This window comes from Glandiceps talaboti, chromosome 4 (assembly GCF_964340395.1).
Source record: "Glandiceps talaboti chromosome 4, keGlaTala1.1, whole genome shotgun sequence".
Taxonomy (NCBI): Eukaryota; Metazoa; Hemichordata; class Enteropneusta; family Spengelidae; genus Glandiceps; species Glandiceps talaboti.
The window spans coordinates 13,079,642-13,151,730 of NC_135552.1; the positions used below are offsets into that span (position 1 = coordinate 13,079,642).

A 72,089-nucleotide genomic window follows, 5' to 3' on the forward strand; every position below is an offset into this window, starting at 1 on the left:
AGGAGAAATTGACACCAGACTGATCTATATGTCTCTATATTGTAAAGATTTCAAATCCATGTAGTAGACAAATTGGAGTCAACATTACAAGCTATTTATAGCATTCATCCAAGTTAATCAAGGCTATATCTCGTGTTGTGATTTTTAACCAAAATAGTCGGTTCTAGTCAAAGCCGAGATGACTATAAAATCCAGATTTTCTACTCATTTTTCAAACCGATGACATATCTATATATTTTATGCTAATCATATCACATATCCCAAATTCATAATTTTCAGTCTGTCGTACGTAATACAGCGTTTTGCATATGTCCATAAATAATGTACATTTCATAAATGATGTACTAAAGAGTTGTCAGATGAGATTTCCCTCCACAGGAAGTCCCTGGATTTTTATTGAAATAACAGAAAAGGGGGCACTGGACCATCTTAACCTGTATTACTTCCTCTGTTGAGAATTGGGGTCAATTTAAGATTATCTAAAATGTAGAAATAGTGCAGATGAATATGGTTAAATATTTTTTTAACATATAATATATGTACCTTTATATGCCCCCTCTTTGGAAGACCAGAGTCAAATGAGTAATCATGAAATTGCAGATGAAAATGGTCAAATATTTTTTTAACATATATGTACCTTTATGCCCCCCTCATTGGAAGACCAGAGTCAAATCGTGTTTGTCTCAAATGTAGAAATAGTACAGATGAAAATGGCAATATGATTTTAAACATATATGTACCTTTATGCCCTCTCTTTGGAGGACCAGAGTCAAATTAATGATAATGTTTGTCTGAAATGTTAGAAGTATTGCAGATGAAAATGGTAATATGTTTTTAAACATATATGTACCTTTATGCTCTCTCTTTGGAGGACCAAAGTCAAATTAATGATTATGTTTGTCTGAAATGTTAGAAGTATTGCAGATGAAAATGGTAATATGTTTGATACACATATATTATACTGCTATGCTCCCTTTGTAAAAGATCAGAGTTGAAGTAATAGATTTCAAAATCTAAAATACAGTGATGTTGTAGGTAGAAATGGTGGTGTTTTTTTTAACCATATATAATACCTTAATATGTTGCTGCTGTTCTGAGGATTGAAGTCAAAATAATGTTTTTTTTCCTAAAATGCTGGAATATGTGCTGTTATGCTTCCTGTATAGAAGGTCTGCAGGGTTAAATTAACATTTTTCATCTAAATTATAGATTAATAAAGCTATAAATTGTAAATGTACAATACTATCCAACACATAGAGTTGTGACTTTTCAATCAAGATAGAGAAACAAATTATAGAATCTTTGAAGAAGTGTTATAAAATTTAAAGATTTCCAGATATTTATTCTTCTTACCTGCAATGTTATACATAAAAATATATAAATAAATGTGATTATACACATGCAAAAAAAAAAAAAAAAAGCTATAAATTCTAGAAGAACGTTGATTTTAAAATAATGTCTGATCAATTTATACCTAAATATTTCTTATTGTACAGAGAATCAGGTTCAAATTAACATAATGTTCATCTAAAGTCAAGAAATATTGCATATAAAAATGGATTTTTACAACTAATGTCTAACCTACATTATGCACCTTACTGTTCCTTCTGTAGAGGTTGAGGACCAAATAACCATTTTGTCATCTAAATTATAGAAATCTTGTTGATATAAAAATTGTCATGCCTTTTCTACCAAAGTATTAAATATGATAAAGACACCATTTTAAGCCCCCTTGTAATTATTCATAATAAAATGAAAGTCATGTCCCAAAACTGTTACTTTCATGAAAATCATATGAAAACAGCCACCAAACCCTAAATACTGCCTTCCCAATGGCAAGTATACAAGGGTGATTATCTGTGAGCTTTCAATTTAGTTCACCCAATTATCTTTTGCTACTTTTGCTATAGGATAACCTTCTAGGGGTTTTTAACCTGCTGACCCTTGTTTAGCTATAGTGAGTTGATACTTGGGATATTTTCATCATGTGCATGTTCCTGCCAAAATGATGCAATTCTTGCAGTCATTTTATGAAACCAAAACTAAAATACTATTGAATGACACACTTTAAGCTTGTAACCACATTTTATAATAGCACAATTGTATGTACTTTATAGCTGAATAAGAAATCAAAGTCAGTTGAAATGTAATGTAGACTGTACGAAGATGTGTCTTGACAAGCACGTCCTATCAGCCACCACTTGAAGGAGGACGATCGCACAATGTCGCACAAACTCAATAAGCGAACATCGTTTGTTTAAGTCAAAACCCATCCCTCCTCTCCCTAGATGAAGATTCACAAGTGCGACATCACACGTTTATACATGTATATGATGTAAAGTATGATGCAAAGTGCAGCAATCGTACCACTACGATCGTTGCGTAAAAACATAGTAAACATGACTTTCCAGCCTTATGAACCTATTTACTGAGATGATGGTAAACCCAGTACTGCATGTAACATAAGAAGTAAATTTTTATCAACTTATCAACATCTCAGAAGTCAATACAGAAACTGTCATCATTGAAGGAGTGAATGTTTTGAAGTGCAAAAATGAAGTTCAGCAATCCCTCCCCTAAACGGATGAAGTTTGCTTATTGAGCTTGTGTGATATTGTGCGATTGTGTCCCTTACATGATGTATCTTTCAGACTTCAGTGTTCGCCCCAAGATCACATATCAAACAACATCCTTGAAATGTAAGAAAACAAAAGAAACTAATTTGCATAACAAACCATCTCATTCATATGCAAATATATGTGATGCTAGGGTAAGTTCTTGGGGAAAGCACTGGGCTAGTTAAGTGCTGTTTGAAATTCATGCATGGATGTGTATACATGTTTACTGCATTATTTTGTCTATACCTCACTGATCACAGGATGTGTATGTATTGACCATCCTGTTATTGTGTTGTAACATATGGTCTAATGTTTAAGGGTACGGGTCCTGAAATGGACTGTTTTCATTTTTGGTGCCATATGGCAAATGCACAATAACAAATCTAGAAAGTAGCCTTAGAATGTTACACTTGGGACCTGATGGGATCATAGAAAGGAAAACTCAGTTTTCAGTTATCTTTGGTGACTTGTAATAGTGACTTTAAAGATATGTTAGATTTTCTAGTAATTTGTAACAGTTTCACTCAGTACATGTAACTCAGATTCTAGTTTAAATGTTCCACTGTAATTGATTCAAATTAATTTCACTGCAGTACTTGATTTAGGTTATACAGAATAGAATAGAATCTTTATTGCATCCATTAAGAAAACTACATTTCTTCATTGGATTTTCTGCAATAAGTGTTTGGTGCTGAAACAAACTGATAAATATATAAACTAGAGTAATAATAGCTCGCGCAGCAGCTCAATGACTAGTACTCTTGTGCATCCTATATACTATGCAATTTTTTTTAGATGGTTTTACCCAAGGATGCATTGCGGTGCAGTGACTACGCATGTGCGTTCTGTATACTATGTGCATTCTTAACACAGAGGGCGATATCTACAATATCATCGTGAGGCAGCCGGTCACAAATGAATCTACCCTGTGATGGGCTTTGCCTACGAAAGTGTAAACTTTAGGTTAGATAAATGTAATGTATTTCTTGTAACTCTGTGGAATGCCTTTCCTCATGATAAATGCTGATTTTATGAAAGTTGTCAGAGCCATAAGTATGTGTCTATGATCAAAGTTAAAAAGAGTAATAAATTTTGATTCATTATCTAGTTCTTTGAAATTGTCTACACTCCTGATTGTACTTAGTCTGGTATACATTTGTTGTCTCTCAATGTTATAGTTGTTGCATGTTCTGAGGAAGTGTATTTCATCTTCTATCATATTGCAGGTGTTGCATAATCTGTTTTGTATCTACAATTGATTCAAATTACAGTTTCACTATAATTGATTTAAATTACAGTTTCACTATAATTAATTCAAATTACAGTATCAGTGCAAGTTATTGTAATCACAATTTCACTAATTAATTCAAGTTGCAGTTCTACTGCAATTGCTTCAAATTGCAGTCTGCTGTATCAATTAATTCAAGCTACAGTTTCACTGCAATTGAGTCTGTTAGTTTCACTGCATTGATTCAATTTACACTCAGCTGCATCAAATGATTCAATTGAGCTACAGTTTCACTGCAATTGATTCAATTAGTTTCACTGCAGTAATTGCAGTGAAACTGTAGCTTGAATCAATTGATGCAGCTGACCAATTTGAATCAATTGCAGTGAAACTAATTGAATCAATTACTTCAAATTACAGTCAGCTGCAACAATTGATTCAAAGCTACAGTTTCACTGCAATTGATTCAATTAGTTTCACTGCAATTGGTTCGATTTACAGTTCCACTGCAGTTGATTCAAATGACAGTTTTACTGCAATTAATTCAAGTTATATTTTCATTGCAATTGATTCAAGTTACAGTTTCATTGCAATTGGTTCAAGTCAGTTTCACTATAATTGCTTCAAATTAAATTTATAATATTGTTGCTTCAAATTACAGTTTCATTGCAATTGAATGTAAGTATATTATTTCAGTGACAACTTCTTCAATACTTTGAACATTACGACATAGGATGATTTCAATATGACACAAAATAAACCACCCCCAAAAAAGTTACAGACTGTATTCCTTTAAGATTGTTGTCCTAAGAATATGAGTGTCAATGTCACAGGGGTTAAGTTAATGGTAATTGTATGCAGGTGATACTATTTGTTTGTGAGATAAAACTAATAGTATTTGATTTGATAAGCCAGAGTAGTAAAGTTGAGAATCTCAGAGCTGTCATTTACACCTCACATGGATATGCATTGCATACTAATTACATGTATTGTATGACCCCTAGCATCCTGATGTGTTAGCGTAGTGAATTTATAACAGCGCAGAGATGGCCCCGTAGTGAGATAAAGTGCACAGTTCAAAATCTTATGTACATACTCAAATCATGGATTTAAAGAATTGTAGCAGTCATTGAATAAAACGTACGTGTTCTTAAGGATGGATGCATTAATTAGCTAATAGTAATACTGGTTGGCAAAATGCTGAAATTACACATATTTAACTTGAAATGTGCCTCAGAAATAAACTATAATCAAACTTTTGCTTTTACTTTGCCCAGGAAAGCTCCATCCCATTCTCATGCAGTCCAAGTCTTGAAAAAAATAGGAGGTCACCATACAAAGTTTTGAAATAGAGGTCAAAAGCATGTGAAAATTAATGAAGCCATTTTTAGAATCCAATATGGCCACCGAATACTGTAGATTGTCGGTGTCCTTAAAACCATGGATGAAATAACTTATAAAATCTGTAACTTGTTTATAATACTTCTCCCAAGTATTGCGAAGTTTCTGAACGTCTAAACTTGTTTAAGGTTTTCAACATAATTGAGTTACCATAGTAGTTTTATTTGGTTATATCTTCGCTTGTCTAGGTTAAAAATTCCACGAAGTTTTTTAAGCCTCAGAGGTCATTGATAGACAGGAAGCCTATGGTACAATCATTGCACAAGCCTTCCAGATTGTATATAATTGGTTTCAATTATGAAATTGCTATTATAGTATAGATAGGAAACAAAACATATGTTGTTTTATCAAAGTAAACCTGTTGTCTGATGATAGAAACCCTAAACATCATAGTGGCAACCCTGAATAACATGATAGCAACCATAAACATCACATTGGCAGCCATAAACAGCATGATAGCAACCACAAATATTATATTATTTTGATTTATGGACAAAGGGTAGAGATACTATATATCAATTTATTTTATAGTTGAATATCAAAAAGGTTATTGATAAAATACAGTTCTTAAACAAGTTATAACTTGTCAACGTTTTGTGTCATGGCCCTATTAACAAAAGTTATAGTTGAATGATGTATTGTGCTGGAATAACCCCTGGGGGTCAACCAATATAACTTATTAAAGAGATGCATTGAAATTATAGTGACCCCAATCTATCACTATATTTTTTATGGTATTGTGTTATTAACAATCATGTCATTAATTAGTTGCAATCTTGATTGCTTAATATGTAATGGTATAAAAGTTGTCCATTATACAAACTCCCAGAAAAAGTCTAAAAATCAACAACTATAGGTCATGAGTTATCAGTCTAATTTGCATACTTGTAATTCGCATATATGCCCATTTGCTTATTCAAGCAAAATGTCTGTGTGTCAATCAGTGGAGACAGTGAAAAACAACAAAAAGCATTCCTACTATTTGTTAATGCTAGTGTGGTACTGTTGCCACACTTTGATGATGTCAAAGATGCTTATTCCTCTGTAGTTGGTTTTTAAAGATAACCCCACAGATAACCCCAAGTTATCTACCTGCATAACTTCAGCCATTTCAGCAACGCAACAAAATGCAACAAAAGTTATGTAAAAGCAGGGGTGAACAAATCATTTTGTGAACTGGTGGTCTCCAAACCAGTGCCTTAAAAAATCCAGTGGTCCTGCTCAGTGAAAGAATTAGTGGTCCCAGGTCCTGCTAATTTGAACTGAAAAGACTAAATTGAGTTGCCATGCATGATAGAAGTTGTTTAGAGTGCACAAAGAGGTTTAGTTACTCTAAATTTATGAATTTTTGGTAACCAAACATTATGTCATAATGCAATTTTATGCTACATCTGAATATATATACATGTACATGGTGAGAATGCTATCAATGGCTAAATATTAATGTAGTTTGAAGTAATTACAGTAAATTTTGAGTAATATATTTTAATATCAAAGAGAGATATCACCTAATACATTATATAAATAACATAGTCAGATAAACATGTCAGTCAGACTTGAAAGTTATCAGCTTATCACTTAAAATGTAGACACACTGCGGGCTCTGATCAATCACCGTTTCAAAAAAAAAAGATTAAATTTACTTTCATTTGTTGTCGATTTGGAAATTGTTTCTGCACATTAAAAGTACTTTTGCCCGTAGCTTTGTTCCTGTCTGCCTGCAGTGCTCATTACATATTCGTCAAGTCATGGTGTGAGTATATATCTGCCATTCAATTGAGTTGAGCAGCTTGAGGCTTGCTTAAAATAGCGCTCAGATTGTGTGTGTGCTCGAATTAAAAGGTAGTCCAGTTAGGGTCTGACATGTGAAGAACCGCTCAGCCCAAGGCCTTTCTGTTGTGTTGTTCTAACTTTAGATAAAAAAGAAAGATTTTGTGGTGTTTCAAGAGTCTATATTCAATCTTCATTTTTTCAAGATTTCTGAGAATATTAGAATTTAGTTGGCTTTACATCATGACAGACAGTGATTAGTTGAGTCATGTGATCATTGCAGTGTACTTTCTATGTAGGTGGGGTGAGACTAGGGTTGGAGGTATAACGTAGAGGTGGGTGGTTCAATCGTCGTTGAGTTGTTTGCAATAAGTAACAGTTGCAATCAGGATAGTTGATAGACACATTTAATACCACAGTGAAGGGTTAAAACCTGGTATTCTTCGACGTAAGTCCACTTGCAGAATGTCTGTTAATTTCCCAATGTACTCATAGCTTGTACTTCAGTAAATTTATACATTTTGTATCTTTACCCAATTTGTGTTATCATTAACCTTTACAAGTATGTAGATGAAAACAAGGTTTATACACTCATGGAAAATCCCTTTGAATCATTGAAATTTAACAGAACCTGAAATGTCCTTGAAAGTCCAGGAATAAATGAAGTTTTCCCTGGAAAATGAAATTTATAAGAATTAGATAATGAGTCAGGAATGAAGTATTAAAAATCCCTCCTGCCCAACAAGCAAACTTTTTGTTACAACTAGTTTCAATTCAATGTGTAATGTACAGTGATATAAAATCATGAATTGATATTCATGGTGAGTGTCACGCCCCTTTAATGCAGTTCTGAAATTGACAATAGCATAGGAGTTCTAAAACAGTAATTCTATAGATAGCATAGGGATTGTATTTTTCAATCAGCATTGATACATTAGGGTTTCTATATACAGGTGACAATGATAGATGGAAGGCTTTACAAAATGCATTTAGTGTAAAACCTAGAGTGATTGAATTGTGTTACTCTTTGATCCCTTCCTAATTAGTTACTGCACGACTATAAACAATTCCATCCCTGTAAATATATATATGTAGTTTCTTGTTTGTTGAATGGAAAGCTCCAATCTAATATCTGGGAATGAATGTATAAATTATATAGTATATCTGATATTTCGCACAATTGATGCAATAATTCAGCAATGCTAAGGCCAAAAAAAAATAAAAATCTGGTTCTGGTCAGGGTAAACTTTCTAAAGTGGTGCGACGACGCGCGTTTTTTTTTTTTTTCCTAATTTTTTTTTTTTTTGGCAAATTAGTAAATACACATTTTTGACACTTTACATGCTCTCGGAAGATGTCATACAACTCTGGAAGTTGGCACTGTTGTATGGCAAGTTTTATACGATGCGGATCAATCATCCATCAGGGCATCACTAGTCACATTTACAAATTTATCTTATCGCCCAGTGATTTGCAGTTATAATCCCGATTTGCAGTTATAATCCCATCCAAGATAATGAGTCTTGCCTTGCAACCACTGTATAATGTCATTGTGCAACTTGCAACGTTAAATAACGAGAAATAGGTCTGTCCAACGGACGTAGAGGAGGCAGTGTTTTCTTTCGAGCACCGTCCATCATCAGTCTGATACGCAGTCTGTATACGGTACGATGTTTGACACGTCTTTCCAACTCATCGCAGATGGAAAGACGTGTCGAACATCGTAGCGCATACATCCAGAGCTAACTGCTTACGCTACAGGAAAATCTTTGTATTCAGAAGGCAGAACGAAACGATCACCAGAACTAAGAACACCTCGAAAGTCAGCTGAATTGATATCAACATTTCGATTGCTCACGACGTACTCAAACTTCTGACATTTTCGAAACATGTGAGCGGTTTACCACCTAGCACAGTGAACACACTATTTCCCGTGATTCCCATCAACCACGCTCATCGTACATATTACGTACACATATCGTACGGGGGATTATGGGTATGCAACAGTACTAGAAGAAAAGGGTACCCGTTACCAAATAGAAGTGCGCCATCACACGAGTTAAATTTTTTCCGCTAGCCTTGCATACAGTGTTGATCGACGGGGAATTGTAAATAAGGAACGGGAAAGCAAAAATTATCGGAAAAAAAAGGATCGACGCGGGGGTATTCAGGGCACGCGCGCGCTGACCAGAACCAGACATATTTTTTTTTTTGGCCTAATAGTTTCTCATTTGCTGAATGGAAGGTTCCAAGCTAATGCCTGGCATTGAATGTATATACTATATAGTATGTCTGATATCTCTATATAGACAATTGATGCAATAATTCAGCAATGTTATCATTTCTTGTTGAATGGAAGGTTCCGATCTAATGTCTCAGACTCTGGCAATTAATGTATAAACTACAGTATGTCTGATATCTTAGACAATTGATGCAATAATTCAGCATTGTTATTGTTTCTCGTTTGTTGAATGAAAGTCCCTGATCTAATGTCTGGCAATGAATGTGTATATAGTGTTTATGTCTGTTATTTTGTGCAACTGATGCAATAATATAGTTTCTCGTTTGTTGAATGGAAGGCTTTGATATAACATCTGACATTTTGGATAAGTAAACTATGTAGTATGTCTTATATTGTGCATAATTGACCCAATAATTGAGCTATATCATTGACATTATATAGTTTCTTGTTGCGTTAAATGGACCTGGCCCCAATCTAACGTCTGACAGTACAAAATGTGTAAACTATACACTAGTGTATCTGTTATTTAGTGCAATAATATATAGTTTCTTGTTGTTGAATGGATTAGGCTTCAATCTAATGTCTGACAGTATGAATGTGTAAACTATGTACAACTTGTCCATTATTTAGCTCAATTGATGCAATAATTCAGTGATATTTTAATAGTTTCTTGTTGAATGGAGGCCCAATCTAACATCTGTTAGTATGAATGTGTAAACTACATAGCGTGTCTATTATTTAGCACAACTGATTCAGCGACATGACTGGTTTTCAATTTCGTATTTTATGTGCTGTATATCAAGTGTGCTGATACAGTTCATATTTCAGAGCTCAGGTGGGGAAGAGGCCGTGATCGTGTAAATTAAATATTACATTTGCCAATTAGATACAGAAACACACATAAAGTAGATGTAGAAAGTTGTTAGGTAAAATGGTACTACTCTTTTTTTGGTCAGAAGATAATCAGATTGGAAAGCAAATGACGACAGAGATGACTTTTAGTGTGTACGTGCAGCGGACATAGACTTAGAATAACAAAAGTGTGAAGTTGTCAAATTATCGACCGTAGCAGTCGTTATGCACAATGTATGATGCAGAGAAGTCAGTGATCAGGTGTCTTGGCCATGTTGCAGACACTGTCTGACTATAGACAGCTTGGATGAATTGCATCTTGTAAGAAATAACACTAATCCAGGGATAAGCATTTATTCACCTCGTTTCAGTTTGTGCATGTCATGCCGGAAATTGAATGCGATTTTATGTCGTGATATGGGGATTGTAAATTGGAGTTGGGCAGCTAATAGATTAAAGTACAAATACATCGAAGGATTCGGGTGAACAGATATTGTGTCATTTATACAATTCTGCGAAAGGATGATAAAAAACATTGTCAAATGCATATATACATACATGTATTAAGTATTATTTCTTCAAAAGGAGGCTGTTACAGTGCATGATCTGAAGCCTATATTTATATATTCTCAATAGAATGTCACTATCATTAAAATGTCAAAGCCTTGCTTTGTGTACTATATGGTGAAGTTTGTTAAAATGTTTTCATGGTGAACAATTGGTACAACTACAGTTTAGCACGGTCTAGTCTGATAAAGTCATGAAGAAATGTGGTCCCAGTACTAGTAGACATGCAAATAAAGCTCAATTCTTCAATTTAAAAATACTCTGCATTCTGAATTTTTAACCATAGACAATAAAAATTGAATCTAGTGCAAAGGTATGGTTATCAAGGAACTATTTTATGGTTGGATAAATGACGCAAAGGATCTGTTTTTCATTGAAAAGTCAGTAGACTGAATCACACCACTCGGTGAAGCTGTAATGGTTTTGTGCATCATCTATGCATCATTACGTTATGGTACTCCTCAAGCTTTAAGGCATCGCTGACATTTCCGTATACCGACAGTGACATTTGCATTCATAACATCATGCACAGTAAAAGCCACACAAGGTCACCTCATGGATGATTTTTTCATCCAACGTTGGACAAATTTTTATGAGTGCTGACTTCTATATGTTTGATATATAATTACTTTCGGTATATACCACACAGATAATTTTGTTTAATAACCATAGTTGTGTGTTGTGTAGTGGGGAAATCTTTATGAGTCTCTGACCATTTGAGGGTTTTTTTAAGATGAAGAAAATTGGTCCCAGTAGAGTAGGTGTATGCATGAGTTCATGTCTTGAACTGTAATTAGAGGAAGGGTAGATTTGTACAGACGTCAACTCAATGCAAAAATTACGCAAAATGCAAGAGTCTGGATGATATAGATGAGGGCTAGTAGATGGAAAGGTAGTCTCCTACTTTCTCCATTTTAAGCAACATTTTACCCACTTTCATCTCTTTTTTCATACATCTGCATGTTGTCTTCTGTTTTTAAACCATCGATATACTCAAAGTGCTTGTTGGCTCACTGCCTAGGTTGGAATATTTCTAAGTGATCCATCCGGAACAAATATGTATTTTAAAGTCCCAGTAGAAGTAGCTTCTAAAATTTTCATTATTATTTGTCCATTGGGAAATGTATCAAACCTCTGTATGGTAGGTTAATTACATATCATTAGTCACTGATGCCACTGTTTACACTAGCTTGATGTCCTTATGTAAACAATCATGAAAGAGGGACAAACCATTTACTTGTTTTTCAACAAATTGTAAATTCATGGCATGCTGACAGGGTGTGCCCAGTAGCAAGTGCAACAATATGTTGAAGTGGCTGACTATACAGATGAGAAACAGGTATATATTTTAGATTTTCCTCATTAAAACAACTTTACCAGGTGTTTGTCTACTCGGAAAAACAATTAAGCTGCTGCTTGTAATTCAATAAATTGCAAAAAAAAAAAAAAAAAAAAGCTAAAAAGAGTGTGAAAGTTTGTTATTGTAAATACACATTTTCAGAATTTTTGGCAATTTATTGATTTAGAAACATGGACTTTTAAAAATAGATGATGTTACAGTTTGATATTATTTTTTTAAGGAGAAAAAAAGATTATTTTAGATGTTAAAAATCCAAAAGAGATACCCACGTCTTATCTATTTACCACTTTGAACTTACGAAAACAACTAAATTTTTCAACAGATCAATCTTAGGTACAAGTATGGCCACTGGGGCTTCGATGTTAAAGTAATTGAAAGAATGTACTTGAACATGAATAACATGAACTCTAGTCTATAAACAATTTCAGAACAGTGGGTTGCAAAATGTACATTTTAGATATTAATGATTAAATAAGATTAAGCTTTTTGGCAAATAAGACTTGTAAATTACCCTCTGAGGCTAATAATACATTTTAATCGCTAGCCTGTGAGGGCCTTTCCCAGACAGTTACATTTATGGAATTACCCTGCTAGTAATGTTAATTGCTGTGAGGGTTTTTCCCAGACAGTTACATTAACTGAGCAAACAAAATTCATCAGCTTAGATTAAATGTTTACCCAGTAAATTAATGCTTTTTGGTCTGGCCAATTATTGACATGTTTGATGTATAGATAATATGATGGAGGAGTTTGATACTAACTTGTTTCCACGGATACTAGAATTTGTCACAAACAGTAAATGAGGTTCAAATCGTAAAAATGCCAGGGTTTCAATCTGTGTTTTTAAAATAGTTGTGCAGTAACTTGAATTTTCATTTTGTTTTGATATTGAAAATGCAAAGTTGTATTGCATTAATCAGTATATCAATTCATGTAATCATTTTAACATAAGAAGATTTTTAAAAAATCAATCTTTATATAGGATATGTGGAATTCTTAACTCTTCGCCCACAAGAAATATGTATGTATGTGGCATTCATTTTTGACCATTATCACCCACAATTCATTTTATGGAAACTCAATACAAGTATTAAAGTTTTCTGTATTTCCTAATAGTATTTTTTACAGCAAATATTTTGAAGTAAATGAAATAAATATCATTTTTTTTCTATGCAGGCCAACAGACAGAACAGGAGAAGATCTAGATATTATCTATTCCAGACTTAAAGATGTAAAGGCCTTTGAGAGATTTCATCCTCACTTGTTGCAAAAGATTTGTTCCTATGGTTACTATGAGGACCTTGATAAGGGAATTACCTGTAAGTAATATAGATACTTTTATCATTTTCAGATAAGGATGAAGAAGGTGCCTAAGGGAATGAGTTCATTAAAATTGCAAATATTAAAAGCTGCCATATTGAGAAAAATAAGAATATTAAGCAGTCTTGTTGAAATAATGTGAAATTTCTTGCTGGATTTCATAATATTTTTCATTGACCATTGTGAATTCTACTTTGTTGTACACATTCCAAACTTTACTGTATCCTGTATTTTTCAAAGGCATCTTCCACTTGGATTGTTACAAAGTTAACAAAAAATAAATGCCAAGATTTATAAACCTGGGAACCATGTTACATGTAATTGTGTTTTACAAATTTCAAGTTAAACTTACAAATTAGTTGTTGTGGGGCATAACGATGATTTGTCAATGTTTTTGTTAAGGATGGTAAGCAGGTCTAATCTACCTGAGTTCCCCAGACATTTTTCCAGGGTTTCTTACCAGTACTTTGTCATGGATAGTAAAGTAGAGAAAATGTACCTAGTTCCCCTGTCCCATTTTATCAGTGTTCCAAGATTTATGGTACAGCATTTTGGAAACTATGCCAGTTTTAACATTTTCCCACTTTCTGTTAACCGGGTTCCCAACCTTAGCAAAAACATGGTTCCTTCAGTCTAGGACTGTTTTTGGGACTCAACGAAATGAAGAAAATTGTACTAACATTGGATTGTGAATGTTAGAATATGCATGTTACATGTAGGTTATTGGTCGTGACATGTTGTACAGGTTTTATAAGTAACTGAGGCAAAATCTCTGTAAAGGCTCAGGGCCCCTAAGAACCTCAGATAAGTCTCATTTTGAAAGCTGGCGTACTTGTACCCAAAGTGTGGAAATTTGGTGAACAAATTATATTTTGGTGTTTGCAAAGTGTAAAAATTTGGTTGACATTTTATTTTTGGCAGTGTTCCGTCAAGGAGACATTGGTACAAATTGGTATGCAGTCCTGACAGGAACAGTGGATGTCAACGTGTCGGAGACAGGGGATCCAAAGGTAAGTAAATTATGAATTACTAGTATACATTTGGTTAAAGCATTATATGATTATACACAGCTGAGCAATATTAAAGTACACTCTATAGTCTGAAGTTACTATAAAAAAACATAGTAACTAAACCATGCCCATAGAATCTAAGGTTCAGCATACAATGAGGCATGTTTATCATAACATTTGAAAATAGGGACAAAAGTAAACATAACAACCATAACCATGCCCATAGAAACTAAGGTCCAGTGTGTAATGATGCAAGCAATAACTTGAACACAGAAACAAAAAATAATGCAATGAAAACCTGAAATGCCTATGGGAGGTGATCTTATTCAAGATAGAGGTAATCACCTGTGTTGCCCCTGGATGTCCAAAACTGCCCTTGCAAACCCTTGCCTGCCCGTGGAATATTCATGATATTATCACTACTGTGTTGTCGCAGGTGAAGTCGTTTAGTTGAATACAAGGTGTCAATGGGGATAACAAAAGGGATCACTGCCGGGCAAATGTGTGGCATTGCGGGCAAAACTGTGTTTACCTTTGGAAAGCATTTCCAATCAAACTTTGCAAGCCATGATTAGTAAAAATTACGAAACGAAGTGGTACTACATGAATGTCAAAATTTCATGAATAACAAGACTAAATTGACTACGCAAAACCATTCCACATGAGGTATCAATAAGCTGCTAGCTAGCTATACAATCACCAGTCTTAAAATTTGAGTCACGGATACGTCAGCTGAATTTGAGCATATTGAGAATAGAAAGACAAATTAAGACAAACCTCTTAGATTTCTAATACTTGATCTAATATTGGGCATTTAGGAATGTTCCTGTACTTGTGGATAAAAAAAAATGAATATTCTTTTAGAAAATATTTTATATGTAAAACAAGTTTGTTATCGGCGATATAAATGTCAAAACCGTATTTCTATATCATGACCCCATAACGTTACTTCAACCAACCTGGATATGTATGCTGGCTTTTCAACACAGTGTAACCATTTCTAACTTACGATGGTTGGTGATGCCTTTATACTCAATGTAACGTTACATTTAATCTTGCTAACAGACGTAAGTTACAGTGTATAAAAATGGTATAAAAATGTACGACGCTGCGATTTCTGTACATCAAAAGAAATATGGTGGCTGCGAGTCAAATATGTTTTGTTTTGGGAAAAGTCGGGGGCTCTCGTTGATTCACCTCTGTGGTGAACAACTTTGATTTTTTCCTCACCATTTGACATTTTCTTTCACACTTGTGACAGTGGCGAATGGGTAGCGCGAGAACAGGAACCTCACTATTTTGAACTGCATTCTGGTTAAAACTTTCGTGTACATTTTTGTTGTAGTCTTCCTGTCTGTGTATGAAAGTGGTATAACACATTGAACCAAACAATTAATTCTTTCACACAATGTTCAGAATCATGACAATAGATGTTTACATATGTTATATAACTGCGGGCAGTGTGGGCAGATGGTTACTATATGAACAGCTGTCATAAAATATTCACACTTCATTATTGCCATTTCAAGGGTTTGGAAGGGCGGGCAAGGGTGGTTTTGGACACCGGGGGGGGGGGGGGGGGGGCAACACAGGTGATTACCTCCGTCTTGAATTTGATAATCTCCCTATAGAAACTAATGTTCAGCATGTAATGAGGCAGGCCTACCCTATCATTTGAAAATTCGCCAAAATAAACTTAGCAAACGTAACTATATTCTTAGAAACCAGACTAAGTGTGTAATGTGGAGTAGAAGCATTTTATAATGGGAACAAAAGCATGACAACCATAACCATGCCCATAGAATCCAGGGTTCATTGTATAATGTGGAGTATAGCATTTTCAAAAAAGGGACGACAACCCCCCCCCCCCCCCCCCCCCCAAAAAAAAAAAAAAAAAAAATTGTAATTATGACCATAGAAACAGGTTATATACAAAGGAATTTAAATATGGGCTAGACACATATGATTATGGGTAAACATCAATTTAATTTACTATTAAAAATTCCTTGCAACCAAGATACTCATCACCCCTGCAAATGGACTTTATTGTCGCTCTTGAATGAACAATAGCATTGATATCAGCATGCATGTAGTCATATGTACTAGTACACAATTGGTGTTAGTTCAATACTTGTTAGATATGCATGTAGTCCTACCCACATCTACGTGATGTATGTAATATTACACAAAGAAATCAATTTCTTAGAAGCGTCCAAGCATACAATTCATTGATCATTCTTATTATCATTATAGGATGCCGTCACAATCTGTACCTTGGGAATGGGTACTGCGTTTGGGGAGTCTGTACTGACTGACACACCACGTCATGCCACTGTCATTACAACAGAGTATTGCGAGTTTCTTCGCATTGAGCAAAAGGATTTCAGGGCCTTGTGGGAGGTAAGTGTCTGCATTATGGGTGTTGTAATGTGACATTTTGCTATGTATTTACTATACCAAGATTTCCATAGAATGTTGTATGTACTAAAGCATTATTATTATTACTATTATTATTATTATTATTATTATAAATAAATGTCATGGTGAGGTAGGTGATGAAAGAAATGGGAGAAGGTGGAAACAAACAACTAAGAGATATTCAGAAGAATGGAGAGGGGGACAGAAATTTGTGTGTTCAAGAATTCAAGATTTAATAATTTAATGATTCAATGATTTAATGATTCAAGATTTAATGGGTATGGTTAGTTGTCTTGACAGTTCTTGGCCCTACAGAAAATGAATGTTCTTTTTCAGGAATGTGCGATGAAGAGAAACGTGTTTTGAAATAAAATAGTTATAGTCTTTGCCATTATCATTTTTAATGTTTTGCTTATTTTAAAAGCTGTTCTAACTGGACTGTGTTTGTTAGGTATGATGACTTAATTGTAATGTACAATTTGAACAGTGTTGAATCACCTTTCGGTAATACAGTATTTGCATAGTTGCATGACTTTTAGATCTTTCCACGCATAATTTAACTGTTAAGAACTTGTGGTATGTCGTTCTGTTGCATAACATTTAGATATACAGTCAGGTGGTGACGTCCGATTGCATTTATTGATTGGGACTGTTGTACTGTTACTATGACTGCTAGTTATGGATAAAAATGACCTTTAATTAACATGCTCAATGGTCTAATTATTTGAATTTGATAATTTTCAGAAAATATGTTTTGGGTGTGTGATCGAAAAAAAATAATAATCCAGTTGCAGCTAGTGCAGACATATATTCAGTGAATTAAGACAAAGGCTACACTACAAAATGTAACAGTTAGCAGGCAGCCAAATGATCAAGATTTCAAACCTGTTTCAAAATTTAGGAATGTTTTATTAATTAAAATACTGATTTGCATGTGGATTAACCATTAGCATACTCATTTGCATATTTTGCGTGCCATTTGTGATGAATTCTAGGTATGGAAACAGTCGTATACATATAAAATTTGCTAGTACTTTATAGTATATGCTCTTTCCAGAGAGTGTGAATTGAAGTTAATATTTTATAGACAACATGGGCAGATACACTGTAGTAGTAACTATAACATTGCAAATGTAGTGTGTGGTGTGATACACATAGTGCAATAATGTAGAGACTTTGTGTTGTTGAATACACTGGTAACCCAACGTTCATCTAGTCCATTAGATATCAAATATTAAACTATAGATGGTGTGATAAACAAATATCAGCCAAAAAATAAGCCGCCTGTAGAGCATTGTTGAATAATTTGCCAGTATACTTAGCTATTGCAGTAGTAGCTGGATTCCCACTTTACATATTACTCTACCTCAACAGTTCATCTAATCCATCAGATATCAAATATTCAACTATATAGATGGTGTGATAAGGCCAAATTAAAAAAAAAGTTGTTTGGTTCCTGTTACCTGACCCCACCTAGTTTTTCACGCCGACCCTAAACTTTTTTTACGTATTCGAGAAAAATAATAATAAAATCACGAAAATCGTGAAGTCTCACAAGAAATAGTGGGTGCAGAAACTGACATCAACTTAAAAAGACAATATAAAACTATTCTTCCGATCTGTAAATGGCTGTACATCTGATAGGAAGAAATAAACAACACAGAGCTGAGACCATGGAAAACCTGAACTAGACACTCACACATATATTAAAATAAGATAAAAAATCTACCTACCCCACCTATTTTAAAATTGAATGTAATCAGAACCACACAATTTTTTTTTTTACCCCTAAGCAAATATCAATCAAGAAATATAGCTGCCTGTAGAGCATTGTTGAATACATTATCAACATAGTTAGTATTTGAAATAGTAACAGAATTTCCACTTTTAGACATTACTGTACCTCAGCAGTTCATCTAATCCATCAAATATCAAATATCAAATAATCAAATATAGATCATGTGATAAGCAAATACCTGCTGAGGAATAATAGCTGACTTTAGAGCATTGTTGAATAAATTGTCAACCTAGTTAGTAATCGAAATAGTAGCTGGATTTCTACTTTACACATTACTGTGTAGCACAGTTTATCTAGTCCAGCAAATGTCAAATATTGATCTATAGATGGTATGATAAGCAAATATGAGCTGAGAAATACAGCTGCCATTTGAACGTCGTTGAATGCATTGTCAATTTGTCAAGCTAGTAGTAGAGACTTAGCATTGTTGAATACATTGTCAACTTATTTAGAATTGCAATAGTAGCAGAATTCTTACTGTATACATTACTCTACAACAGTTCATCCATGTTGACTTATCAAGGAATGGGTTTGTGTTTCCACTCCTACCCAACCCTTGGGGAGAGAATGATGTATATCAAAATCTGCCCTCTTGCAGTCAGAAGATGTAATTCATATAGTCCTTCAATATAAAATATTCAACAACAGATTGGTATGATAAAAAATTATATATTAGCTGAGAATGGTTGAATACACTGCTAAGCAAGTTTGTAATTGCAATTGTTGCATGACTTCCACTGTACATGCCCCTAGCACATTTCATCTAGTCCATCAAATATCAAATATTCAACTATAGATTGATATGATAAGCAGAGAAATATAGCTGCCTTTAGAGCAATGTTGAATATGCTGGAAAGCAAGTTTATAATTGTTGTAGGATTCCCACAGTATGCACTATTGTAGCACAGTTCATCTAGTCCATCAAATATCAAATATTCAACTATACATGGTATGATAAGCAAATGTCTACTGAGAAATCCTGTAAATCTAAATATTGTTGCCACTAGAAAACTTTGCATTTTTGCAGTCTTCAGCTACATGTAGTTCGCGAAGAATAATTTTTACTAATTACCAGATTCAGGTTCATTGTATTCATGTATAAGATAGCATGTTAGTCACTACATATTATTGCGTTTTTGTTTTCCTGTGAAATAAGTGAAACAATTTTTTTCCAGGTTTAGCTTCCAATAGAGCAATGAAGCAGTTTAACTTCTATCTAATGTTTATGTATAAGTACAGCAAACTATTTATATCGTAGACTGACAGCTAGATGTACAACTCGGTCCTAATCTAATTACACTCATGAATTATTTTTCCACGGACATCATTGCTGTGAATTGTTTTCAATTAAAGTTAACTGTTTGATTAGGGTTTGGGTTTGAAATGAGATTACTTGACTATTCTGTCCATCATGCTCATTTACAAGGCATTCTCTAATGGAGTCGTCGTATGCCCACACTGATCTGCAGTTTAATTTACGTATAAGTGTAACAAATGAAAGCAATCTAGCCATGGATGGATCTACAAGAAAGATTGTTAATCATTTTACCTTTGTTACTGTACATTTCATACCTTTGTGATTGTACATTTCATACCTTTGTGATCATACATTTTCAATTACCAACCATCAAACTATTGGATAATACATTTCTAATTTTATAATTATACAGCATCTAATACTTGGATTCGTGTTCATTTTACAGCACACAAGCAGTTAAATTCTATGCTAATTTGATTTTGTTACTCAAGACTGTCATTTCAGAATTCATGATGATTGACATTTCATTCATGACTTGTAAGATCATTCCAGTTCATATTCTTTTGAAGACAAGATGCCATCGCGTGTTCCCTTCTTTACTTCATAATGTAGACCAAAAAACTCTTGTGACAACTAACTACTCCTATTAACCTGTCTTTTTTAGACTGGTACAACTTGACAACAATAAGACCATACCAAATGAAGGGGTGACTGTACTGTATGACCAAGTGTTATGTTTTGCTCTTTCCACAGAGAAATAAACAGTTCATGGAAGGAATGATAAATTCTAACCCAGTGCCTGTGTACTCTAGCAATATATGTACAAACAGCTTCCAAGAACAAGGTATAATTGTATTCATGTTATTTGGACTGTCTATGTTATTCAGTAGCATTCTTGCATTAACAGTAATTGAGTAAGTGGCTCACTGCATCTGTAAATTATATTATGTACAGGCACTCACTTCTGTGGTCCTTAGGGTATTTAGGTAGACATTGAAGTTGTCAGTCGAGCATTCAGTTGTATAATGTTTGTGTGTGTGTTCAATTGTAATGAGTGCATGTGTATGTATGTATGTATGTATGTATGTATGTATGTATGTATGTATGTATGTGTGTGCATATATGCATATACATGCATCTATGTGTTTGTGGCTACATGTGTGTGTGTGTGTGTTTGCATATATGCGTGACATGCGTCTGTGTGTTTGTGGCTACATGTGTGTGTGTATGTGTGTGTGTGTGCGTGTTTGCATATATGCGTGACATGCGTCTGTGTGTTTGTGGCTACATGTGTGTGTGTGTGTGTGTTAAAATTTGCATATATGCATATACAGCGTCTGTGTGTTTGTGGCTACATGTGTGCATGTGTACGTAAGTGTGTGTTTGCATATATGCATATACATGCATCTGTGTTTGTGGCTACATGTGTGCATGACTTTGTGTATATATGTGTGTGTGTGTGTATGTGCATACATGCCTGCATACGTACGTATGTACGTACGTACGTACGTACGTACGTACGTACAAGCATAAGATTTTCTGTGTACATGTATGTGTGTATGTGTCAGTTATGCTTTTATTTTATTTGATGTTCAAAATCTCTTGGGAGGATCCCTCCATAATCTGGGTAAGAACTTGTTGGTTGATTACGTGCAGTATTTGACAAATTGACAATTTGTAATTGGGAGTATGGAGGCATCCATATACAATATTTCTGTAAATTTCACTTTATCAGGGGAATACTATTAATATTACAAAGAAAATGGTTCATTTGCTTTGAACATTTTATGTTTAAACTATACCTGATTTTACTCCAGCTCACTTTTTGCCCCATGGTGATATGTTAATTTCCACTAATAGCTTCATATACATAATTGCTCTGTTGTTCTCATTGTATGCCAGGATGCACTTTCGTAAAATGTTTGTCATTTGTGTAGGTTGGGGAGTAGAAGGTACAGTGGGGATGAGATGGGTAAGATCTTGCATTTCTTCATTTTACATTTTGTTTTTCATTGATAAACAATGCATAACTTTTTTTGTTTTGATTTTTTCAGACTCATACGATTCTCCAGCTCTTAGTCGACGGGAACTGTCAGAAGACCGGGGATCCCCACAGTTGGGAAGACTATCCAGGGATAGTCCGTCAAATAGCATAGAAATGCTTCCCAAACAGCTTTCGCAGGTAAATAACATGGGCACTTGTAGATCGCCTTGGTAACAACAACAAAATTATCAAAAAAGGACGAAAATCTAGGAAGATGTGTTTGTAATATTACTATCAATATATGTCAATTGTGAAGTTGAATAACTAAAATTGTGATGAAAAATACATTTTTATGTGGGCTCAGTTTAAATCTCGCTTCCATCAATATTTGAACCTATTTTCATGTGCTCATCAGAAAGCTGTAACATTACAGTCATCATTTGAAAAGTCTAATTTCGGTTACCAAGGAAACAAATACAGGGTCCATTTTCTTATCATTGTGCTTTTTACATGAATTGAATTTAATATTTCACAGAGGATTGTCAGTTTTCTCACACCCTTTATGCATTTATATTGTCAAACTTGAAGCAGGTTTGTGATGTATAAACACATATTAAATTACTTTCCAATGAATGTATAGACCATATGAATAGTTTAGTGCCATGTATTGTCATGAAAGACAACATTTTACTGCAATGTATTGATATAATGATATGAGCTCAAAGGATGTCAAACTCAATGCAATCACTAAAAAAAACATTGAATATGGATAAGGCTATATTTTTATGTGAAACCAAATCAACCATGAATTTATGCTAGCAAATTATATGATTTTTGATATAATGAGAAAATTTGAATGAAACAATAATTGCAGTCTAATGATTTCCATAATTTTACTTAGACTAGAAAGCAAGAGGCGTTTTGTGTCATATTTTCTCTCTTCTTGTTTTTCCAATTCATTGCCCAATCCTTCATTTTGAAGGTCTAAAGATGAGAAACAACATAAAATAAAAGAGTTGCCTCAGGCATGGTTCTCCCCAGGATATCATTGAAATTATCGAGTAATGGTTACCACCCTTTAGATTTCTACAAAATGGCAGATTTATTTATACATTTAGCAATTTCTGATTTTAGTGTAAGTTTTTTAGCATTTAATCGCCCTCCTTTGGGAGTTTTCTTGTAATAAGGCTTCCTCTGAATTCCTCATCAACGTGTTTGAATATTCAAAATCATGGTTTTTAGCCTGCAGTGTACTATATCAGGTGTAGGTGATTTTGAGAGGCAGAGGTCGTTGCTATAGTGATTCTGAGTGATGTTGATTTCTAGGTCAGTGATAGTTCAATGGCAGTGTAGACAATGTAATACCAAATTCACGAATCTCAAAATTATGACTTTCTGGGGAAAAAATATGTGTTTTTTTTATTCAGAGATCTAATTTCATGATATTATTGTCGGAATGATTTGTGCATGCAGAAAGAAAAGAATAATTTGAAAATAGTCAAAATTTGGTAGTGTTTATATAATGATATTGATAATACTACAATAGAATGAAATTGTTTTTTCACTGGTAATGTTTCCCATTTTGTCATAAATATCAAATCATATGAATATTACGTTCAATATTGCACAATAACAGATATTATTGTATGATATGTATTTATTGCAAGGGTGTTGCAGTCATATTAAAATAGTGTTTGACCCTCAAATACGACTGTACCAGATAACAGCATTAGAGTTAGAACATGATATGTTTCCAGAATTCTTTTTGTGTATGTTGTGCATTGCCAAAACGCATTAATGTAGAAATTTTGATGTACACCACCAAATGTTATATATTACCTGTAAAGGAACATTGTGCCAAAAAAAAATTGGTTTTGTCAAATTGTGTGATTACTTGATTTGCTGTTACACATGTAGGTGTGTTGCATCATGGCTGTCATGTTGCCTCACAGCAAAGCAGGCAAACAGACAGTGTGACAAAGCACTTTGTTACATGGAATAATGGGCACAGTGCTTTGCAAAAGTGATATATTACTTTTGGTTTTATTTTACTTTTATGAAAAACAAAGTAGCATTTTTTTTTTGTATGTGAAAACATGTTAATAATACATGCTTAACACAGACAGGTAAGTGTTTTTATCAGCTGGACATAAAAACTTGGTGCCTTCATTTTTAGGACATTTGAAGAAAAAAAAATGGCTTCCATATTGTATGACTATATGTAAACAAAAATTGAGCCTAGATTTTTATACACATATTTTAAAAACAAAAATGATTTTAACTTATGTATGTCCATTCCTCTTTTATTTTTTTTCCATTTCTCAACTTGCATAAATGTACAATGTATGTACATACATGCACGAAAATATATTTTAGCAGACCAACCATAAAGCTCCTCCTCCTCCTCTTCCCAGAGGGCGTCGATTGACAACCACCATTAGTCCTACTCCCAATAGTCAGAGTTCATACAGAGTAGCCATTTATTTGGTAAGAGCACAGCTAGTCTGTGTTAGTTAATCGATGGGTTACTCATATAATGTTTTGCAATTTGATTTCCCTTCCCCCCGTGACTATCTTTTCAGTTGTGTTTCTTTGGTAATGTCTTCGTTCTATTTCTCCAACATTTCTTCCTCGTGGGTACGGCATCTGACCTCCACTGGCTGTGCTCTTGCTTTTTGACCCCTCCCCCTCCCCTCCCCAATCTATTTTCATTCTTTGACCCCTGTCTGTTTTACCTATGTTTATATAACACCATAAAATCACCTGAAATATTTGTTTGCGTAGTTTTTTTTTGTGATGGTTTGCAGTCATGTGTCACTGTTTTTTTTTGTTCCCAACAAGCAGCCTGTCCCCTTTCCTGATTTTGCACTCCAAGAGTTGATATGTTTAAATGCACACCATTTTCCTGTCGGCCATTTTGTTTGCTTAATTCTGTTTGTTTCTGATAATTTTGCTGTTCTTCATTGCTGTGGTTGTGTTCTTTTTTGCTGTAACTGTAGACAACGTAGGAATTTTATTAAAAAGGTAGTGTCAGACATTTGTAAAAAGAGCAACTATAGTCATAAAATGAAAGAAAAAAAAGATAAAGACTTCCATGCACAATTTAGGATAGAATCTGAGAGAGGATCAGGCTATAGTGCAATAGTCACGATTGCACACCACACAAAAAAACTACAATAAAAAGATGCACTTGTCAATCACTGAATTATATTGCCCATAAATTTTTGTTGATTCAGCTTGTGATTTGGAATATGTCTTGATTATTTACTTTCTTTTTTTATCAGTATGTAGGTAATAACACTTTGTAACTTAAAATGATTAAATGAGGGGACATGTGGTGTGTGTGTGTGTGTGTGTGTGTGTGTGTTGTTCTTATACATGCATGATGAAGTTTTGACAAATTTGAAGACCATATTGATGTTTTGTAAAGTTTCGATGTGCCTTGCATAATATTTATCAAATTTTGCATAAATTATCCATTTGATCTCATTTGCTCATCAGATTTGCATAAATTATTTTAAATTATATAAATTATCATTTTGATACTCGTCATCTCGAGGACTATTTTATCAATAGAGAAACTGACTATTAAAATCAACTAAAAGTCTCAAAAACAATTTTGTAAAAATTGATAGGATATGAGTATTAACTGCGTGGTCCTCTCTCAGAGACAGAAAAAGTAGTTAATGTGTAGTGTGTAGATAGTTCACCTACAAGACACGCCAAACCAACTAGAACTAGACCTGACCTGGGTCAAAGGTCAACACTGTGTTGCACAAAGTAGACAAATCTCTATATACTTGCATGTGGTAAATTTAGTGTCGTGTATGAAAACTGTGTAAATTTGTAAATCTGTCTAAATATTACATCTTGTAGAAAACTTGTCTTTTCTTCCTTCCTTCTGACTTGTATAAAATATAAATTCATCTTGCAAAGGAGGATAAGTAAATGCCTAATAAGCTAGCTAAAATAAGTCACGAGCAAATAAGTTTAAATTGAAGTGTGGTCAAAAAAGAGTGACTAAATTAATTTGGAAAAATTTTGGCATAAAAAAATGCCTTTGTCAGAATTCAATTTTCAATGGGGTAGTTTTCATATAAATGCATGCAATGTTAAACATAGTGTGAAAATACCCCCATTGAAGTTTGCATTCTGGTAAAAGTTTGTGGAAAAAAAGCAGTAAGTACATTGTCATTAAAGCACTAAGCCTCTTTGTGGTGTAGCATATGTACACTCTCCCCCAAGAGGCCGTGCTTATTTGGCTAATGTAGATTCATGACTGGCAAATGTAGTTAAGAAGGAAAGATTTAGTCAGGCTCGTGACAAATGTAAACCAAGCTTCCTGCCACTGTTCCACTTACCCAAATCTTTTTGGTTACCATGAGGGAAAGAAATTAGGTTCAGTAAATCTCCCAGATGTCATATATTCTGTTTATGTTTAAATGCTAATTTACGCAATTCTTAAATGGTTTAGGTTGTGTAGTATCAGAATCTTATAATGTTTGTGGTCAAACTTTGACCCAAAATGTTCAACATGTTCATGTATACCTCTGACATGCATGGGCTGATTTCAACCAAACCTGGCACAAATGTCTGATACTGTAGTTCACATATGCACATCACTTTGCTTCATGACCTTTGCTGTAATGACCAAATGGTGGCCATGTTTGTTGGAAAAGTTCGGCATGAATTAGTAAAGTTGACATGGGGACCAGTCCTTGACGAAAACCTGTTAATTCACACCTTGTATTTTCATGGGTATTTGAGAAAACAACAACTTCTGGCTTTGTAAGTCTAAATGTATGTGTGTGTCATGTAGTGACGTGATATTCTTATGCAAATCAATTATGCAAATGTTATGTAAATGACCCACAACTCAAACAATTCTATGGGGAGAAGCCTGCTGCTCATGTAAAAGCTGGTAAAGATTTTCTCAAGAAGTAAAAAAATTAAAAGTTCGAAGAACATACTCTCTTAAGAACCAACATTGACAATGGAAAAGTGATCACAAATGTTAGAAAGTTTCTCAGTTACCATTAGTTCAGATGGAGTGTGTGTGTGTGTGTGTGTGTGTGTGTGTGTGTGCGCGCGTGTGTGCATGCACGTGTGTGTGTGTGGCAGTAGGGGTGTCAGAACAAGATATAACTTCTCAATAAAATGCAAATGGTAACAATGTGGCAAATGAAAATAATGATCTGAATTCACAGTCCCAGGGGGTGGCTTCCACAGAACTCATGGGCTTTAAATCCCTGGTAAGATGTTTAAGGGATCACTTCTGCACTACTTATGGCCCATCAGCGTGGTAATTATTATCTAGGGTAGACTTTCACAACAATCAAGAGCCTTCATTGAAACTTGTAAATTAATATTCATGAGTGTTTAAACCAGTATCAAAATGTCTGTAATTTTCAGAGGGTGGCTTCTGCATAACTGATGAGCCTTCAATGTGGGTGGTATACTTTAGGGAAGGCTTCCACAAAAATCAAAAGCCTCGAATCTAGCAAGAAATACGAAAGAAAGGAAATAACAAACCATTATGTTGATTTAATCAATACATTGAACTAAATACAAACATATGACTTGTGGCATTAGCGACAGCTGTAGCTGTTTATTGACATAGACATGTTGACAATTGTAGCTTTTATTTATCATTCTCAGTTTTATACATGTGCTCATTCAAAGACAAACTCTAAAATGCCAGTCAACTTTTGTTTATAGTGGTACAAAATCATTTCAGGTCATGTTTGAGTTAGATGAATTGAAGTTGGTTGGGGTGAATACAAATTTGTGTACACATCAGTAATTGTACCAACCCCATTCATGATGACAAGTTATAGCAGAAATTACAGACAGAAATTTTTTTTTAAAGAGAGAGGCCAGCCAAACCTGTAGCAAGTCTGTGTGAAAGATTAAAATCCAACTAAACTGGGATGATGACAGTGATTTTATGGAAACGGTAGAATTTTATCCGTGTAGATTACTTGCCGATAGAGTGGAATTGTTTGGACTTGGAGAGGGCCGAGGGAAAAAAACAGTAGACAAGAATAGGAAAGTGAAAATGGAGGAAAGGAGCATCCAGTCACTTTTCAAAACTTTTGAACTATTCACAATCATCTGTTTCTCTCTGTTGCCTGTCTTGGCTGTGTTCTGTACATCTATAGACACTTATAAACTTGTGTGCTTCTTTTTTTAAACTGTAACGAATAATTGCTCTGTAGAACACTTCATAATATGTGCATCATTATTGTGCGTGTACCTATATGTGATGTGTGTATAGTCACCAGTGCACCCTGATAATCCCAACTCCTGATATAGTAATATCATAGTTTGAGATGTAATGTCTGTGTAAAGTTGTATAATTCTCAATTTCCATTACTCGTATTTTGAATTTCAGTCTCCAAAACCCCACAACGAAGATGGTATGGATTCGCAGCATCCTGCTTTGCCGCTCACTGATGTAAGTGTATATACATGTCACGTGTATGAGCATGTTGAATTCGGTGCATATTATGTAAAAATAAACAGATTATTAGAATTTTGTTGTTTTCTCGGCGTTGGTCCATGTGTGGATTCGCAATATCCTGCATTACTCATTGATGTGATAAGTGTAGGTGTGAAGCTCACGTGTTTTAGCATGTTGAGTTTGGTGCCGATTATGCCATAAATAAAAACGAAAAGTTTGATAGAGTTTTGTCAGAGTTGGTTTTGTCATTTTCTCCATGGCATACCAAGTAGCAAGGTGTATGATGAATGTCTCTGTCGGTGTTCAACGTTTGAGAAATTTACTTAAGACCGCAAGGACATGGACCAGGTGCAGCAGCTATGTTCATAGCCTTGTAAGTAAGAGTTGATATTGTTTTGATTTTGCTGAAAATGTGTCAAAAATTTTTAAGTGATTTTCTTTGCTTTCAGTGAAATGTTTTAGATCAACAGAAAATAGCACGACTCAGCTGTTTGCTTCACGTGTATATATCCAGAAATATGGAATATGTTTATTCAGCTTTTTTCACCAAAATTTACATTTGCTGTTCGATAAATTTCAATCGGTTTGGTAAAATTTTTGCTTCAGTACTGTTGTCTTATAAGATGAAAGACAATTGTAGACAACACATAGTGATTGGGACAAAAGGTGTGCTAAAGGAAAATTGAATGAAAGTCTGTTTGCAATTTTCCGGTCTATACAGCGGGTGTGAAATCTAAGCTTGGTACCCCTTGGGAAGGTGGATGGGGATGTGTTGGCCAGATTGGTCACTTTTTTTTACAAAAAAAACCCCCTAAGCATGGGTCCACTTTTCAGTCTAAAAACTGCATCTAGTATCTAGGCATTTGTAAAGGTAGGTGGTTGTGTTTTCCCGTCGGTTTATGACCCTGTATAGCACCCACAATGGCTGAAACAGCTATATTCATGGATATGCTACATTTATGTGTACATTGGTCACGGGTCCCTTTTTTGGCAAAAAAACATCCTGAGCCATGTATAGATGTTTGGAACCAGGGTAGTACTGTCTGATGAACAGTACCCCCCCCCCCCAAAAAAAAAACAAAAACAAAAAAAAACAAAAAAAAACTGTAACAGTAAACATCTAATCACAGGATAACCAATGCATGTTTTTCTGACACATTTTCATAATCCGGTCTCATTTTTTTAGCTCCGCTGTCAGCGAAAGCTGAAAGCATAGCTTTAGGTATAGGTTGTATAGAGTATAGAGAGTAGAGTGAATCATAGGTGTCCCTCAAACTTTTATATTTTCATCATCTGCTCTGAAAGTGACAGTCAGAATTCTTCGATATTTGGTGTGTATGTTCCCTAGGGGGAGGCTATTCAGATTTGTTCATGCCAAGTTGATCTGTGCCATTTTCAATTTTATATGATTTTTTTTCATAAAATGTCATTTTCATCAACTCCTTGAAAACCTCTTGTTAGATTGCTTTGATATCTGGCGTGTTGATGCGCAGGGGGTAGCTTACTCAGAATTGTTAATTTCAAGTCAGCACATCCTCATTTTTATTTTTTATGATTTTTTTTTTGTAATTTGAAAAAAAATGAATATGTTAATAAGCATTATGACCGACGCCATATTGGAAATCAGTCGACGAGACTTTAAGTAAACTGCCACTTTTCAAAAGACACTATTGACGTCAAACAAGCAATGTAATATGTGCTATAGTCATAATTCTACGCATTGGGCGCCCAAATGACAAGCGTTTGTTCGAAACAGGGTTGTAAACTTCAAATCCAATTCTGCACCCTTTCTACATAATCAGCCAGTCCGCAACATCCTCATTTGCATACTCTATCCTGATTCGACCAGAAGCTGAAGGTGACCTCATTTGACCGAGCGATTTTCCACAGCAAGTATCTTGAGTATCAACACAGGACGTTCTTGGTACTCACTAAAATCACACTTCAGACCCACTATAAAAGTGTGATGTTTTCAGATAACATGTAACTTGTGATTAATTCTATATTGTCGTGCAATTTGGAATGACAGTGAACCAGAATTAAGACAACTTGCGTAAGGAAGGCATGCCAGGCATGCGGTTGAAGTTATGGCCGACAGTTCACATGTAAAGTTAAACGACATGAACGTGTCTTGCCTTTCCAAAATGCAAATATTTGGCAAGTAAAAATAATTAAAATAATTACAACTTTAATTTGGCTTCAGACTTTGCGTTATGTTTTGCGTATCTTTCCCCGTTTTACATGTAAATCCGAAAAGGTTCTCTCTCATCATGTCATCAGTGATCATACCGCGCGGGGCTGCTTCAAATGAGTACGAGCGAAGTGAGGCATGTTGAGGTATTTTGTTGAGAATTATAAATATTGCGAAATGTCAAGTACAAGGTTTAAATACAATGGAATGATGAAAAAAATGGCAGAGTCTGCTGACAGGCGCCGGTCACAAGAAACACTGAATTAAAATATCAGACGATGTATGTATTAATCGCCGACAATCCACCCGTATGCACGAGGGACTAACCCGGAAGCAAGTCGTTGTCAGCCATACGTTACAGTGGTAACATCATCCGAGAAATCGCTGCGTTCAGAGTGTCATTATTCACAGAATTGTTGTTTTCGAGTGAAAACCCGTCTTGAATTGTATAACTCTAACAAATGAAGACATGTCAAGTTATATTTTGAAAGTTGTATCGCTAGTTTGAGACGATTTTCTCACGTACTATAGTACAAATGTACTATCGAGGCTTACTTGGAAGTAGTAGGACCTTACTCCAGTTCATCGGGAAGTTTAGCCAGTCCGATTATTCTTTCTGGTTTAGTTTACAACACTTTTGATCACGCAGATTTTGTTGTTGTGATGAAAAGAAATAAAAAAAGATCACTTCAACCATTTCGTTGTGTTTTCTTTGTGAAAGGTAATCGAACATGAACGAGTGTTACCACTGTAACGTATGGCTGAGAATGACTCTCTTCCGGGTACTTGAGATTGTCGCCGTACGGAAACTAAGATGGCGATTAATACATTTCTTCCCTATATATATCTACCACAACTAGTACAAGTTGAAAGTTGTTGACTTTGTAAATTTGTTAGAAAATTGAAATTCAAATTGCCTCAAAATTATTTTAGATCCCTAGTTTATTTCATTCATCATTAAAATTTTCCAGGGTTACAGCTGTAAGACACTGGAATTATTTATAGCCAACCTCAAAATCCTCTTTTTTTGTTTTTCTTGTTTGCATTTCCCAGTCATTTTTTTCTGAGATTTTGTGCAATTTTTCATAACAGTAGATTTTTGTTATAAAATGGTGACTATGGTATAAAAGTACAATACATTACCAACTTCTGTCTAAAATGTGTTTTATAGTGAGACATCATATGAAACCACTAACCACTTTATTGCATCGCTAAAACAAAACTGCATAGTGAAGAGCTGAAGACCTGAACCACTTCTACATGTCACCAAAATAAAAAATTAAATTAAAAAAAAAAACAGCGGAGCTATTCTGACCGATAGGTCGCTTGTTCTGTATTAATTTTTTAGAATTAAGACAACCCAACTGAATCTGTTTCTCCCATTTTCTGGGTTTTTTTTTCTCCCTCTATTCACTGATATGATTAGTGGAAATTTGGAAGTGTAAAAATATGCGTCAGTTTGCTGTGGCTGTGACTTGTACCTGAATTGTGTGGGACTTACATTGATGAATAAGTAAATATTTGGTAATGGCAAGAAATTATTTGTCTGTGTCACAATAAAGTGGGTCCCTTAAAAATAATACTTTCATTGAAAAAAAAGGAACTAGAATGTTTGAAGAAGAGTCAGAATTCATCTTTTCAACAAATTATGTTTGATTTTTTCCCCATTAATATTTGTATCAGAAATAAAATGTCAAAGAAAAAATGTAAACGTGTATGACTTGTACATCATGGGATAGCATCCATTTAAAACAGGAAAGCTTTCTTTTCATGTGTCAGTAATGTTAGAAGTTATAGTTTATCATCTTAAAGACCAGCAGATCTTCCATTTTTGTGTCAAACTCCTTATGCTTTTTATAATGAAAGACTCTTTTTGAGACTCTGAACACTTGTTTAATACCATGAAATGTCCCGGGTTCAAAATGTTTAAAGTAGCTGAAGTTTCAGAGTAAATTCTTCAAATATAGTGTCTGTCTTTTCATACTGGGGAAAAAGACTGAAGTTCTAGTTGGTTCTAGTAAGTGTTGCAAACTCATAAGATATGATGCCCAATACCAAATTTACTGTGAAAAATAAATGAGTCTAGCGCCCTCTATTAAGTTATTGTGAAAATGATAGCTTGATGTATGTAATATTTGGTAGAGGCACACAGCACTAAAATGTTATCTAGCGCCCTCTATCAGGTTTTACTCACTGAGTAGAAACCCGACTTGCTGCAAAGTTATGATGTCAGTTTATTGTAGTAGTTTTCAGATTTTATCATTGTGAATTTGGAAGAAATAGTAATAATAACCCAAAGTAGGACTATACAATATATAGTAATATTGATGTGTGGACCTGCAATAGCATAGCAACGATAATACCCCCATAGGACACACAGACAGGAAGAACAGCGCCCTCATAGTCAATTGTACAAAGGACTATTGCAGGAAGGTGAATGGGTTGTTGGTTTGTTTGTTTTTTGTTTTTTTTGGGGTTTTTTTGTTGTTGTTGTTTGTTTGTTTGTTTTTTTTTGGGGGGGAGACGTGGCACATTGTGCCAAGATTATCAGAAATGTAGCTCAGAAGACTGTTTTGTGTATTCATTTGCGTTACTCTCACCAACCCCATGAGGACCATCATATGTTTTTTAATTGTTGGTAATCACAAAATTATGTCACAGAATAATTTTTAAAATTTATTTATTCTCCTGTCCAATTTCTAAGAACTCTGCCAGCTGCTAGATATAGTTCAATATGTTAAGTATAAACAATGTAAGGATGGTTTGATATGAAAAAAGTGACAACGAAAGGTCATAATATTTAGAGGTTGTCCCCTTTAATGTAGACTTTGCCTCAAATGAAAAACTTAAACTTTTTTTTTATCAATTTTTCAAGATAACCTCAGAATTCTCATAAAAACCAGGGGTCACCATACACATTTTTTTTGTAAGACAGGTCAAAATATATAAATGAAAATTTAGTCATTTTAGAATCCAATATGGCCACCAAAAACAATGTGGCCACCACATATTCTATGGGAAAATAAATGGCTGTTGATTTCCTTGAAAAACATTGAAAACAAGATGATGAATCCCAAAATTTCTTTAATTTCTTTTATTACTTCAAAAGGACCAGGTACAAGCTTGCATATTGTAATGCTATGAGATAATAATTGAAGAACTTAGATTTTCAAGGAGATGCACAGCATGTTGCATTCTTCCTTTTAAATAGATAAGTATGTGACATAGCAATGATGCATATCATACATTTATTTCTCAACAGACACCTTCAGAGAGACTGGCCAGAGCTGGGTATGTAATACGTACAGTCATCCTGACAAGGTCACCACACATGATTCGGGATCGTAAATACCATCTGCGTACTTACCGACGTTGTCTAGTGGGCACTGAAATGGTGGATTGGTTAATGCAGCAGAGCTCCTTTGTACATTCCAGAAACCAAGCAGTGGGAATGTGGCAAGCCTTACTGGAGGAAGGAGTCGTTACGCATGGTGAGCGGAAAGAGATATTACCTTCATACAGTGACTTAGACACAAAGTGGTGATGTCATCACATTCTGTCCACAAAAAAATCAATTAATAATTGCTTTTGGTATCTTGTGGATGATATAGCAGTTCTAGTTCTATTTGTCTTTGTTGTATCCATTGAATGGTATCATATCCACAGTACATTGTAGTCACAAACTGATGATGACAGCAGATCAGATTGGCTACGCAAACTGATGATGTAATCTTTTGATATTGAATATAATTTCTCTCACTTTATTTCAGTATGTCATGAACACCAGTTCAAAGACAAGTATCTCTTTTACCGTTTCCGTGAAGATGACCTTGGCATTGGCACTGTGCCAAATAATAATGAAAAGAAAGAATGTGAGGATGAATTACAGGACACTTTGGTAACATTAGCTCAGATAAGTCCTGATGCCATGATGAGAATGATATTGAGAAAACCGTAAGTTTACATTTTTCATTGTTAAACTTCCCATGTTTACCATGTTAGAAAAGACGACAGTATAAAAGACAATGGGTAAAATTTCTGTTAGAAATTTTTTTTTTGTCAATGAACTAATTCAGTGACCCTTACCTACAAAGTACAGACTGAAATTAGAATGGATGCCCTCTAAAGTCTATCGTAAAATTTTTTGGTTTTTAACTAGTAAGCCTCCAGCAGGTGGCTGCTAATAAATGCCCAATGTACAGACTGGTTAGTGATTAGAATAGGGCCCTCTAGAGTGTGTCTTGAAAATGCTTTTGTTTTTTGTCAGTAAGCATTCAATAGCTGGAAACTCTACAGACTGGTTACTGATATTAGAAAGGGAGCCCTCTAAAATGTAGCTGAAAATTCTTTTGTTTTTATCAGTCTGCCTTCAACAGGTGGGCGCAAACACATGGTAATCATGTTGAGTTCTGTAAAGGGTTCTCTGCAGAGTAGAAGATAATGACTTGTAGCTGCCAAAAGACATCCAGCTAATTTCTCTTTTTTTATGAATTTTTGAGAAATTATGCAAGTAAAACTCTGTCTGAATCATTACATTTCTATTACTGGACAGATGTGTGGGTCTTGTTTGTAGGCTTGAAACACAACCATGGTGCATTTAGATCTGAATACAACACTGGCAGGTCAAATATGTGCAAGCTAACATAGAAACAAACTAAAACAATTGTTAATGATATGCTGATATAAGCTTGTCATTGCACTGATAGGTACAACATCATCTCTTTAATATAGCAACTTTTTCTCAAGTTTATGACACTTTCAATAGTCTTTACACTGCCTTGATTACACATAACCAAGGCACTCTCTTGATTACAGAGTTATCTGCATAACCAAGACACTGTCTTGATTACAGAGTTATCTGCATAACCAAGGCACTGTCTTGATTACAGAGTTATCTGCATAACCAAGGCACTGTCTTGCTTACAGAGCCATCTGCATAACCAAAGCACTGTCTTGATTACAGAGTTATCTGCATAACCAAGGCACTATCTTGATTACAGAGTTATCTGCATAACCAAAACACTGTCTTGATTACAGAGTTATCTGCATAACCAAAGCACTGTCTTGATTACAGAGTTATCTGCATAACCAAAGCACTGTCTTGATTACAGAGTTATCTGCATAACCAATTGAGGCACTGCTATAACCCACATGCAACAAGAGTAGTTAAAGTTTCTGTCTATCTCAGTTTGCCAATAGCATGTTTTTCATACTCAAACCTTGGAATAATAAAGAGACACTTAGAAGTATGATGTTATCGTGTCCTTGGGTATGTGTGGGTGTGTATGCGTGGATGTATATATGTGGGTGTGTATGAGTGGATGTATATATGTGGGTGTGTATGTGTGAGGGCTGAGGCTGAATGTGTGTGTAGGTGTGTATGTTAGAGGGCTGAGGTTGAATGTGTTTGTGGATTGAAGTGTGTGTGTAGGTGTTTTCAAAACCATAGAAAACCAGTAAAATTGTAATATTTTTTTCTTGACCATTGATCGATCTTCAGAGAGTGTTACCAAAATCAAGCCATTTCTTGCATATCTCAGATACTTTGTAGTATTTTAATGATGCCACTTTCTTCAGTTTCTTAAAATAATACAGGTAATATAAAAGAGCATTATACCTAAGCTTTACTTTTGGTGCTCATATAACTTTTTACTAAGTGGTAGCCATATTTGTAGTAAAAAATCGTGACTTATTTGCTGCATAACTCAAGAACTATACTACATAGAGCGTCCATTCAAGTGTCTAACCCCATATCATCAAGCTAAGCATTTATTTAAGACCTTGACTGTTGATCTTCACTCAGATAAGATGTTATTTTTCTGCTGATATTACCTTTAAGTCTGTTAGTTTCTTTATATTTGACCCTGGCTTTTACCTTCCAAGTCAAAATTTAACAAAACAAATCACAACTATAAACACAGAAGTAAAATACTTGAGGGGGGGAGGGACTGTGTCTTGTATGAAGACTTGCTCATTGTAGAATATTATATGCACTTCATTTCAATATGGGGTCACTGTACTTGTCGAATATTTTCAGTTATATATATATTATATATCTGTGAATGAATATTTGTGTATCTTATGTATATATCATATGAGCTATCACACATACATACATACATACATACATACATACATACATACATACATACATACATACATACATACATACATACATACATACATACATACATACATACATACATGCATGCATGCATGCATGCATACATACATACATACATACATACATACATACATACATACATACATACGCACATACGCACATACATACATACATACATACATACATACATACATACATATACGCACATACGCACATACATACATACATACATACATACATACATACGTACATACGCACATACGCACATACATACATACATACATACATACATACATACATACATACATACACACACACACACATACATACATACATACATACATACATACATACAATCATACATACATACATTATACATACATACATACATACATACATACATACATACATACATACATACATACATCACATTCTAACACATACACACACACAGAGTATCTATCCATTGACACTCATTCTAAATAAAAAGGACTGCTACTTGAATCCTATATCCTATTATTTTTCAGGCCAACTGAGAGAACAGTTGATGATCTTGAAATCATTTATGAAGAGTTGCTTCACATTAAAGCTTTGTCTCACCTTTCTACTATGGTCAAGAGAGAACTTGCTAGCGTCTTGAAGTTTGAGTCTCATCAGAAAGCAGGAACAGTCTGTAAGTGTTGATGCATATCATTTGGAAAATTCACTTATTTCTGTCTTTAGTACACCTGTATTAATTACTGCTATCAACTTAAAGGAAAAGTCCAGTCAGACTTATTTCTGCCTTTACTACACTTGTATTGATTACTGCTATCAACTTAAAGGAAAAGTCAAGTCAGACTTATTTCTGCCTTTAGTACACTTGTATTACTGCTATCAACTTAAAGGAAAAGTCCAGTCAGACTTATTTCTGCCTTTACTACACTTGTATTGATTACTGCTATCAACTTAAAGGAAAAGTCCAGTCAGACTTATTTCTGCCTTTAGTACACTTGTATTAATTACTGCTATCAACTTTAAGGAAAAGTCCAGTCAGACTTATTTCTGCCTTTACTACACTTGTATTGATTACTGCTATCAACTTAAAGGAAAAGTCCAGTCAGACTTATTTCTGCCTTTAGTACACTTGTATTAATTACTGCTATCAACTTTAAGGAAAAGTCCAGTCAGACTTATTTCTACCTTCAGTAGTTCATACGACAATCATCACCTATATTAGTTATATTAATATATTCATTATCAGTTTATAAACAAGATAAAATGATAGTCATTTTCTATGTCATTTTTAATTGACTCGCAAAGAGCACAGATACATTCATCTTAGATGTTCTGGCAAGGAATCCCATGACTTGGAAAAATCCTAGTTCAGGTATTTACATTTTTTCCTATATTAAACAATGGTCAATGTTTTCCATCTTTTCCTAGTGTTCAATCAGGGTGATGAAGGGAAGTCATGGTATATCATTCTCAGAGGCTCTGTCAACGTCGTCATCTATGGCAAAGGAGTTGTCTGTACGCTACATGAGGGTGATGACTTTGGAAAGTTAGCCCTCGTCAATGATGCACCACGGGCCGCTTCAATTGTATTACGAGAAGACAATTGCCACTTCTTGAGGGTTGATAAGGATGACTTTAACAGGATTCTGAGGGTAAATGTTTTATTTCATTTTACATAATCGTGAAATGATTATGTATTTACTCTAATTCTCATATTTCATTTATTACATACCATGCATACTTGTGTATTGTTAGCAATATGTCTATACAGCCATGGACAGCCATATCTCTGACACCCAAAATTCAATTTCAACCAAACTTGGCACAGGTGTCAAACAGTAGAAGTTACTTATGCCTGTAAATTAATTTCACTATCATAACTATTTTGGGTGAACAGTAGCCACAACAGTGAAAACTAACATATTGCATATACCTCAGGAAGTCGGATACACATACACTCCATTCAAGTCCATCAGAGGCTAGCACTTTTCTTTTTAAGACCTTGACCTTCATCGTGATGGTCAAGTATCAAATTGCATAACAATGTTGGAAGTTTGTATTTAGAAACCATTAAATTTTCTATACCTGCATTTAAAGAAGCATTAAAGTTTTCACATCATATTGACCTTTGTTGACCTTTGACCATCTTCAGGTTCAAAATGCAATTTGTAATGAAAGTATGCCCTTTATTGATGTCACACTGCTTGTTGATATGTATGCATAGCTGAAATCAAACAGTTTGAACTATCACTGAATGGTGACGTACTTAAAAACCTCACTTAATGCGTAGGGAGACCTGACAGGCAAAACCTCACTTAAAGTACGTAGGGAAACCTCACAGGCAGTTGTTATTACAAGTATTACAGCTAGAATTTTGAAAAACACATTTGTACGTAAAGCCCACCCAGAAAGATTAATTGAACTTATTGTATGGATCACCATATTAAACTTTCAAGAACATATTACAATGCATGCAAGCTATTAGTGTGGTATCTTACTCATAAACACAGAATAATTGCTTGTCTGTATAAACAAATTAAGAAACCACAGGTGTAAAAAAAAATGTTTGTCATCCTAATGACTTTGTGTATGTAGACTTCTCCTGACTTTTTTCATTCTTTATTTGAAACTAAACAGTCACAGGGAACAGTCACCTAAACCCATTGGTGGAGACTACTAGAAATAGGAAAAATAAAAAATAGTTGACTGAAACTGTAATGATGAAAGCTATTCGCACAAAGTGGTGTCAGCTACAATTAACAATGATTATTTATCAAAGTCTCAGGTGAAAAGTGTTGCCAGATGTAATGTTTTGTGCTTAAAGTGGCACAAGCTGAGTTTATGACCTTTTAAAAAACATTTTCATAAAATCTCAAACTATTCTAGTATTATGTTAATGTCAATGCATGCCTTCTACAATTGTTTTTTGGACTATGTTACAACTGTTGATTGAATAGTTGGAATATCCACGACAGTTTTTCATACATATGAAAAATTACATCGTCATCTCATGTATATGTTATAATTTGATACCAGGTTTTAGTTCAGTCAGTTGCAAGTGAGTGCCTTTTGATTATGCAGCAAAATTTTACTCTCAAACTGTATAAACTCAGTTTGTGCCCCCTTTAAGATCGAGGGTACAATATTCGATAGGATGCTTCTTAGTCTAGATACCACTGATGGTATTGAATCATCTCTTCACCACCGTCTAGCTCAATCAGAAATCATGAACTAAAAGTTGCGCATACAACTGTTAGAATGATGTAAACAGTGCATTAGTAGGATCCTGAGCTGACAAATATACCATATTTGGTCATTATGTAACTGTCCCTAATAAACACTAACTCATCATTGGGAAGAATTCTCTGATTGATGAACAAAGACTGTGAGGGTGGCTTCGGATGAGTTTGAAATTTCATTTCAGGATCTCATTTAGCTAGATGCATTAAAAGAGATTTTGAGATTTGATGCCATGACTAGCATCTAGACTTGGTGCTTTCCACAATCAATAATCTTGAAGCAACTGTAGTGTCTTTGTTTATGTAGACAGTTTGCCGGCACTGTAATAATAAGTATACAAGTTTTGATACATTTTTCAAATTAAGAACTTTTGTTCCAAAAACATATATTAACCATACAAAGCACTTGAAAAAAAATCTTTCATGTAACAGTTTTCTATATAAAAAATCTATCCTGTTTTAGGACTCAAAACAAATGAAGGAGACTGAGCTTTGAGTAGAAGTTATTTGACCATAATTGTGGCTGATTTCCTACATGGCTTGTTTTGTCATTACAGGATGTTGAAGCTAACACTGTGAGGCTGAAGGAGCATGGACAGGATGTACTAGTCCTGGAGAAGATTTTAACTGACAGAGGTCAAGATGGAATGCCAACACATTACAAGTAAGAGATGAGATATGGCATGGGAGATGAGATGATGATGATGATGATGAATATTATTTTATTGTATTACCCATTTGTTACAGCATTGAAAAAGAAGAAATATTTTACATTCTTAGATAAAAGTGTAAAGGGAGAATGGAAAGTAGCAAAGTTAGTCCAGTCCGTCGCCGTGATATGTGATATGTGATGAGATGTGCTGAGATGAGAAGAGAAGAGATGAGATGAGATGAGATGAGATGAGATGAGATGTGATCAGAATAGATGAGATGGTATAATATATGATCTGATGAGATGAGATGAGATGTATGATACATGATATGAAATGAGATGAGATAAGATGAATTGACATGAGATGAGGGAGATGATATGAGATTGTGACAATTAACAGAATAAGTTACATTTTGTAAGATTAGGTTAGGTTAGATTAGATTTGATTAGAGGGGAAGGGAAGGATATTAGACACCCCCTGTGTTCAGATGACATTATGTGCGAAGTCATGACTCCAACCTTGTCCCCTATATATATATATAATATATATATATATATATAGAGAGAGAGAGAGAGAGAGAGAGAGAGAGAGAGAGAAGTCATCTCTAAAAGTTACTGTCATTGTATATGTGTATTATACCATCAAATTTGAAAGGTTTAAAGAACTATAAGTCCAAGCTGTATGACATTTGACAACTTGCTACTAGGCTATATTACATGAACTGATTATCAGATTGATAAAAAAAACTACCTTCAAACGTGTACATCACTTTAAATTGTTGGTGATAGTGTGAGGCATATGAATCCTTAGTTTGTCTTGGCAGTGGTGAGCAAAAGAAGCTCTGTATGTGCACTTCTACATCCAGTTGTATAACGAATCATAACTATTTAAAGATAACCTAATTATCATCACTCCTACTACCTATAAAAGCTGATTGTTGTGTTGTAAGTCATTGCAATTTGAGTTTCGTAGCAGACTGCAGCTCACTTTGTTTGTGAGTCAACTTATTGTAAATTCTGAACAGACCAAACTGAGACATTGTGTCATTATGAAGCGAACTATGAAAGCGTTCAAAGACAGGCAAAACAAGTGTGGTCAGAAAAGTGGGTGAGTTCATTGCCAGGTCTTTTGTTGTTTGATTTTTGTTTTGCATTTGACAGCTGGAGTGATGGTATAGTATTGTATTTCAGGTATTTTTTTCATTGTCATGTAATCTGATCACAATCTTGAATTTCATGAAATTCATTGAAGTTCAATTTGTCAAATTTTTTACCTGTTTGATTATTTTATGTCAACTACCACTTATTAATTTGAATGCTATGACCTTTGCAACTTAGATTTGGTGAAAATATATGTCTTTTTTATTGATATCCATGACCATAGAAGGGATTTCTATAGCAAGATTATTACATGATTGTATTCAGAGTCAAACGTAATACTCTTTAGAGATAATTTTTCATCTTTTCATAATGTTTAAAATTATAACCCAGCAAACCTCTGTATCTAACAGTCTTAATGATTAAAATACTGTCGTCCCATAAAACTAACTATTGTACATTTTCAGGTACTCAGTGATGGCAGGCACACCTGAAAAAATGTTAGAGCATCTTCTAGAAGCACACATTGACAAGTTCAACGAGTCAGACACTTTTGTTGAAGATTTTTTGTTGACTCATGTGGTATTCATGCCAAGTAACCAGTTTGCACCAGCCTTGTTGTCACAATATCCTTTTCAAATGACTACTTTTAGGCACGCATTTATAATTATGTACATTATTATCTCTTGTAATGAAAATTCTTGTGTCACAACAAATCTTGACATTATTTACATATATGTAAATCATTCTACCTTCAAATTTTACAGTCTGCTCAAAAAGCTCACTTATAAGCACAAACTCGTCAGGAATTCAACCAGTTTTTGTATTTAATTTGTGCAACACTTGAAAAATGACATTTTGCAACCATTTGTATTACCTTGTCTTGTAAATATGGCTTAAATTTGTAGAAAATTAAGTAAGTGATTTCATATTTATATCAGAAAACAACCACATTGCCCGTATCATTACCACACACCAGTAGGTAATATCAACTGACAGTTCCCCTCCATTTGCAGTCCTGTCATGAATTTAATTATTATAATGAAGTTTTCACCTTAACATGTGTGCACCTATCATGCTGAGGCATCACAAGGAACAGAACAAGAAATGGCCGACTACCTCCAGAACAACAAAAGACGTGTCATCCACCTTGTTCTACAGTGGATTACAATTGCGGGAGATGCTTTCAAAGAAGACCCAACTATTGCTTCCTTCTCAGAGGTAGGATATCTTAAAGTCTTGTATTTCTTTATAAAGTTCATAAATTTGGATTATCATAGCTATTTATCTGTGGTTGTCACCAAATAATCAACTTATAGTTTGGAAAAAAAGCAAAACAACATTCGTACATAACACAACTGAAAATGTTAAACATGAAAGCCTCCAAGGTAAAATTCAGATAGTAAATCTCACGATGCCTCTTCACAAACAAAATCTTCATAAAAAAAAAACTCTTTCCACAATTTTCAGTTTTTACACTTCATAACAGAATTGGACTGTTTGATTTGTTTCACATTGATTTTTTTTTTCAAGCCAAAAAAAACATTAGTAAAGTTCTTTCATTCAGCAAAGAATAAATAAAAGTAAGTGCCCATTTCTCCTCCACATGACAAATTATTGATGTGCTTTCCTTGTTGCTAGAACCTGTATAGAAATATGTTGGAAGACTGTCGGATGTATGAGGGCCTAAGAGATGAACTGAGTGCCTTTGAGAAGGTCTTTAACAACTCTGCTAATGACAGTGAATTGGAGACACCAAAAAGACCTTTGCAGAGAAAGGTAGGAAAAGACTAAAATAGTTGGGACTTTATCGTAAAATGACAATTTCTCAGGATTTACCCCTACCCCCAACCTCCCTGGAATTCACGTCATATTTTGTAGTGTTTTTCTTGAATTTTGATGATGGAGGTCCAGAAGTGAGTCAGTTTTGTAGAAACCTGTAGAGTTTGAATGTTTCATTCTAACAAAAAGTTGGATGGGAAAGGAGTTACATATTTCTGTACACAGAGAGGAAAATTATCTGTCAATTACAATTTGCCTTTAAAATTAAATGAAATCCTAAAGTTAGTAATTAGGAAGGTGAATTTATCTGTGTCATGACAAAGTTTGGTATATTTATACACTAACATACGCCCACAACAGCTCACTCTTTCCAGAGTAAGCCTGACATAAAACCTACTTCGTCAAAAAACATATTGTTATCATAATATAAAAAGTTCTGTGTATATAATATGAGAGTTTATATCCAAATTGCAGCTATGGACCAGCTCCGATATTCTTTGCAATTGTACTCATTTGACTAAAAATGTTCATCAGCTCGGTAGATCAAATGACTTTAACACACAGGTTATAATCAACAAGCAGTTTGATTTGTTCTTACATATTTCATTATCTTCATTACTATACTCAGACCATTTTCTTGGACCTAATTCACATTTTACATCCAAAAAATGGTAATTACAGCTCATTTTCAACTGAACCAATGTTAATGTGATTGGCAGATGACCCACTGTCCACCCTCTTTACTCTTACATCTCTCCCCTCCAGAATTTTAGTTTGAAGGGATGCCAGTTTGACTACTCTTTTTACACTACTTTTAGTATGATTAGCACTAATAAATAATATTTGTTTTGATAAAAGAGTATTGGAAAGATATGTTTTATTTCTGTTTTCTGAAAAGAAATCCCTCACTATTTTGATGGACATGATGAGTTTTGTTACGTAATAAGATTGTTGAATAGATATGTTTTATTTCTGTTTTCCATGTCACTATTCATTTTTGATGGACATGATGAGCTTTGTATAAAAATTTTTAAAAGATATGTTTTATTTCTGTTTTCTGAAAAGAAATCCATCACTGGTTTGACAGACATGATGAGAAGAATCCCTAAGGAGGGAAGTATTAGTAATGACTCTGTTAGGGGAACCAAGAGAAAAGCTATCAAACCAACTGATGAGAGTAAGTGCAGTTATTGATTTATCTATCGATGAATTGATTCATTAAATGACATCAATCAATATCTGAGCTACATGTAGTCAATCTAATAATCTGTGTATCAACGAATAAGAAAATTAACTAATCAATCAATCAATTTATCAATAAGTTAGTCAATTGATCACGTAATCAGTCATCAATCACAAAGGACTACAATTTATCAATAAAAATGTAATTCAGTCAATCGATCAATCATTAAATCAGTCATTTAATCAATCAATCCAATACCCAATGGTTCATCAATCAATAAGTAAATGAATCAATTGATCAATTAATTAATTAGTCAATGAAATCAATCATTAAGTAAATGCATCAGTCATCAATCAATAATTTGATCAATAAATTATTCAATCAAGAATTACAACAAAGACAAAACTAGAGTCATATGTACATTGCTAGTGTCTGCAATTAAATCCTTTGTATTTTCTATGCAGACATCTTCAAAGTGTACTGTGCAGACCATACGTACACAACATTAAGACTACCCATGGACACCAAAGCAGGTGTTATAGCACAGCATGCTGCTGAGAAACTCTGTATCGGCAATGATTTAGCTTTGTGTGAAGTCAAGTCAACTGGGGGTAAGTTATATACTAATACTACTGATACAACCTACCAGTCTATTTCAACCATATGCTAATAATGACTTCTCAGATTTGATTGTTATATGATCTGAAGTGATTTCTATATTTTCAAAATGACTTGCAGGAATTGTACACATCAAAACTAATTTTCAGCTTCCATAGAAAGGAGGACAATATATATTTACAATTGTCTGTCTGTCTGTCTGTCTGTACATGTATTGTGTGTCTGTGTGTGTGTGTGTGTGTGTGTGTGTGTGTTTGTTTGTGTCTGTGTATGTGCATGTATGTATGTATGCTACATATGAACATATGTATGTTTGTCGTTATACAAGAATACTCTCTTACAATATATTTCCAAAGAAAAGTAACTGCTTTGGAATTGTCTTTTTAATTGTCTTTGCAAGTTTTTGAATAATCTATCTTCTTCTGTTTGTACAGAGAGGGTAGTTATTAAGGATAATGAAGTAGGTGTGACGTCAACGTTAAGTTTGAATGGTCGTCTTTTCATTGCTAGCAGAGAACACCTCGATGCCTTGGTAAGAATTGTTTAAGAAATATTGTCAAAAATATTGGTGTTGTAATGTACATGTACAGTTATCTCATATGATGTAATCCCATGTAATAACTTCCATTTTTGTCTATGAAATGTGGCCATGGATTCCTTTGAATATGAATTTACAGAATTTTCTGGTTGTGAAATTTACATGGAATCTTTTGAATATGAATTTACAGATTTATCTGGTCGTGAAATTTTTGGAGAGTGGACAAATAGAAATGTCAAAACATAAAAGTTGTTGTATTTGTATAACACCAAACTTGGTTGTCAATGTCAATTTGATTTACAATACATACAATGTCAGCAAGTCAGCTATCAGGAAGCTAAGACAGTCAATGTAATATGTTGATATACGCTAGCAACAGACATTGATGTCATTTATATTCACAGTAGGGTAGTATCTCTGCTTTCTTCAAATGATTGCACATTCAACATCATTCAGTGTTAACACTATCTTGATTACAGGGTGATTATATCCACATAACCAAGGTGCTGCTATCATCTTCTTGTATAATATACCAAGTTGAAAATTTCAGCTTAATTTGTCTATCTTAGTTAAATAGAAGACTGCTTTCAATAATATTATATGGTGATACTTAAACTTGTTTATTTTCTTACCATTAGAAGTAATTGCAAACAGAAGATCAAAACCTGATTCCACAAACATTCACCAAATTATCTGTCTTTTGTTTTAATCTATAGACACCTCTACCAGAGCAAGAAGGGCCAACGCAAGGCACAAGTATAGTTTTTGAGTTGATGAGTACGAAAGAAGTTGCCTATCAGATGACATTGTATGACTGGGAACTTCTCAACTGTGTACATGAGGTATGTGACCAAGTTTAATCTTTCCATACTTTCCTAATACAACTATTTGATCAAAATTAATGTCTTTCTGAAAATATTTTATTCATTTTCTGTTCATTTTAGACCAAAATCTTAGAGTAAACTGTAATGAATTAATGTCAAAATTGTGTTAAAAATGCAAGCTTTCAAAATGTTTTTCTGAAAGTTTTTTGATCAATTATTTTTTGAATTCTTTTGCATAATGTCACAGTTGTAGGTTATTCTCTTGTCGGTATCACAAAGTGAACCACCTAAATTGTGATATTATTATTTCAGTATGTGTAGATTATGGTGAAAAATTATTAAGATATCTCTATATGTAGCCTAATGTTGACATGTTTTTTTTACAAAATAGTACAAAAATACTCCACACAAACAATATTAAGGCAATCAGTATAAGTGACTCACTTCCTACAAAATTTTAAACAATATTACTAAAATCGTGACTAATTGGTTGTTTAAAAAAACATAATTTTGCCAGAATTAGTGACTGTATTTCCTGTCAAAATTATACTTAGTACCAAAGAGACTTCCCATACAAAATTATAATTTGTTTCAATTTTTAACAACATGTCGTGACTAAGAGATTATGAATAATAAAAGTGCACTCCTTACAGAGATGAGAAGACTAAATAGAATATTCCCACGCAAATTAAATTAAATTAGAATCAAAATAACAGGAACAAACCCTACTATGAACAAAATAATATTAAAAATACGTAAGATAAAATTGATTACAATTTGCTAATTCTGTACTAATTTTTAAACTAATTGAACAACAGGAAGAAAGATTATTTTAATAAGAATTATACCAGTCAAAGAAGTCAGCAAAAATCTCAGCCAAAGGTTTTCTTGAAATGCCAATATAAAGCAGCTTTGATAAAACTGTCAGGGCTATCACTTGATCTCAGGTAGAATTTAGAATGTACCATGCACTTTTTACTTGCACATTAGTCGTTATTTTATTTAATAAAGCAGCTTTGATAAAACTGTCAGGGCTATCACTTGATCTCAGGTAGAATTTAGAATGTACCATGCACTTTTTACTTGCACATTAGTCGTTATTTTATTTAATAATTTATTTTAATTATAATTTATACATAACTTTATACTCAAGCCTGGAATTTGTTCCTGTTTAGGTAAAGCTTACTAGATGTGGAAAGCTATTTTATAGACAGTGACATGTGTCGATTACCTTCATTTTGTCCAGGGTGTCCAAGATTACACAAGGTTTTAAAATTAAGCACTGGAAACTGGAACTTTATATGTAAGCTATACAGTAGAATAGAACTTTGTTTACCTCTCCAACCAATAAGCTTTAGTTTGAGATTAACATTTGCTGATTTCCTCATTTAGGTGCTTGCTTATAAAGACATTAGCAAAGCACATGTTCAGAGCCTTAGTGTACTTCATTCCAAGCAGTGGTGAGCATATTAGACTAGAGTGTTCCTGGCAAGTTGTGCCGAGCCAAATTATAAGTGTTAGAGTTTGGTAACTTTTCATGAGGATGGTGTTGAGTATAAATGTACATATAGGTACTCACATGTCATTTGCTCCCAAGTAGGAGCCTAGAAACATGAATGCAACCTGTACTTCACTTTACATACAAAGAACTCATTCTTAAAGTGCTCTAAAGATGAACACAACACATTGATGTATAATAATACTACTAGAATTAAACCTTTAAAGGTATTTTCAAATCAATGGTTTTAATTAAGTCATAAGTCGACTGTTAATGTGCTTCTTATCAAAGTTGTATTAGGAACATTAGAAACTTCATAAATAGAATTAGGACATTGATTAATTCATTAACAATTTGACAAGTCAAAGACAATGCCAAGTTTAGTTATCATCTCAAGGTTATGTGAATAAAGGTATTTTGAATTCAAAGTTTTAAATCAAATTTGGATTTCATCCAACGAGATTTCTCACAGAATTACAGGCATATATTATAGCAACTTAATTGAGCAGAGAGAAATATATTTACCATCTGCATGGCAATTCAACTTTTTAGTATTTAGCTCATGATCTGTCTTAGTCAATGATCCTGTTTAATAATAAATTCCATATTTATAGTTGATGTCAAGGTGGCGTCATGATCTGCTGATTATAGATGTTACTTAGTTTGATGGATAGGTATTTCAGTGCTGCCCATCTCTGTTGGTCTGTAGGTTGTAACATCTGATGTTGATAGATGTCTGATGATGTAAAAACTTCGTGCTATTACCATAGATCAACAATTGTATATAAATATTTCTAAAATTATCTTTATTGTGTTTCAGTATGAGTTGATCTATCACACATTTGGACGCCATAAATTTGGTAAGATCACATGTAACTTGGAGATGTTATTGAGAAGATTTAATGAAGTCCAATTTTGGGTGGTAACTGAAATGTGCCTTACAAATACGCTTGGCAAGAGAGTACAACTCTTACGTAAATTCATCAAGATTGCTGCTTAGTAAGTATTGAAGTAATATGTGATGTTTTTATTTTCATGTTGTTTTTAGTACATGCTTAGCACATGTATTTTCATGTCGTTTTTAGTACATGTTTAGTACATTTATTTTGTGTTGTTTTTAGAACATACATATATTTATTCTTCATATTACAGTTCCTTATGAATGGTTGGCCTATTTTGATGTAGCTGCTTATTAAATGAGCTATATAGATGAACTTGCTCTGTCTTTTTATCATAATTGCACATTGTTGTTTGATGCAGTTTCTATATTTGTTACTGCTAGTAGTCATACCATTGTATTGTAGCCCATCAGGAGTAGGGATGTGGTGGGGTGTGAAGGCTGCCATGGCATCCAGGTGTCTAAGAATTGGTTCATACATTTATTTATTGGTTCTGTTCATTCATATGTATGAATGCGTTATGTCCATTCATATGCATAATTATATATTGTTCTGCCCATTATATATAGATGTATGAACTGGTTCATACCATTCCTCTGTTTATGAATTTAGTCTGCTTGCTAGATTGTGCATACATGTTAGAAGGTATGGAAGACACAGAGTGATTCAGATCTGTATCATGGAATAACCTTCAAGATAACTGTAAATGTATTTTGAAGTCACTCATTTGTATACAGTGTGAGACTCCAATAGGGAACTTGCAAACCCGCCATCTTGAATATCCTGAATGTTGCATCATGGGAAATATGATAAATATGAATCAATCAGTATTGTAAACAATCATGTTACCCTGACCATTGTAGAAGGTTTATTTTATCAATTGCTTAGGATTAGGTATTGCGATAACTATAGATAATCTCATAATCCTTTGCATCTGAGCATGCTCAGTCTGGATTGCAAGTTTTGTATTGAGTAACCCTTCTTTCTTATATTTCAGCTGTAAAGAATACAAGAATATGAACTGTTTCTTTGCCATAGTAATGGGACTAAGTAATATCGCTGTTAGTCGACTTTCACAGACATGGGAGGTAGGCTGATATACATATTTACTGTACTTTTTCAATGTTGAGCTTTCCTGTATGACTCAGAAAAAAAAAACACTCAGATGTAACTAAGACAATACATTCATCCAAGAAAATAAAAACGCTAGAAACATTTTTGGGAATGGGTGTAATGAAATAGGTAAATGGTTGACTTTAGTAATTCATTTCGTTAAGAAAGTTGAGTTTCATTACTGAATGAATTTAGAAGGGTTGTAGTTTAATTATAACATTAAACATTTCAAATAGATTAGAATATGTATGAATATCTGTACCTCTATCAAGCAGCAATAAATTTGCCAAGTTTGTGTGCAGAAAATTGCTTTTCCTCTACATTGATTATGTATAATAGTAAAGCTATTATTCATATTAATTGTGTAATTTAATACTTTCAACATAACTGAATTATTACAAAAAAAAATTAATTAAATTTCTTTTTTCAAAATTGAGACTTAATTGTATTATTTATTCAATTTTTTCAGAAATTACCAAGCAAATTCAAGAGAATGTTTGCAGAGTTTGAGACAACTCTGGATCCGTCTCGTAATCACCGTGTTTATCGTCTGGAGGTAGCTAAGATGCAGCCACCAATCATTCCTTTTATGCCATTGTTAATGAAAGATATGACGTTCACTCATGAAGGCAATAAAACATACTTTGATGGATTGGTCAATTTTGAAAAAATGGTAAGTGCATTTTTATTCACAAAACCTCAACAAAACAGAGTGTAAATCACTAGAGCCATCTGAACCCTATTTAACCATAACTCATCAGAGCCATTAGAAAAGTATGTAAGTTAACTCATTAGAACCATCAGAAATGTATATAAACTAACTTATGAGATCTATCAGTACAGAATGTAAATTTGACTGAAGCTAAGAGCCATGAGAATAGTATGGAAGCTATCTCATCAGAGCCATTAGAATAGTATGGAAGCTAACTCATCAGAGCCATGAGAATAGTATGGAAGCTAACTCATCAGAGCCATGAGAATAGTATGGAAGTTAACTCATGAGAGCAATTAGAATAGTGTGGAAGCTAAACTCAATAGAGCCATTAGAACAGTTTGGAAGTTAGCTCATCAGAGTGACTAGGATAGTATGGAAGCTAACTCAGCACAGCTCATGTATTCTTTTTATCAATGAATATTATGTTAAAAAATAGATTCATGTATTGTACAATTGTGAATATGATTCTTTTACGCTCTAAATACTACTTCAATCTATTACTCTCACTACTACTATGATGACTACTACTACTACATCACCACCACCACTACTGTCACTACTACTACGACTACTACTATTACTACTACTACTAACATCACCACCTTCACTACTTCTTCTACTACTACTATTAGCACTACTAAGGCAGTTTTTGAGGGTTTTTAGCTTTAGGATTTAATTACAAATGTTTGATCATTTGCTTTCTTTCAGCACATGATTGCATCAACCATCCGTACAATCAAATACTGTAGAAGTGAACCATTCAGTGTTGAGCCTCCACCAGCTGTCAAAAATGTACAAGAAGTCAGAGCCTATGTTAGGTGAGTTGCTATCCAGAATCTCTCACATTTAGTACTGTTAACATATTTATTGTATCATATAGATAGATAAATAGATAGATAGATAGATAGATAGATATTATTTTATTATAGTGACACAGTTTCACATACAAAAGTACATACGTACATACAGTAAAGCAAAATTCTTTGCAATATACAAGTAGTCATTAATGTGAAACCCCAGCGTAATTGGCTTTTGAGTCTGTTGTACCCAAATAAGTCTTCATGTGTGGTCTTCAAGCAGATATGAATCATAAGTATCGCTTTTCCCCTAAGTTGGTATATAACCATGAATCACTTTCCTAATAGGGGGAGGATTATGTAACTGAAATTGCTTTCCTCCTTCTTATAAACATTTTGTATAAACACAAACATTTTAACTTTTTGTCTCCACTTTATTTTGCTGAAAAACAGTTTTACCACAATTACTTATAGCTACATCAATTTTATGAGTAAATTAAAAAATATACATACTAATACATACTGATTTGAAATTGATTGTGCTATCTGAAGCAGTTATCAATTTTGGCCCATTAAATGGGGGGGGGGGGGGGGTTCTGAGGCCTAACTTAAAGAAGTTAGGATTTGAACAATTGATCTCACCCCATATTAAGAATTACCAGTGAAAGTGATTCCATTTTCACATTGATTTAATTTGGCGCTAACATGGTTTCAGCAAAATAAGCTAAAATAAATAAATACAACTATGGTCTTGATAATCTACGCATACACAAAAAATGTAGTTTTATTGGTATGATGAACAAACACACATCCAGCCATTAATCTTTATTGCCAAATATTGATGAAAAACATGTTTACATGAGTAGGGACTATTACAAATGAACCGCAAAGAATCTTAGTTGGGGAGGAAGCCATTAATAGTGTTTATGGTATCTCAAATTCACATTATACATGTAGAGCTTCACATATCACTGTACCAATCATAATTTGTAGGGTTTTAATTGAACCCATTGTTGTTCTATTCATAAAATTTGATTTTCTTCTTTCACAAACATCAGATTTTTTAGAGTAACCTTTTTGAAAAACCTTTCCAATTTTTGTTAAAGAATATGTAATATGTACCAGACATCATTCATGTGTATTGCTTTCTTAATCATGTAATAGTGATAGCCTTATTTGGTGACATTTCAGTCAAGTTTGTGAAATTTTGTACACTGACTGAATTAAAAAGATTCTGCAGTTGTGCATTCAACAGCAGCTTGCCATTTGGTCTGATAAAATCAGTGAACAGCCTATATCATCATGTTTATCATTTGTTATCAAATTCATCCTATTTGATTTATTGTATTTTTATTGTATTAAATATGATTACTTAACAGGAACCTGAGTGTGGTCGATAACCAGAGGACACTGACACAATATTCACACAAACTGGAACCACGAAGGTCATGAACTCTGACCCAAAATTCACACAAAACTGGAACCAAGTAGGTCATGAACTTTGCCCTAAAATTTAGACAAACTGGAACCAGGTAGGTCACGAACTTTGACAAGAGATTCACAGAAACTGGAACCAAACTTTGACCCGAAATTCACACAAACTGGAACCGAAGTCATGAACTTTGACTCAAGATTCACAGACTCTGGAACAAAGAAGGTCATGAACTTTGACCTGAAATTCATGCAAACTAGAACCAAAAGGGGTCATGAATTTTGACCTGAAAGTGTCACAAATTCAAGATTTATACAACTGGAATCGAGACATCAACTTTGACCCGATGTGCACACGTACTGGAACAAAAGGATCTTCCGAACATCGCCTCTAGTTGATAATTGAATTTAACTCAAGAAAAGCTGCCCCAATGATGTGCCAAGATGGATTTTGAATTGTTAATGTGTAAACTTAGAAAAAAATTATACTTGCATTTTATCATGTTAGTTTTCTGGGGTATTAAACAATAGAGTTTCAAGAGAATATACTTTCAATAACTACATCCTTCCACTATCAGTATCCACTGCCAATCCAAACCATATATTAGTCCTTTAAAGGCTGGTGTATCTTATTCACCTTTCAATAATAATAAACAAGAAGTATTACGCTGCTGTAGTCTAATCAAAGATAAGTTGAAGGAAATCAAATAAAGAGAATTTCAAATGTTGTCAATTTTAATACTGATGTGGGCAGGAAGGGGAGGAGGACAGGACGCTCAAGAGATTTTACAAAATTTCACTATCAAAACAATACCTGTACATGATCTAAGCAGTGCACCAATTGCATTGTTTCGTTCTGTGTAATTTTCATGGTTATGCCTAAGCTAAAAATGTTTGTAGGGTAGAATTTGGTAAAATATTTCCCTGAAAATCAAAATTCTTCAAATCTATCCAAACTTTGCCATATTATAGCTTGTTCTAATTCTTGGTCCTTTTGAAATGATAAAATGAAATTTGGGAAGGCGCCATCTTGTTTTCAAGGACATCATCAGTCTTTTATTGACCCATAGAGTTAAACACAGTATTTGGTGCCCACATTGGATTCTACAGCCATATTGGATTGTAAAATGGCTTAATTTTGAAATCATTTTGACTTCTGTTTCATAACTTTGTATGGTTACCTCGGTTACTTTGACACTTTGCTTGATTTCCACTGGAAATGGGTTTGTTGAGTTTTTTCTAGCTAAATTGAAAAAGAGCATAAGTGGAGCATTTATATTTCCAAGGCACATCCTGTGTTAAGATTGTTTGTAGCTCATTTTTGCAGGTAAGGGTGTTGCCAATATTTTGTAACATTACAGTGAGTTGTGCCTTGTTACTCTAAATACAAGTTTCAGAAACATGAAAAACAAAAGAAGAAGAATGATACTAATAACTTGTATATTTTAAAGTTATCTCGCAATGTTTCCATCACATTTCCAGTAAACATCCCTGGAATAGAGATAAAATTCTACAACCTGGTACACTTCCTGAAGTCCATGGTGACTTCAGTCCTAGTTGCCTCTAATTACATAGGTTGAACTCTTTACATCGCATACTGTAACACTTTATAGCTATCACATCCTTCTATGAATGATGTGCCAATGCCAAAAAGCAAGAAACAAGGGGCAATAATTTCTTGAAAGTATGTCAAGCAAGCAGTGATATTATATTTTTTAAACTTGGAAATATAATTGGCAAGTGTTGAAATCCAGCAAAGTTGATTAGTATGTGTTGTATTGAATTAGTAGTGATAAAGTTCGTGATTACCTTGTTTCAAGAAAAAACAACAGATTATATTGAGATGATCGTTAAGAAAATCCTCCAAATGTGAGTTAATCTTTAATACCCATACCACTGTCTCCCATGCTATTTCAATTTGGAAAAAATGCAAATGCAATCAAGAAGTTGGTTGCCATGCCACTTTCCCAATAACCCAATAAACTTTTGTTTGCTACGCTGTTAATCATATCAGTGTGCTGTCACGTAAAAGACAACAATTTTGTTGTTGGTCAAAATATGTAAATGTCATTACAAAGTAAGGCCAAGGGAAACAAATAAATTTTGAAAAGTCACAAGTTACTGCTGTACATCTGTAGTATATCAAAGTATCCCAGAGGGCATGCTGCTGTGAATACTTTGTTTTCAAATGTATTATACCAGGTCCTGTATTTCATTGGGTCATGACTGATGTGAGATTTATCATTCAGCAGTTTATTTCGCATATTGAGAATGAAGTAATGTTAAGGCGACTTCATGTACACCTTGCTGGATTCACGTTGTTAACTGTAAAACCAATGTTTTTTATCAATTTGAAAGCAATAGAAGTCAATAAGGAGAAAGTGTATTTTAGGATGTATACAGCTGTCAGATATAAGTATGTGAACTTTGTTTTTTGATGAAGTCTGTAAGACTGTAATGTGCCATAAGGTTTACACTGCATCTGTATTTTTATAATAATTTGACATGGAGAGTTTCATCTGTTCTTTGCACAAGTTAATCCACTTTAATTTGGGATAAAGAATGATGTACACATGTATACTCACACAAACACACACACGCCAGCATGCACGCATGCACACACGCACACACACACACACACACGCACACACACACACACAAACAAACACACACACAAACAAACACCTCATACCATACTTATCAGCTATACTCTGCAACTTCCATGTTAGTTTGCAGACTACAATTTTTAATGAATGATTATTGTCAAAATATGTAGAACATTGTACAAAAGATTTGTGGGAACCAGAGAAACTCAATTATATGTCCATTCCTTTGTCATAAACACAAGTAAACTTGACACCGGCCAGTGAAGTCAGAAATGTAAATAATCTTGCCAATGCATCCTCTTTAATATAATGATCCCTTGTTGGAACATTCCAATCTTGGAAAATTGAACAATTAAAATCTTCATTGAGAGACAATTTTCATATAAAATCTTTTGAAATCTTGTTACCATGTCTGGCCCAAACCTTTACCGTAGACTTAGCCAGGCTGTTCCAGCAATACTTACAACCTTTAAACATCTAACCATGCAAAAAACCTGGACCAGAATCTGATTCTGTTTACATTGGTGGCAGTAGTAGGATCGGCAGAATCTGATTCTGTTACATTGATGGCAGTAGTGGGATAGGCAGAATCTGATTCTGTTACTTTGATGGCAGTAGTGGGATAGGCAGAATCTGATTCTGTTACTTTGATGGCAGTAGTGGGATAGGCAGAATCTGATTCTGTTGCATTGATGGCAGTAGTGGGATAGGCAGAATCTGATTCTGTTACATTGATGGCAGTAGTGGGATAGGCACAACCTGATTCTGTTACATTGGTGGCAGTAGTAGGATATGTAGTAGAGAAAAAAATATGGAGAACACAAGCTTTGTTTATGTTGAACTGTGCTAGCAAGATTATAGCAGTTAATGACTAGAAGCTTAACGTGTCTGCAGACTGAACATTGCACTCATGATGTTGGTTTTTTATACAATATAAAAATTTTGTATATTCAGATCATTTTAGTATATTTCATAACTGTTTTTTAAATATAATTTGAGTGCAAGGCAAGCTGTCATTTTCTAATTGACAGAGATCAAGAATTTCAAAGGAAACTTGAGATGTGCCAAATTTTATTTGATCAAGGAAACTTGTCAAAAAACAGATTTTTGCTACAGTAACTGTGATAATTTACATGATGCTGGTATGTTTTAATGTTGCCAATATTTTATTATATGTGATATTATATTTAGTTTAGTGTAATTGTTTTAATTTTCTGAAATCAATTGAAAAATATGGTGTTTACGGCATCCCTGTAATGTACAGCAAATAGTGTACCCTCATGTACATCTTCTCTCATTATATTCATATATGCACTTGGTATATATATAATGTATGTTATAGGCATATGACTGCTCTAAATGAATCAAAATAAGGGTAGTCATTCACATGACTGCTTTCAACCAATCAGAACGGTGTGTGGTCAAATGACTAATAAACCAATCAGTACAGGGTAGTCAATCACATGACTGATCGGAATCAATCAGCAGAGGGGTTTCTATGGGAGCACTGTCTACCAATCAGTGTAGAGAACGTCACATGATTTCTATCAACCAATCAGTACAGAGGTAACAGCAATAGTTGCATTCTTATTAAGTAGCTTTATATTATTTTGGGTTATATCATTATTATAGTCATGTTATTTATTTATTCATTCATGTTTTTACTGTCGTACATTTACAAGTAGCTCAGTGTATGATTATATATTTCTATGTACACATACCTAGCTTTAACTAATTAGAATTTTCCTTGTCTCCAGCTGTATGTTGTCATAATTATAGAAAGGAACACATTTGCATATTAATGATTTCAACCAGGTGAAATGGTTCAGTATATTGTACCAATAGGCTATGCTATAATACCTTATTTTAACTTTTAAACTGTAGAAAGGGGTTAAATTGGATATTAAAGGCATCAACCAGGTGATCCTGTTCAAAGCCTTCACTTTAACTGCCTATGCTTTAATACCTTATTTTAACTTTTAACCGGTAGAGAGGAATAGAATATTTGAATAGTAAAGGTGTTAACCTGGTGAGCCTGTTCAAAACCTTCATTTTAATTAGCTGGAATACCTTGTTTTCACTTTCATTCAACTAAAGAAGGTGAATATGTGTGATGGGTCGACTCAGCCAATGTTATCCAGCAGTGAAAGAAGCTTTGCTACATAACTGAAGGACCAACAGATTAGCTTAGTAAACACATTGACAACTTAACTCATTTGTACTCTAAGTAGGACATTTTTTCACATGGGACTCTTTAAATAATACCTTGTAAGATACAATTAAAGGTGTCACATCACTCACCGACTTAGTGTCACCAGCAACTTCCTTAGTCCAGATTTGCTTATGAAATATTGACACATATGAACCAAAGTTAGGAACATAATTATTCCAGAAAGTATCATAATGATAACTATAATTACAGAAGTGAATATTCATAGATTACAAAACAAAATTGCATGTTTCTTGAAATGTACCCCGTGCAGTTGGATGTGGAGTTGTGTTCTTGATAAGTGTCAAAAATTGTGAAATCAATATGTCTATGTACAATTTGTGCAATAATATAAATAGTCAGATTACATATAAATGTGAAAGCTGATAATAGAGTGGTACTTTTTAACCTTGATTAAAATGTTTGTAAATAAATAAACAAATGAATGACTAAAGGCAGTGGTTTTATTATAAATGTGATGGTTTAAAAGGAATTTTTAAGAGAGAAAAAAAAGACAAATTGAGAATCCTTTTACTATAGATTTTTATCACTTTAAAAGCACTTTCTCACTTGTAGATTTTCACTTTTCTGTTTGCCAGCATTTTCAAACTTTCCTAAATTGCTATGACCAAACAGTGCACTAAAGCAATAAATTTTCAAAACAAAAAAGAAATACTAGTTGTATGTACTTGTGTTTATTGTCGTATTTTACTGTTTTCAAACAGTGATGGACAGTTTGAGTGTAGATGGAGTGTTTGGACCTAAGTTGACATGTCTCTGTTCGCTCACATATAAATGCAGACACGAGGTCAAAGGTCAAGGTTTTAAAAGAGAACTTCCACCTTATAATATGGGGGTAGACACTTTGATGGAGTCTCTGTATTATGATTTTTTATTTTTGCAGTAAATATTGATTTTAAACTAAAAATTAATGTCTAATGCCATGAAACACGGTGATGTGCATATGTATCATATCATGTCACCTTTGTGCCAGGTTTGAAAGAGAAATTGAATTTTGCAAGGCAAAGAAATTATGTAATACCAACAGATGAATGCACAGACAGAAGGAGGGACTCATTGTGAGAGCACGGTGGGAGGGGGGGGGGTTAAGTATTTTCTGTATTTTGGACAAGTAAAAACAGCAATACATTTGGCTCTCGGCGATATTATCATGGTGTCCCTTCAATGCAAAGTCAGTCACACTCACAGGGCCAACTTTTTTCTCACATGACCAAAGCCTTAAAGGTAGGTATTTGTTTTGGAATTTTAATTTATATCAAACAATTTTATCATGTTCTTCCAACTTGGAAGATCGATGTGAAACAACATATACAGGCAAGTTCTTCTTGTAATTCACTAAATTGCAAAAGATTAATAACTGTGTAAAATGTTTGTTATTGTACATACAATAAACATTTTACACATTTTTAGCTTTTTGCAATGTATTGAGTTACAAACAATGACTTGGTCAATATTGTTTCGCATTGAATTTTTTAAATAGGAAACCATGATAAAATTGTAAAAATCCCAAATAAATATCAAATCCTCATCCCTATGGCCACTATAATGAACGAAAGGGTAAATTAAATGTCAAGTCAGTATGTATATCATGTATGTTGTGTAACAATGTGTACACAGGGTGGGCAAGGGGCTTTTCGCACCTCTGCAGTGATGCTGTAATATCATGACAAGTATATAGTCTGTATCTCGCTAGCATCATAATATTTTGGCGGTGTTTTTTACTTCATAACTTCAGAAAGCCACCCAAGAATGACAGTAGCATAGTGACGTCCACTTGTTTGTCTAACCGTATCAAGCCCATCCAAGTCGCTATCGTTATGTTGACACTTGTATGGATTCAGTCATGGAAGTAAACAACATCTATGATTCAATGAATTTCAATCCAAGCGATAACCGTGACGTCACTGAAAGGCAAATAACAAAAAATGAAGTGGAAAACAAGTTACGTTGATTTCGTCTTAGCTGCATATCTTACTCGTAAACTTTTGGGAGAACAAAAATATCATTTATACCAACTTTGCATCTAACGGCCTCTCCAAAACAAAGCTCTGGATATTGCCAAATCTGGCTTATGGTACACTGGGGCGAGGAATCATGGGAAGTATTCAAAATTAGGATGTCTCTTTAATTAACCTTTACCCAAACTACGCCGATTGTATGTATGCAAAATCAAGTAGAGACTAGATAGAGAATGGGAGCTGACGGAAGAGAAAAGAGCTTTTGAATTAAGAGAAATAGCAATTATTTTAAGACCATCTACAACTCGAATGCAAGAACTGGAAAACAAACAGGCGCATGACAGGATTGGAAAAAAATGATCAAAACATTAATCTTTAAAAAATACAGTTATAAATGAAAAAAAAATATAAATAAAAGTTTTCGAAGGTCACATAAATCTGTCTTCTGACAAGTTTAGGCCAAGGGTATCACAACAAAGAAGCAACGGGAAGTTGCAATCATCTAGATATTGTGGTAAAGGGAAAATTAATGTCTCCTTGATCTCAGAGATCAGACCACTATTCTTTTCCTTTATGCCTCGGTTCCTGAACACGAAGCCATTATGACGTCTCGACAAGGACACGTACATGTACGTGTACAAAGGTGTTCAGATTGAAGACGTATGGTTTACCCGTTTTGACTACGTGTACTAGCTATAGACTGTAAAAGACGTCTTGAGATTCTCCCCTAATCCATCGATATCCGTCTCTTCATCAGTTTGCCGATTTGTTCACACGAAAGGCCTCTATCCCTGATTTTTGTTTCTGGGTGTACCTGGACGGCTATGAGCTGTCAACGACATCTTTCAGTTTTCGGATTGAGCAACGTGCCTTTTCGGTAATCTCGGACTGCTAGGTCTTGGCATACGTGTTGGCTGAATTCAATTTTTACTCTTTCACACACCAGTAATGCTCAAACATGGAAGTGTATAACACAAGTTGTACTTCCATGTTTCAAATAAAGATTTGCATGTCAGTGCATACCTTAAAATTACACATCGCTTTTCCCGACAAGTCTTTCAACTAGTCATTCACAAGTGTTGAAGTGATAGCAATGTGGTGCGCCCACAACGGCAAACATTTCAGTCTAGATTTTGTTTCCACTTTTGTAAGTGTAACTAAGACATAGCGTCGCTATTTTCGTAGAAGACATCTTGAGTCATGTGGTTGAGTATATAATGCATACAATGCAATGACTCAGTGATCAACATGCACATATTATCGACCACAAAACAATGCATAGCATATAACAACACAAATTATCTAATTCGTCGCTTCTAAAGAAATTTGCTTATGCTCAGAAAAAAAACATAATGTGCTCAATGTTCACCCCCCCCCCCCCAAAAAAAAAAATAAATAAATAAATTTAAAACTGTTGTAAAACCAAAAAAAACTGTTGTAGTAACTGTATACATGTTCAGTCTACTGAACATTTGAATTGCATTTTTGGCATTTGACTCATGATCAGCTCATAGGTTCGTAGCCTTCTTAAATGTAATTGATATCATGTGATATAGCTAGAGCCTACAGAGGGACTGTGCTTTGAGGATCTTGATAACAGAGGAGACACAGTAATAGGGGGAGAGGGGCTGTACTTACGGTAACATTTACACAAGTTTCTATAACAATGTATAAGGAGAGATTTATACCATCATGTTTAAAAAAATAACTTGTGTTAAAAAAACAAGGGGAAAATAATGTGAGGTATACCTCTGTCTCTCTTGTATTTCTTATGCTGAGGAAGACCACACACATCATATTACATGATTTGTTTCTAATTTAAAGGCCTATAGTGCCACTGAGGGCGGTACAATTGGCTAGCTCTGGTGGGGTTGTGCGGTCCAGCACTGGCAATCCAGCCCCCCCCCCCCCATTTAGACCCATGCGGCGCATATGCGCGTACACATATAGTAAAATAAGAAGATAAGCGGTGTAGCCCCCCCCCCCCCCCCCCCCCATAGTGCCCAATCCCAGTGTCTAACTAATGACTTCATTTTAAACAAGATCTATAAATTGTATATTGCTTTTAGAGACGTCGTGCATGGGTCTTTTCCTTGTCTGTGGTGAAGTTTACAGCTCAAATAATCTTAGATGCAGATGATCGGCCTCACCTTTAACTTGGTTATTAGCATCATAATAGCGTTTGACACTTATTACTTGCTCCATTATGCTTGAACTTGAAAAGGTAAATGTATGCCCGTACAAATTTGACAATAGAGAGAAATGATGCACCAGTGGACTCTATTTCAAAACACCAAGACAGTGTTGTTACGTAATATAGGTGTGTGCATTGTGTTTTTCCTCGTCTTTTCCCCGTTGGCTATATTATTCCACGACATTTGCATATAACTTTAGGCGTTTACCAGTGTCGAAAGGTGACAGAAGACGCTAAGACTGTGTAAGAACTTGCAACAATTTATATCATATTCCCACAACCAATTGAGTGTTGGGATAACAACAGAGTGATTTTGAAGGTTGGTAGGTAGTACTCCAGTGGTGGAATTTCTGGTGGACAAAGAACCGTGTATAGAGGTATGCATTATGGGTTAAACTTTGTGTGTGTGTGTGTGTGTGTGTGTGTGTGTTGTTAGTACTTACTATCTAACACAACTACATGTAAAAGTTTGTAGACTTTCAATGTTCCTAGGGGCGAGATCAATTATCGTTCAATCCCTTCCAATTGCTTCAAATAGGTACAAAGATGGCACATTTTCCTTTAGAACGTGTTGTACTACCGTAGGTTTTATTGACTTGGTAAAATTTCAAACTGTGTCCTGAAATATGGTATTTTGTAACGTACTATACTACTTGACTGTAGGAGTTGTAAACCGCATCATAGTGTGAGTTACTAGTTGGAATCAACAAGTCTTTCTACCTCCATGACGCGATGAACGTTCACCCCCATCCGTGTCAACACCCCCCCCCCCACACACACACACACAAATACACATTGCACAGAACTCAAACAAGTTATATAGAGTGGTCTTATTATTGAAATTCTTCCTCATTTTTGAAAAAACAAGAAGCTATTGTGAATAAATGCTTCAATGATTCACCAACCGCTCCGCCATTGCATTGTGGTCAGACAACATGATATTGGCGATTGTGTTCAGATACAGTGATCATGGATTCTGAATATACAATGTAGCTGACTTTTATATATTGAGTTATTGGTCTGATGAACAACAGGTACAGGCTATGGGGAGAGATCCAAGCGTACCTTTAGTATACAACAATGGGGTTTCCTTTATGCCGAGAGGGACAAACTTTATACTATAACAAGTACATAATCCCTCCCACTGTAGCCTAAGTGAAAATGGTTATACCATTTCCTGAAATCTTAAAACTGCAGCGTCAGATCTAGTTCGTGTTATTTTTTCCTGACAAATTTCGAACAGAAATATAAACACATTCCACTGAACATATCTAAATTATGAACCATAATACCACAAGGATTAAATCTATAATACGTAAAAAATTATTTTCGGCCAAAATTTTCCAAACAAACTTGCATCTTATTATTATGCTAAAAAAAAAAAAAAAAAAAAAAAAAACAAACAGAAAGGAAGCGCGTGAGGATTGCTACGTCGAAAGCAAGTAATTATACACTCCTTTTCAACTTGATGTGCAGGTGTAAATTTGATTTCAAAATGCCTTCTTCCACGTATCGTCAAACAGACGTGTGACTTTTTTGTTTGCTTGACTATAGATTATGTTCAACCTAATGGCAGTCTTCGAGACAATGGATCTGTGTTGACGAAGTAATTATAGAAACTACTCATATGTTCACATTTCAGGACTTTGAAGTTTACACTATGGCTGCAAACAGACCAGTTGATGAGATTATCACAGACATACGTAAGTATACACTTGTGTGGTTTCTCTACAAGTAACGTTTCACATATCATGACGTACGTATAGGCTATATAACGCACAGGAAGTTCAATGTTTTTAGCATACAGCTGTTGAGTGTCTTAGTCGACGATCCTCACCAGAATGACAAATTCCATAGTTCCTCATCTGTAACTTAGACTGAAATCCAGTCGTTGGCTTTCGAATCTGGCGATCATTTTTATCTTGTTTTATTTTAGTTTTTGAGAGTCAACTGCTAGATACTAGACTCTCTGAATTGAACCTCAGAAAACTATCAAAATAAATTCGAGCTCAGCCTGTATTTTGTCATTCTGATGAGGATCGTCAACCAAAGATCGAAAGCTGCTGAAAACTTTGAACTGCTTAAATATGCGTTGTAACTTGTGCAAGTCATTTGATCTGATGAATAGTTTTGGTAATTTTCACATACCGCTGTTAATTGATTTTTTCATTAAAAACAACGAAAGGCCTTCACTAGCAACAGATCAGTCCTTCTGATTTTTAAACCAAAATGTCCTTTTTATTAATCGTTGATGGTTATTTAGTTTTTTATTACACTGTCTTGTAGAGACTGATTCGATTCTCATTGAATGCATGATAAATCTGTGTGATATTGGCGTTGTCTGATTACTAGGCAATGGTCATACTAGTCTAGTTCCAGACAGGGACAGTATTACGTATTAAAAACTTCATCACTCCCCCCCCCAAAAAAAAAAAAAGTTATGAAACAGAATCGAAAGTACTGTCCCTATTTTGAACTAGTTTATGATCATGCGCGCTTTTATAACAAGAACAACAACGTTTGTGGGTCGCAAATTAGAACAAATGGTTTCTATTAAAGTTTCAGTTACAGAGTCATTGATCGTTACAAGTTCAAATGATGCGAAAGAGATCTGCTTGCTCAAGAAAACGTCTATTTTTCGTATATGTGTGAGGTTTCGTGTATGCTGTTTCAGTCGTATTGTAATTATCAACCAGTCATGCTAATATTTTACAACGACTTTTCCCACAATGCAGGTTTAAAGGAGACTGATGATTTGGCTGATCTTAAAATCTATGTTAACATTGAGGGCGTGTCACGATGGAAGTACACCTGGGGATCTGTTCAAATAAAAGAGAAATTTGAAGCAAGGTAGGTTAATACAAATCTATAGCTATGATGCAGACTTGACTGTTACATTTTTCTTTGTATTTCAGCCATCACAATGATTTGCTTAAAGGGTATGTGACTCTTTCTGTCGTATTGCTAATGGCGATTGAAGACATTCATTCAATCATTCACTTTATGTATTTATTTATTTATTTATTTATTCATTCATTCATTCATTCATTCATTCATTCATTCATTCATTCATTCATTCATTCATTCATTATTTCATTTATTTATTTATTTGTTTATTTATTCATTCACTGACCATTCCCTGATTCACTCACTCACTCGCTCACTCACTCACTCACTCACTCACTCACTCACTCACTCACTCACTCACTCACTCACTCACTCACTCACTCACTCACTCACTCACTCACTCACTCACTCACTCACACAGCCATTCATGTGATATACCCAAGCGTTCTTTTTGTTATGAATTTGTAATTAGGGCCCGGGAGCCTTCAGTATTTACAAGGGGGAGGGCCGGAGGAAATCACACATGGTCTGTTAAGTAAAACATGAACCTCCTCCCATTCTCCATTTGTAAAAAGTGACCCTCCCCTTTGTCCCATGACCCTCCCCATGACAACTGCATATACTGAATGTTAATCAATATTTACATTATATGTATACATACAGATTAAATGATTTTGACTCTGTATTAGAAAGCAATATTTGTACATATAAAGTGAGAAACAGTAAAAGACTGGCTAGTTACCTTTCTCTTATAACCATACACAATCTAGTTAGTATCTAAAACGTGCTTTCCATGTTGTGCATACTCTGCCTGATCTGGTCACTTGTAAAAGTTCCATGATATCATTATCATCATCATCATCACCTTCACCTTCACCTTCAGTATTGCCATTATCAGTGTCACCCTAATCTGACTCACTGGTACTACTTGAGTCAGTACATGTATCACTGTCCATGTTCTATATGACATTCAAAACTAAATCATCATCATCATCATCATCATCATCATCATCATCATCATCATCATCATCACTGCAACCATCACCATCATATTTTAGCAACAACATTCACGGACAGTGTGAGTGATAAGGTGAGATGGTACACTCAACAAAATGCATCGTTTTATAAAACAATTTTCTTACAATATATGTATTCTTATTTTTGTATTTTGGCATGTAAAGTACTCGTAAAAATAAATGTTGAGTGCTCATCTCACTTTTACATCTCAAAACACACAAAACAAATTGACAATAATTGAATCTTCAATTTGGTCACAAAACTACGGATTGTAAAATGTGACCCTCCCCCAAACATTGTAATGCAAAATATGACCCTCCCCAAGAACAGGTTTGTAAAATGTGACCAACCCCCCGATTCCTCCGGCCTTCCCCCCTTGTAAATACTGAAGGCTCCCTTACCGTGTTTGTGTTCATACATGACGCTGTTTATACATGTCGTCAAACACCTAGTTAGAGGAATGAATATCTTGTATTGCAAAATGCATGACTCTCACCAAAATCCCCACCCTAAAGCCGATTAAAGATTCCTCCGTTCAACACGGATAACGAGATTTGACCGTTTCAATGGAGACAATTTCATTCTTCTATTTACCAATACCATTGATAAAGTCTGTCTTCATATCTCCTTCAGTTCGTTTAAAGTTACCATAGCAATGAACAACCGACTATATGGTGTAAAGTACAATGACAAGACACTCTACAAACCAATTGTTGCTGCCAAATGTACATATAAGGTAGGTAGTTGTATCACAGACAAAGAAAACAATATCTTTGACCTTGTAGTTGTTAATTATCTTAGCAGTGTTATCACGAATTTTACTGATGGAAGAAGCGGAATTTACGGCAGGACGGTGAGGGGCAATGTATGGTATCGAATAGATGAGGGTTGGGGGGGGGGCTATGAAGATCCTGACGGGATGGAAGGTATATTAGATCCAAACATATCAACATCTCGTCAACAAATTCGTAATCTATGTTTTTATTTAGGGGTGAGAGGGATGATGATGGTGGTGGTACGTGGTGGTGGTGGTACGTGGTGGTGGTGGTGGGGGTGGTGGTGGTGGTGGGGAAGGGGGTTCTCGTTATTATTATTATTATACATGCGGACCACGGTTTACGGGGTGTCATACTTGAGCACATTGGGAAGGGGGCTCGAAATGTTTGGCTAGACCAATGGGGAAGGAGGCTAAGAGTAAAGAATTAGACCAACATACTTCCTATGCCATTGTCATCGTTTATGCTACAATCCCCTAAAATATATAATTTATCAATAAACACCTTTTAGTTTCGTAAGAAAATAATGATATAGTGTCAAACATATTTCGTATTTCTATGGTAACATACTAAAGGGATCTCATTTTTAGCCAAATTTGCTAAAACATATAGTATAATTTTTTTTTCAATAAATAATTTGTATATAAATATTTCATAATTGTAACCGGAGGGAAATTTGTTAAACTGTAAATACACCTTGTCCCATCAGGTGCGAAGTAACTACGTGAAGATTGTACTACGGAAACAAACAGCAGAGACGTGGCGTGAAGGTGGCACTGGGCCAATCAGAGTCCTCAGAGATGATGCATAGACTTTCAAGAGTTATTTTAGTAGATGATGATGTGCTATATTTTCTTACATATTGAAGTTGTATTATTTTTAATTAAACCATTATCAGCTATTTGCATACTCTTAGACTAGCGGCTTGAACCTTGGACTACTCAGTTGAATGCAAGCCGTCCATTGAGACCGCACATCATCATTCGGTTTCGTTCGGCAAACATCGGATCGGAAGCTTAGAGGACAAGCACAATACGAACTCGTGTAGTTCTACGTGTAGTGGATTTTGCTTTATCATGACAGTGGGGTATATCGATAAGCAAAGTTACTAGTATACTAGTAGGAAATTCACCTTGTACTCGCATCACTTTCACCCACTGTAAAAAAAAAATCCATGCAACTGAACAGTAATGACTGTGTTCAAAGAAGCTTCAACAATGGTTTGGCGAATTCATTTTTTGTTACAAGTTGCAATATGTATTACTATGTGAATTTAATAACCCAGAGACTTGGCTATCTGACGCGACATACTGGTTAACAATGATTTTCAAGCCAGATAGCCACATCTCTGGGCTAACGACACTGTCTTGAGTCAGAAAGCCACATCTCTGGGCTAACGACATTGTCTTGAGTCAGAAAGCCACATCTCTGGGCTAACGACATTGTCTTGAGTCAGATAGCCACATCTCTGGGCTAACGACATTGTCTTGAGTCAGATAGCCACATCTCTGGGCTAACGACATTGTCTTGAGTCAGATAGCCACGTCTCTGGGCTAACGACATTGTCTTGAGTCAGATAGCCACATCTCTGGGCTAACGACATTGTCTTGAGTCAGAAAGCCACATCTCTGGGCTAACGACATTGTCTTGAGTCAGAAAGCCACATCTCTGGGCTAACGACATTGTCTTGAGTCAGATAGCCACATCTCTGGGCTAACGACATTGTCTTGAGTCAGATAGCCACGTCTCTGGGCTAACGACATTGTCTTGAGTCAGATAGCCACGTCTCTGGGCTAACGACATTGTCTTGAGTCAGATAGCCACGTCTCTGGGCTAACGACATTGTCTTGAGTCAGATAGCCACGTCTCTGGGCTAACGACATTGTCTTGAGTCAGATAGCCACATCTCTGGGTCAATAATATTGAGTCAAGGCCAAGTCTCTGAGCTATATTTGAACTAAACAATTTGAGTTTTCATAAATAAAATATTGTTTTGAATAATTGATAATTTACGATAGTTGTTATTTAATATACAGTCATGGACCGTGAACTTGGTGAGAAATCAAGAATGAGAGGGAGAGTTCAGCTCTTCATTCATAACCATACTGAATTGCAACTGTCTCCATATTATACTTTTTTTTATTCTATAAGGCCATGTCCAGAAAATCCAGAAAACCGCTTTTGTTAGAGTCAATTAAAACCATGGGAATCTAGAGTTCGGCATAATTACCGACTACGCGATACAGACACATTTTAAAAATATTGCCAGACATCGAAAGGTGAGGTTCGATTACTAGATTTGAACTTGAAACTGTGAATTATACATAGCTGAGTAAACAGTCCATACATTTGTCGCTTTTCTATATAATGAAGCGTAACATGCATAACAAGCGTTCTATTCACACCCCACCCTTGTATCCATCGCTGCTTTCATCGTCCTTTCGATTTTGAAGAAGTTTCTTTGTTTATTTCGCCAATGGTGTTAACGGCTCGATGTTGGTTCAGTCTCTTAATACATCCATGGTCTACCATAGACCCTATGATACACATAATAACGTAATGGACTTGGGCATGGTTGTTTGATGTCGCCGCTGTTAAACGCTATTAGTATTCAAATATATGCTATTAACTTCGCAAATTACTGGGAAAGTAATTAACTCCGAGCAATGGTGTCCGTATAAACAACCTATATACTAGTAGCTTTTGTTTACACGTAATTATGACGGAGTTTGGAATGGGTCCAAGTGACGTCATGTGCTCTTCATATTGAAATTGCAAAGTAATTATCATATTTTTGATGGCTTTTGTATATCTTTGCAAGTGTGTGGACACACTAGTGGGAAATCACAGTGGGGAAATCAACGTTTAACAATTCACCAGGCTCACAAAGCTGGTGAAGACAAAGAATAGATTCATTTTACTTGTTTTATTACCGTGTTTCACGTCGAATGTACTCGCTCTTGTTAACTTCTATTATCCCCATATGTCCGTGTATAGAAAACTCAAATTCAAACCAAACACGTAGTATACAAGTCACTGAGTAGTCTGGATCACAGGGGTGTGTAATATTTCATAGATTGTTGTTTTCTTATTGCTTAGAATGCCGTTTTCTTAGGAAGATATCGTACGAATCTTGCTGCTACAAATGTATCAATCTCTATACTACGAAGAAATATTCCCCTTACATGTAGGAATATTGTTATATTTAGTCTGTAGACCTGGAAAACAACAATCTATGAAATATTACACGCCCCTGTGGTCCGGATGCCAACTGTGGCTAAACAGTACAGTCTGGTCAAAGTTCCTCAATCAGCACAAAAAAATGTTCACCCAATCAGTGAAACCCAGCTGCTATATGACGTAAACAGTGTATAAGTAGCATACTGAGCTGACAAATAATTATTCCATATTCGGACATTGCATAACTGCCCCAATAAACACCAATTTTGTGAGGGACTGTGTTATTGGTTAATTGGAATTTTGTGATTGATTAACAAAGACATGATGTTAATGACTGTGTGGGTGGATGTGGATGAATTTGAAATTGCATCCCATGCATCTCAGGGTTTCTAGAGTGACGACTTTGACTATTCTGTGAGTAGACTGTGGATGACGATACTGTATAGGAACTAGACTAGCAAGTCAGGTCCATATGATAATCAATCGAACACCTTTGCAAATTTTACTTGTAAACGTTAGTATTAAAAAGTCAAACATTAATTATGTATGGGGGGGGGTGTTTGTGTCACCCGTTGTTGTGGGTGAAGGCGTTATGAAGTAAAAGTGTTTTTGTTTACTTTTTCAAAGACTATAACGTGTGAATTACGATTTACATATGCATAACCACATAACCACCCCTCTACATTTACATCGACAAGCAAAATTAGCGAACTATGAAGAAAATTGTTTATCATTACGTATTACAAAAAAATGTTGATTGTTTGTCAAGCCACAAGCTTACGATTATTTGCTGAATGCACAGAACACTTACTAGATTACTAGGGTAGGAAAGAACTTTGTTGCTTCGATGTAATTCGTGGTTGTAAATTTACACAAACAAACTGAGACGTCACGAAATTAAGGGGGGTAATCACCCCCAAGTAGCATATTTCAGGTGTTGGGAGTGACGGAAAAGAGTGCGCACATCAACGAATCGGCAAGTCTTAAAGATACACAGTAATGGCCAACACAAAGACACTATTTCGGTCAATACTTCCCGAACCACTGTGTGTGGGTTGTTCTCGGAGATAATTGAAGATCGGCTTAGCCCTGCTCATGTTCGTGTATTCTCGTTACTCAACGGTCAGCAACTTGAGTTGCGGCTGAACCACGCATCGGCCGTACTTGAGAAGGAGTAGACGTGAACTTGTCGCTGCAACAACTTGAAATATATATATGAATAAACACAACGGATTATATCAACTTTAGATAGGATACAACTTTTGGAAGGTTAATATTGTTTCCCGTCTTCGCTTAGGTTATTGTCAGACAGGGACCTACATTCACGGTTGTCCAAATATTCGACACGTTATCTCTGGCCACTGTGGTCTAAGTCATTAGGCCCCGATTACGCTCAATTTTAGAATAGGTGGGATAGTTAGATTTTTTTCCACGTGTGAGTGTCTAGTTCAGGTAGTTATGTTGTTTTCCTTATGTTATTATTTCTTCTCATCAGATGTACAGCTATTACAGATTGGAAGAACAGTTATATATATATTGTCTTGATGTCAGTTTCCGCATCCTTTTTCTTGCGACTCGGAGACTTCACAATTTTCGCGATTTCATTTTTTTCTTTCTCGAAAACGTAACACAAAAGTTGGGGAGTAAAAGCGTACATAAATTAACAAAATATTGACCAACTTCTTTTTAAAAAACAATGAAAAGGTTCCGCACACACAACACAACCCAATTTATGGGTTGGTATCCATAACAACCAACCAAATATCACATGATTATGATGAGGGTCCTGCGCCTGACTGAATGATAACAACACAGTCGTACTTTATCAAGTTGAAGTCCTTGTGTGTAAAAATCAACTTTGCATCGTACGGGAAGAGAAATGTTCACAAAGGTGTTAGATTTATTTATTGAGATGCAGGTATACGCTTTTACCATTGTATTTTGACAATGAAAAAAATTCACAAGAAATGGCTAATAGAACACAGTTTAACCTACACAGAATAAAAAAATAATTGCAAAAAAGTAGACGTACAGATGCAGGTGACGCTGTATTCACAACAAACTGTCCTGATAGAATTGACACGAGCTCGGAACAGATGTGTCCTAGACAATGACGAGCTGTTAAGTCTCCGCGCGTGTCGTTCAATTTAAAAAAACAATGGCTTGATTTAATTGAGGATGTAAATATCGATTAAAGGATTAATTGTGAATGTTTTTAATAATGTTAATTGATGACAAATGTGAATAAATTAAGTCAAAAGTAGCCTGAAGGAAAGACAAGTAGTACTACGGT

General features: G+C 34.7%; 1 protein-coding gene across 1 annotated transcript; it reads left to right on the forward strand.

Annotated features, from left to right (window-relative positions):
• Positions 1 to 11,982: 11,982 nt before the first annotated feature.
• Positions 11,983 to 54,765, forward strand: LOC144434187 (rap guanine nucleotide exchange factor 4-like). Its single transcript, XM_078122641.1, has 25 exons — positions 11,983 to 12,017; positions 13,215 to 13,357; positions 14,280 to 14,368; positions 16,622 to 16,792; positions 20,596 to 20,686; positions 21,897 to 22,024; positions 24,203 to 24,313; positions 28,221 to 28,283; positions 33,743 to 33,971; positions 34,251 to 34,434; positions 37,132 to 37,277; positions 38,030 to 38,253; positions 40,398 to 40,504; positions 42,058 to 42,216; positions 42,661 to 42,811; positions 43,232 to 43,369; positions 44,438 to 44,549; positions 45,020 to 45,166; positions 45,608 to 45,705; positions 46,428 to 46,553; positions 48,854 to 49,032; positions 49,930 to 50,020; positions 50,515 to 50,718; positions 51,469 to 51,578; positions 52,937 to 54,765. The coding sequence occupies exons 1-25, from the start codon at positions 11,983 to 11,985 to the stop codon at positions 53,007 to 53,009; spliced, it is 3,309 nt and encodes a 1,102-aa protein (XP_077978767.1). The 3' UTR covers positions 53,010 to 54,765.
• The last annotated feature ends 17,324 nt before the right edge of the window (positions 54,766 to 72,089 follow it).

Coding starts and splice junctions, on each gene's coding strand:
- LOC144434187 (XM_078122641.1), top strand. CDS start 11,983: ATGTTGAAGTGGCTGACTATACAGATGAGAAACAG. Junction 42,217..42,660: donor GCACCAGCCTTGTTGTCACA/ATATCCTTTTCA, acceptor ACATGTGTGCAC/CTATCATGCTGAGGCATCAC. Junction 51,579..52,936: donor GAAGTCAGAGCCTATGTTAG/GTGAGTTGCTAT, acceptor ATTACTTAACAG/GAACCTGAGTGTGGTCGATA.